The sequence below is a fragment of the Microtus pennsylvanicus genome, chromosome 1 (assembly GCF_037038515.1).
Source record: "Microtus pennsylvanicus isolate mMicPen1 chromosome 1, mMicPen1.hap1, whole genome shotgun sequence".
In the NCBI taxonomy this organism is placed as follows: Eukaryota; Metazoa; Chordata; class Mammalia; order Rodentia; family Cricetidae; genus Microtus; species Microtus pennsylvanicus.
Genome location: NC_134579.1, coordinates 89,613,297 through 89,685,385, shown reverse-complemented (window position 1 = coordinate 89,685,385; position 72,089 = coordinate 89,613,297). Strand labels below are relative to the sequence as shown.

General features: G+C 39.4%; 3 protein-coding genes across 3 annotated transcripts; all 3 read right to left on the bottom strand.

The window, feature by feature from the left end:
* Positions 1 to 19,574: 19,574 nt before the first annotated feature.
* On the bottom strand, positions 19,575 to 30,763 carry LOC142848108 (uncharacterized). Its single transcript, XM_075969749.1, has 5 exons — positions 30,350 to 30,763; positions 24,422 to 24,548; positions 24,175 to 24,235; positions 23,010 to 23,420; positions 19,575 to 19,962 (listed from the first exon to the last, which is right to left on the bottom strand). Exons 1-5 carry the CDS (start codon positions 30,761 to 30,763, stop codon positions 19,575 to 19,577), a joined length of 1,401 nt encoding a protein of 466 aa, XP_075825864.1.
* Positions 30,764 to 41,022: 10,259 nt separating this feature from the next.
* LOC142840199 (uncharacterized) lies at positions 41,023 to 42,947 on the bottom strand. The gene is made up of 3 exons (XM_075956788.1): positions 42,827 to 42,947; positions 42,580 to 42,640; positions 41,023 to 41,821 (listed from the first exon to the last, which is right to left on the bottom strand). The coding sequence occupies exons 1-3, from the start codon at positions 42,945 to 42,947 to the stop codon at positions 41,023 to 41,025; spliced, it is 981 nt and encodes a 326-aa protein (XP_075812903.1).
* A 16,887-nt stretch (positions 42,948 to 59,834) lies between these two features.
* Positions 59,835 to 71,454, bottom strand: LOC142848064 (uncharacterized). The gene is made up of 6 exons (XM_075969614.1): positions 71,386 to 71,454; positions 62,852 to 62,978; positions 62,601 to 62,661; positions 61,155 to 61,504; positions 60,550 to 61,070; positions 59,835 to 60,080 (listed from the first exon to the last, which is right to left on the bottom strand). Exons 1-6 carry the CDS (start codon positions 71,452 to 71,454, stop codon positions 59,835 to 59,837), a joined length of 1,374 nt encoding a protein of 457 aa, XP_075825729.1.
* Positions 71,455 to 72,089: the final 635 nt, after the last annotated feature.

Genomic DNA, 72,089 nt, shown 5'->3' with positions numbered 1-72,089 from the left:
ACACGAGGAGAGTGATGACATACACATTACGGTCTCATGGGCAGAATATAGACATTAGTGATAGAATATTTATAAAGGCAGTCTAGTCTCTGGGGCATAGAGTTTAACACAATAAAAGGTGACATAAGATGTGAGATACTCTCATACTTGCTTCCTGCTGATAAGGGGAGAAGTTTAGGTCTTGTCTTGAAGGCTGGAACATAGTGGAAACCCATGGAGACCAGGGAAGAGCAGGCTGCCTCAGACTGTGTGAGGCCTACAGGCAGCCTTGGAGCAGTCTGTGTCAGGAGAATGCAATAGGGATTCCTTGGGTGAGAGCTGCAGAGAGAGCTGGAGGGCAAGGTGCACATCTGTGGGAAGGAAGCTGCCTAGCAATCTCTTACAGTTTAAATGATTATAAATCTGGTGGAATAAATACGTGTTAATGGAAGAATAAGAAGTTAAGGAATCTTAAAGAAGAAACTTTATCTCTTAGGTGCACACTTGAAGTTTTTAAGTGCACAGTTTTGGCAGATTAGAAAAAGGCAAACCAGCCAAGGGAGACAAGGAAAGTTCCTCTTCTCCTGTACAAAAGAATTAGGCAGGTGGAAAAACAAATTACAAACAAATACTACTTATCTGAGTTTACTTTTAGTTGTGACAATGTTGCTGGATCTAAATCGATCTCTTGAAGCTCCCCCAAAATCTTCTCCCCCTCCCTCTCCAGTCCATAGAGCAGTCAGGGTTCCCTGCCCTGTGGAAAGTCCAAGGTCCGCCCCCCTCCGTCCATGTCTAGGAAGGTGAACTTCCAAACTGGCTAGGCTTCCACAAAGCCAGAACATGAAGTAGGGTCAAAATCCCGTGCCATTGTCCTTGGCTTCTCATCAGCCCTCATTATTCGCCCTGTTCAGAGAGTCCGGTTTTATCCCATGCTTTTTCAGTCCCAGTCCAGCTGGCCTTGGTGAGTTCCCAATAGATCAGCCCCACTGTCTCCGTGGGTGGGTGCACCCCTCATGGTCCTGACATCCTTGCTCATCTTCTTCCTCCTTCCACTCCTCATTGGGACCTTGGGAGCTCATTCCAGTGCTCCAGTGTGCGTCTCTGTCTCTATCTCCATCCATCACCAGATGAAGGTTCTATGGTCATATGCAAGATATTCATCAGTATTGCTATAGGATAGGGTCATTTCAGGTTCCCTATTCTCAGCTGCCCAAGGGACTAACTGGGGACATCACCATGCGCTCCTGGGAGTCATATCATATGGGTTTTTAAAGTTGCTGAAATTGTCTCTCCACACAGCCTAATTCTGTGGGCCTGTTAGTGAAACTTGCTTTTTCATTTAAATGAGAAGCACCAAGGGTAGGTACCTGGGTTGCCTATAAGACACTATTAGGGTTTAAAGTACAAGTTTGATCATTTAGGTTTTAGCAAGTTATAGTATAGAAATCTTTTTAGAGCAGGGAGGGATCTGAACTCCACTTAAGGTCTACTGACCTGTCAGCAGTACATTCATTCACTGTTCAGTGTTTGTGGCTCCAACATCCTCTCTTTCAACTGCTTAGAGCAAAAGGTGTAAACATCTGATCTAAACAACTCCTAGAAGCTGTTAATCTTTAGCAAATTGCTCTTGGACCAAGAGACAGATGTTTCCCCTGGTTGTTAGGTAGTTTGCCTTGTTACTTAATACCCTATGCCTACTGGGGGGAAAACCAGTTCAGTAAAAGGCAGATTTGCCTTGCTCCTAATTTTTATTAATTATAAACCCATTACCTGATTTTGGTATGCCTTCTGTCTATGTGTTTGGTTAATAAAGAGACTGCCTTGGCCCTTTGATAGGACAGAAAATTACGTAGGCGGAGTAAACAGAAAAGAAGACAGTGAGGCAAACACCATAGCTCTCCTCTCCGAGATGGACACAGGGTAGAATCTTCCCTGTAAGCCACCACCTCATGGTGCTACACACATTAATAGAAATGGGTTAATCCAGATGTGAGAGTTAGCTAGTAAGAAGCTAGAGCTAATTGGCCAAGCAGTGTTCAAAAGGACACCATTTTGTGTTGTTATTTTGGGTGTAAAACTAGCCATGCAGGAGCAGGGCGGGACGAAAATCAGGCCTGTTTGCCTCATCACTACAATTAACTTCTTATCTAATCACTTAAGGGTACCGTGTAGCATACAAGTCCCCCCTTCCTAGATTTCACTGTTAATTTCATCTCTTCCTTAATAAACCTCTCCACTCATTATCCACAACCATCTAGATTGATAAAGTAAGCTGGAAGCTACTGTTTTGTGTGTAAAAATCCTTATTTGTCTTTTATGGCCCTGAAGGAATTCCAGTCCTGGACTCTGCTATGGATGGAGAATTGAGGATTATAAGTATATAACAACTGAATATCTTCGCAGCATGAGAGAACAAGAAAGACAGAACAATAAAAAGACACACATGCTTAGGAAAACATGCCAGTTTGGGATTAAGGCTACCTGAGTCAACATAAGAGAGCTTGTCTCAGAAATACTTTTCTAAACAGCTGCACAGACACCTGTTCTAAAATTTTTATGCATTGCCAGGGATGAAGCATATTAAACACTTTGAAGACAGACAAACAAAAATCTGGTTAATAGCAGCATGCATTCAGTTCTGGATAATGCGAGAAGATGAGCCAGCCTAGAACAGACTTCACATTCCACTTTTGCCGTCATCCTTTTTCTTCTTTAAGTTCATGTCCCAAGTTATACATTGAACAATATAAATAGTGATAGGAGCCTGCAAGTCTAGCCATTTAGGAAGATGAAAATTTACAGAGTGAATGTGTCTTTTAGATCATATATTATGTTCTGCACTGAAGAGAAGCACTAAGACATTTCAAAGATGTACCATTGCCACAGTCCTCACACATAGGAAAGGGAAATAACACAAAAACAGGGGGAAAAAACAAAGAAAAGTCACCAATTTCCACTTTGAATGCTGTATTAAATGCACAGCCTTGCTGAGCTCTTCAAATGTTAGAATAAGGCTGCCTTTTCCTCTGAGAGGGCTAGCTAGATATTAAAGTCACAGTTGCTTCCTTTCAGAACCAGAAGGAGTTCACTATAACCAGACCTGCCCTCTATCTGTCTCAGGGCTTCATTATGTTTTTGGTATGTGGGTGTTTCCTGCCATTTTGTGTGCACAGTACCTAGGAGGCCAGAAGAGGGCATCAGATCCCATGGGACTGGAGTTACAGAAGATGGTTAGCAAGCATGATTTCTTGCAATGGATCCTTTTCCTTTTTCAGAACAGACAGTGCTCTTAGCTGACAAGCTGTCTCTACAGCTGTTTTTTTTATTTAAAACGTATTTTCATACATTTTACTTAAAATATATTATATCATTTTCATTCTCTTTGTTCTCTCTTCACCTGTTCATAAATTATTTCCTGCCAATTTCCTCCTTTCTAAGTATGTGTGACTAAGTGTATACAAATCCATTGTAAAACCTGCTGAGGCCATTTCTGTTGGTTGTGTATATTTAGTTCCAGGGCTGAACATGATCCATTGGATACTCAATTAGTTAGCTCATCCCTGCCTGAGTCGAATTCTCCCACTTAAATGACCAAAATAATCTGACCCCAGAGTCACATAGGCTTCCTTGGGTAGGAAACATTACCAAAATTAGAAAACCCTTGGTGCAAATACCTCATCACACACTTGCTGGTGTAATTAATGACTCTGAAGTTCTGGACCCACAGCGAACACTCTGAACACTGATCACAGCCAATCACAGTCGTTCTAGCAACTCTGGGCCTCCCTCCACATTCTATTCACCAGTCTCATCTCAGATAACTTAAAAAAAACTTGAAGTTCCTGCCTCCACTTTCTTAGTCCCATGACTACATGTCTGTGCCACCATGTTTGACTTAGGTGGCTCCAGCTTCATTTAGTCAGGCATAACAAGGATGGGATGAGTAAAAAAGAGCATTACAGTTAACTATATTATAAAAGTACTAAGCTCTATGAGCCTGAGTTTTACTCAAGATCCCACATTACTACTATTGGGTACATACCTAATGTATTCTCAATCATACCACAGCGATATATGTTCAACGATGTTCATAGAGACACTATTCATAGCATCCAGAACTTTATATAACCTAAATGCACACCACAGTTGAGTGGATACAGAGAGCACAGTCGGAGTGAGCGTGTGCTCAGGTACACCCCAAGCATTGCCTCTGCCTATTTGATTGGGTTTTAATGGGCAAAGGTTCCTCCCTAACAATTCAATACTCCACAGCTCTCTCTCTATAAATGCCTGGTTGTCCAGGCCTTACAGTGACTTCTTTTTAAGCACCAGAATTTTTTGAAAATCTGTGTATCATTTAAAGTTACCACCATTTAAGTCTCCTAATTGATAGTTTTACAGTCATAGTGAAGCAGACACATTCACATTCAGAAAAGTCATTCTTCAAGCCTGCAATTTCCCTTCTCTCCTTACAGGAGGCATGAACCACAGCAGGGTTCCACCTGTCCTGTATACTTTGGGTCTGCCATTGCTGACTATTTACCAACTTTGGGCTAAACTCAGATTTGGGATTTCATCAAGGGTCTGTCACTTTTTAAAGACTTGCATTTTCAGTTTTTCTTCTGAAGAATATTTGTACTGTTCCATTGTTTTATGGAGATTTGGGCTCAAAGACATCTTTGTACATATTTCTAAGTTAGTTTCTGAAGCGCTCCATATTATATTTCTTTTGGGTCATAAGAGGTAAGGCAAAGATGGACCCAGTATCATCCATTCACACCTCACTGCTATAACGACATGTTCACTAGGCTGAATAAATGGCTCAGCAACTGACAACACTCGCTGCTTATTCACAGGGCCTGACGTTGTTTCCCAGAACCCACAAAACAGCTCACAATTCTCTTTAACCCCAGTGAAAGGGGATCAGATACCCTCTTATGGCCTCCACTTTTTTTTAATTTATTTATTTATTAAGGATTTCTGCCTCCTCCCCGCAACCGCCTCCCATTTCCCTCCCCCTCCCCCGATCAAGTCCCCCTTCCTCATCTGCTTGAAGAGCAATCAGTGTTCCCTGACCTGTGGGAAGCCCAAGGACCACCCACCTCTATCCAGGTCTAGTAAGGTGAGCATCCAAACTGCTTAGGCTCCCCCAAAGGCAGTAAGTGCAGTAGGATCAAAACCCCACTGCGATTGTTCTTGAGTTCTCAGTATTCCTCATTGTCCGCTATGTTCAGCTAGTCCGGATTTATCCCATGCTTTTTCAGACCCAGGCCAGCCACTTTTACATCTACTTTTACACTCAGTATATACTATAACAAACTCAAGACAAAAGACAGCTGCAAAATAACTTTCTCTACGGAAAAATTATAGTATTCATTGAGGTTCTGAGAAGATGTTACGAACAAGTGTTGAGTCCTAAGAAAAACACAATCCACAAAAAAGGGAAAAACAAAAGAAGAGATAGCAGTTTATCAGTTTCCTTGAACATATGTTTCATTATTTAAGTTGTTGTCTTTCCTCTTTCCTTCAATTAAAACATGTTTACAATCTTAAAAATGGCAACAATTTTCTGGTAGAATGTTTCAATTAATAGGGTGCTGACTTAGTGGGAAATATCTGTGGTGTGCAAGCCTGGTAACATAATCATCTTGATTACCATATGAAGAAAGCCAATTGTCCACTCCAAAAAGTTGTTTTATGGTCTTCACATATCTGTCAGGCCTAAAATTCCATAATTATATCACACATACATATAACAGAAACTTTTTTCAAATATATCTCATTGATGTTACATTGCCTGGCCTCTCTTGATAATTTCTTTAGAAGGAAGCACTTCATGATGAAGTGACAAATGGATAACTAATGGAAATAGGAAGATGCATAGACTTCAAATAATGTATACACATCCACAGGACATCAAGATACACTGTGAAATATTCAGATGATTACTGATTATCCCACATTTTATATCTCTACCAGTTTGATGAAAATGATGCTGTGGACACACATGAGGTAATGTTTCTTATACTCTATCCTATTATGTATTTTAACATTAATTTTGATAAGATATGTAGATGAAACAGCAAATGTTGTGGTCTAACATGTACCTTTGGACTTATATTCAAGAGGATGACCCATGATGATTATGAGTTCAGATGTATTCATAACTAATTAGTGACATAAAAGTAGACTGGATAGCAAATGACATCTCAAAGGAATTTGTGAAAATAAACAAAAAATCCAGGAAAAAATTTCATCACCCTTTCCCAGACAGCATTACTTAAAAGGAATTAAATAAATGTTTCACTTAGATGATGGACATCTCATTCTATATATTTCAGCAGTAAAATACCTCTCACTAAGTGAAAGCACAGAGGGAGATGTACAAAAATTACAGAGAGAAAACAAAGAGCACAAAATAAATTTCATTGAAAGGAATTGCTAAATGTATAGAACACTTTAATATCTCTCACTAATCAGAAATTGCAATGGGAAATGCCAACCATCAGACTTTAATGAATATAGTAAATGAAAAATTTTCATGATGAAAAAGACATAAAGAATTCCTGGACAATAAAAGCACTGTGATGTGAAGTCTTTACTATAAAATTTACATGAAAAAGTTTTTTTTGCAGGTCTTCTTCCCTATTATCTTATGTTACAATGATTAAGAAAAAGTCTTTATAATATTTACAGGGCTATGGACATGGCCAAGTAGTTAGGACAAGTTCATCGTCAGGATGAAGGTCAGATTTTTGAGAACTTCCTCTAGTCCTGCTTGCAACAGGAATACCCAGTGGTCTAACCTTCCTGGGAGCAAGCATGAATATTCATTTACCCAAATAAAGGCACACTAAAATAACATGATTAAAATTTAATAAACTCTTTAAACAATTTTTCACTCATGAATATTTTTCTCCTCTAAGCATTCATTTCTGTAACCCAGGTGTTGAGGTATTTAAAGGCTTATTTCCACTGTTTTTCTCAATGATGATTTGGTTCATGCAATAAAAAGCAAGAATGTAGATTTGAAGTTATAGAAATTAATCATTTTCAATTAGTGGCATCCTTTGGAAAATTTAGAAAATAATGTCATCCTGGAAGAAATGTCATTGGTTTGTTACTGAGAGTTAACATTCACACACCATTTCAAGTTCCTGTACCTGGTTCATGCTACAAGCTGAGTATATGAGTTCTTAGCTTCCCGGTGTAGGTGTCGTGTCTGAGACATCTTGTGACAACACTGTCAAGGTGATCATGTAACCATCTCTAATCCAGAGTCACATTACACTGTTTTATTAAGAGACTTAGACATTATGATTCATCACAGACACAGAAGAGGCACTTATACCCATCTACCAAATTTTCCATCTGGATAAGTAATAGGGGAAGCTTTGTTAACCAATCATCTTAAAGAAGTGGAATCTAGTTAAGGCGTGGCTTCCGGGAACCCAGGAGAAAAACTTGGATAGACCAGATGCTTGCTATCTGGGTGATTCCCATGGGACACGGTGGAACTTGGACTTTCCATTCTTGTGGCATGAGTTTCCCCTTATAATAAGTAAAAATATAGTTGTTTATCTGTAAGCTAGCCTGGTTATTTCCCAAAGTGAGCTAACTTCTAGAGATAACTGTATTTATATAATTGAAGGAAAGTGCAAAATCAAAAAGGGTTACATTATCATTGAATTCATAGAACTTCTGTCCATATAATTTCGCAGGTGCAAACAAAATAGAGACTTCTTAACACTTTAACAGATTTCAAACTTGCAGATTTGCTTTCTTCCCTGTCTTTTGTAAGTAAATGTGTGTTGCCTGGAGATATTTTCAAAACATTTATAGTCACATTCAAAATCTTCTCAGGTCCTCAGAGTACTGTGATATGCAAAGGCATTAATAGACCTCTTATCCACTAAAAGTTTACTCTTGTATAAAGAGTACCAAGAAGAGGAAAACTTTCCCACACTGATTGCACTTAAAGTGTGTGACAGCTGGACTGTGGTGTCACACCCCTGTAATCCAGCACCTGGGAGACAAACAAATCTCTGTGAGTGTAAGGCCAGCCTCTTCTAAGAGTGAGTTCCACAACAGACTCCAATGCTACAGAGACACCCAGTCTCAAAAAATTTAAAAAAAAGTTTCTTTGTACTAATTTTTTATCAAGATTTTAAAGCCTGATGACACATACAAAGGCTCTACCACATTGGATAAAATTGTAGGGTTTCTATTCAGCATGTGTTCTTTGATGAACGTGTACACTTCTACAACATGCAAAGCCTTTACTACATTGATTATTTATGAGGTTTCTCTATAGTATGTGTTCTTTAATGTGTTTTTCGACTACTGAGGTGTGAAAAAGCTTCATCACATTGATCACATTTATAGGGTTTCTCTCCTGTATGAAGTCTTTTATTTTTTTGTAGACTACGGAGTTCTGAAAAGGCTTTATCACATTGATTACATTCCTATGGCTTCTCTCCAGTATGTGTTCTTTTGTGTGTTTTGAGGTTAGAGCGGTGTGAAAAAGCTTTATCACACTGATCACATTCAAAGGGCTTTTCTCCAGTATGTATTCTTTTATGTGTTCTTAGATAACTGAGTTGTGAAAAGGCTTTATAACATTGATCACATTCATAGGGTTTCTCTCCTGTATGAATTCGTTTATGTGTTTGTAGATTACTGAGTTGTGAAAAGGCTTTACCACATTCGTTACATGTGTAGAGTTTCTCTCCAGTATGTGTTCTTTTATGTATTTGGAGACTATCTTGTCGTGAAAAAGCTTTACCACATTGATTACATTCATAGGGTTTCTCTCCAGTATGTATTCTTTTATGTATTTGGAGACTATATCGTCGTGAAAAAGCTTTACCACATTGATTACATTCATAGGGTTTCTCTCCAGCTTGTGTTCTTCTTTTAAGTATTTGGAGACAACTGGTACCTCCAAAGGCTTCAACATATTGAATTCCATCATATGGCTTCTCTGCAGAATAATTTTTTTCATGCCTTTGAAGATGACTATAACATGCAAATGATTTAACACATTGAGCATACTCAGAGAGTGTCTCTTCATTATGGTTTCTTTCATACCTGCAAAGATAATTGGCAAATGCAAAAGTTTCACCATGTACATTACACGAATGAATATTAATATCTATACGAATTAAATTTATAATTTTGCTTTATTGTAAAAAAATAAGATATTAAATTTTATATTCATGGTGCTCTCTTTTGGTATGGGATGCAACGCAGCAGGGAGGTCCTTGGACTTCCCACAGGGCAGGGAATCCTGACTAAACTTTCGACTGGATAGGGAGGGGAAGAGGGTGGGGCGGTGGGAGGGAAAAGGGAGGAGGTGGAAATTTTAATTAAATAATAATAATATAATAAAAACAAGAGATTTTTTGACTCTCATAAACTAACTCTTTCAATAAGTTTGGCAAAGTCACAAGTACATGAGTAATACTGGCTTTACTACTGAGTATTTATTTTTTGGTCAGTTTTAAACATATACTTATTATCTATTCAATGTGTGTATGTGTGTTCCTTGTGCAATATCTGAGTGGTATGAAACTAAATGGATTGGAAGCTCTACAGCATAGTTCTCATGGGACTATGACTCAAATGGTGGTATCAGGTAAGGAATCATTTGTTTCTCTTCTGTTTTTAGAGTAATGTCCTGGAAATATAGACCAGTTATGTCATATTGAGGCATATGGTTTTATGAGAAATTAATACACATCAATATACTTTAAGCTCTGCTCATTTATATTATTGTTTTTCTTTAAATGTCCAGGACAAATTAAAACTTCTTCAGAGACAAATATATACCAAGTTGCAAATAAAAATTACCTTCCATGTTTTTTAGCACTTTGACAATACTCTTCAAAATTATGGTCTTCCCAACTGTAGCCTAATACAGTAACAAAAAGTAAACAATATATTAATCATATGTACAAAATTGAATATCTTAAGTGACCTATGCTTTAGTTATTTGGCTCATTTTTACACTTTCTCAAACACATATACCAAAAGTATCAATAAATAATACAGAGTAGTCCCCTTATTTTAAAATGTAAAGGAAAGTTCACAGTCCTACCAGTAGCAGTGAGGTTCCTGTATGTCTCCAGCATCACATCTTTGTAGAGACTCTTCTGGGAAGGATTCAGCAAAACCCACTCATCCTCAGTGAAGTCAATGTGCACATCCTCAAAGATCATTGAATTCTAGAATAATCCAACCAACAGTAAAACAAAGTGTGATCCTGACATTGGATACTTCTTTTAAAATGATACATTTGTATAATATTGCAGCTTCCCAAGCTTCTTCCATGACATTACATTATAATGTAATCACCAGTCACTTTAGAAGGAAACTGAAGAAGAGGTTCATATGTGCCATTCCTTGGCCCTTTAAATAGGATACAGCCTTAAAAAAGAAATGCCAATGAACAGACATAGAGACACAGAGAAGCAAGCAGATCAACACTACTGAGAAAACATTACAGAAATAGTAAGAACAATGATTATCTAAAAAAGACATGGGGAAATTGGGTATACTGACACTTGCCTTTAATCCCAGCAATCAATATAAAAGCAGATGCATTAAATTGAGTAGGATATCAGTCAAAAACTATGCAATGAGTTAAAGGTAAGCCAGAGTTACAAATTAATAAAACCCAGCATCCATCCAAAAATCACTCAAATAAAAAATGTAAGAGAAAATCAGAGGATCTTCTGAAGAACTACAGAAACTTTTTTTTTTTGAGACAGGGTTTCTCTGTGGCTTTGGAGTCTGTCCTAGCACTAGCTCTTGTAGACCAGGCTGCTCTCGAACTCACAGAGATCCTCCTGCCTCTGCCTCCCAAGTGCTGGGATTAAAGGTGTGCTCCACCACCGCCCGGCTAGAAACTTTTGTATTCACTTTAGTTCTACATTCATCTTCGAGAACCTGTAGTTGCCCAGTTTAAACTTTTGCATACTAAGATCTGAATAAACGGAGTGCATGTTTAAACAGTTACAAATGGACCAAAGAAAACATCAGCCCCCCAAATGATGATCATAAATAACATAGAGTAAGGGAGATGAGTCAGCAATTAAGCAGTCTTGCTGTCCTTGCAGATGAGTGGGAAAATTGCCAGTACTAAAGGGGACTTGTAATTATCCATTACTTCAACTTCATAGGTGATGAGGCTTATGGTGACTACCACGAGGAACAAGCACACATGTGCTACATACCCTTGTATATAGATACAACCTCATATACATTGAAAGCATTCAAAAGAAAAAAATTAGAGCAGGTAGAAAGTCACACCCCTGCACTGCAATGATTCAAAAGGCAGAGGTATTAATGTCATGCATACAACTCTCCTGGGAAAGAGAATGATACCCTCCACCAAACTTTGAATTTCAAGATTTAGGTGATGTTTAGCATAGATGTTTATCATTGAAATATATAAAAATCTACATTCCAAGCTCATCAGATAATCAAACAATACAGACACAAACACAAACACACACACAAACAACAATGTTGTTCCCTCATTAATCCCTCTGTGCAGAAGCCAGAATCATTTGTATTTGTGAGTAAGGACAGCATGGTTTAAGGAGCTACATTAAGTACCCAGAGCTACACAGAAAAATATTGTCTTTCAAAAACAAACGCCTTTAATCCCAGACCTCAGGAGGCAGAGGCAGATAGATCTTTGTGAGTTCAAGGCCAACCTGGTCTACTAGAGCTAGTAACAAGAGAGGCTACAAAGCTAGAGAGAAACCCTGTCTCAAAAAACCAAAAAAAAAAAAAAATTACTGAAACCACCTGTGTTAGTTATGAATTTTATGCATGTGAAGAGATACAATGAGGTACCCGTATTATAAAACATTTAATCAGGGTGGCTATTTTAGATTTCCAGAAGTTCAGTCCATTGTCATTATGGGGGGGGGGAGAATTATGTTGTGCAGAACAATTTTGCTGCAGGCCACAGGAAGTTGACTGAAATGCTTGGCAGTACCCAGAACATAGGAATTCTCAAAGCCCATCCCCAGTGCCACACTTCTTTCAACAAGACCATACAGACGCCAACAAGGCCACACTTTGTAATAGCACCAATCCCTATGATATTATAGAAGCCAATAACATTGACTATCACACTGCCACAATCAGGTCCTTTCTCAGACTGGTGACTCCAGCAGCTGATTTCCTCCCATTTCCCCTGTAGTGTACTCCGTTAACTATTCTTTCTATTCTGATCTGAAGGCAACACCACGTGCCACATACAGGCCCTTCTCCTGTGAGTTAGTGAATAGTGCAATTCATGACTCAAGTGGGTAATTTTAAAAGTGTGAGGCCACACAGTCATTTAAAAATTTTGAATCATTACCAGGTGGTGGTGGCACACACCTTTAATCCCAGCACTTGGGTGGCAGAAGCGTGCACATCTCTCGGAGTTCAAGGCCAGCATGATTTAGAAAAGCTTCTCTGGAAACAGGCACCAACGCTACAGAGAAACCTCGTCTCAAAAAAGAAAAAAAGAATTTTAAATCAAGACAGCAAGGTCATTGACCTGGAATGCCACACAATGAAATCGAGGTCTCATATAAAAACACAAGAGACCTCATCTCACCAATATTATTCTACAATGCTGGAAGGGCAGCTATTCTAGAATATACCTTTCCAGTGAGGAAACACTGTACACACTTAAGAGATTAATAAAGAAAAATCTGCACAATGATAACATGCATCCATCTCTGGCAAATGCTCAAAGAGGAGAGAATCTAGAATAAACAATGCATTCCACATACACTGTCATCCTTGAGTTTCTTTTAGGTTCAGACTCTAGTGTACACTTTGAAGAAATTAAATAGAGATTGAAATCTGCAAGTCTTGCAGTTAGGGAATGGGGAAAGTTACACAGCAAGGATATTGCCACGATTATGTCAAAGGTATGTAAGTGACCTGAGCAGCAGGTCATACTTTACTGACAGGGCCCTAAGTGCAGCGCCAGAAGGAGAGAAAGACAGGAAAACTGGAACAAAGGTATGATAAAAGCTGGGACAGAGAAGTCTTGTATAAGCTATGTATTATTCCAAGTAAGCTTCTTAAGATGAATAGCTTCTTGTACACCATTTGTAAGAAGAAATGGGAAGAAATGGGAGACTACTAGGAAATCAGCAGAAATTACCACACAATGGGACAAACTCAGAAAAAGGGTAATCCAGCAATGGAACACAATAGCAGGGTGGTGGAGGAGCAGGCCTTCAATTCCTGCAGGCTGAGGCAGGTGGCTCTCAGGAATTTCGAGGCCAGCCTTGTCTCTAAGAGCTACTTCCGGACAGATTCTAAAGCCACAGAAAAACCCTGTCACAAAAAAATGCAACACAAGGAAAACAAAGGAGATCTCAAGAATATTATGGACTATGACCAAAGTGGCCTTGGGACTACAGCTCACTGTGGTGGGAAGAGTTGGGTTCACAGGATCTAAAGAACCTCTCCAGAAAGGCACTGGTTCCAGATCCTTAACATCTCTCCCAAACATATTCCTGGTTTCAATGAAGGAGTTCTATTTTATTCTCCATTACTCAGGACCTAGGCAAAACCCCAAGGCCTAGACACTCACTAGGCTGTTCCTGGCTCTGCCAAGAGAATTCCTGGTTTTGAAAAGGACCTAAGTTTCTTCTCCATGAGTTGGACCCTAAATGGAAAGACATCATTGATATGGCCAGCTCTCAACACAACAGCATTTTCCTTTTCAAATGACTGTCACTTTCCCTCAGCATATACATCTGACAGAACTATAATTTTCTCTAAAAAAAATTGGAACTTTAAATCACACCATACCCTAATGTTCATTATGATCTCATAATGACCTTGAGCATTGACCTTCTTCATTGATTTGGGACAGGAGTAGTGGCTGTTTATAAATCAGTGGTGTCTCTGTCATGGTCTAGAGTGAAATGTTTAAACAGTCCTTGTAAACAATTTTGTATCCTAGCATCTTAATCTCTAACAGGCCTAGTTAGCACACTACTTTGCTATCTTTGAATAATTTAGAGGCAGGCTTCCTCAGCTAATATCTCCTAAGCACTGGTGATGCCTTTATGTCAAATTTCTACTCTTCTGCACCACCAGTTAGTGGTAGTGTGGGAAGGAAATCAAGAATGCCATTTACAAACACCACATAATTAACTCCAAAGAGATCTTACTCCTAAATGTTAAATGCAAAGGGAAAAGCTTCTGAAAGATAATAGAAAAACTAGGCATCTCCAAGTTTGGGATCCTGCCTTCCATACATATCAAAACCACGTTGATGTGGACCACAAAGATATTTCTACCCACAATTCCCTGCTGGAAATGCTTTTCACAGATGCAGCCCATAGAGGGAAGTTATTCAGAGGCCAAGACCTGGTTCTGGGGAGTTGCACGGAGCATATGGGACCTCAGAAAACAATGATGATAGCAGTGGGTTCCTACACTCGCTCAAGGAGGGCGTGCCACACTGTCTCCCATGGCTCACCATCCTCTCCTCCTCATCTTGGAACAGCAACCCCTTACTCACCATGTCGTTGCTTCTAGGCTCACCCATGTTCTCCTCTGAGCTTGCTGCAGTAGCACTCACAGCACAGAACACAATCCACTGGCGTCTGCTCAGCTTTAAAATCAATCCAGCAACATGGCGCCAGGAAGTGCCCTGCCTGATTTCTGACTGACAGGTCTGCCTGGAAGTCTTGATTGGCTAGTGAGGCTTGAGTGACAAGAGCACCTCCCTGCACCTTACAGGGCATTTAAAGACACAGCTCAGGATTCCTTGGTTCTGCCTTCCACACCAGACCCAGACTTTTACAGATCTGCAGACATATGAATTTCAATATCACTTATGCCTCAATCAGATAGATGACACAGCTATCTTCCTGCAATCCACAGCCACACTGCCTTCATCCTCCTGGGCATGAAGTAACTAGGTAGCACAGCCCATTACACAACATGGTGGACAATGAGGGCTGATGGCACGGAGTTTTGACCCTACTTCATTATCTGGCTTTGTGGGAGCCTAGCCAGTTTGCATACTCACCTTCCTAGACCAGGATGGAGGGGGGAGGACTTTGGACTTTCCAAAGGGCAGGAAACCCTGACTGCTCTATGAACTGGAGAGGGAGGAGGAGAGGAGTAGGGGGTGGGGTAAAGGAGTGCGAGGAGGGGGAGGGAAATAGGATGCTGGGAGGAGGCAGAATCTTTTTTTTCAATAAAAAATAAATAAATAAAAATAGAAATAAGAAAATACAAAAAAAGGAATATCTCTCATGTATGGTAAAACATAGTACTAATAAAAAGTTCACAGTTATTACGACATGATCTAGTTAAGTCCATCTAAAAGTTATGGGATTGAGTTCTTAAAGAAAGGATTGTTAGTTTAGAAGGCTAGTTTGTCTATTAGTCATTGACTATTAGAATGTACTTTGATGTAGAATGGTTAGGTGGAGTTTACCTGGTGTGCATCTGTGGGACCATGCTTGCAGTTGAAATAGACCTGGTAAGTAAAGTTTGTAATCAAGGCAAAAATAACCCGTTTTATTCATAATAGGGAATTACCAACTTTCTCAAAACATACATAGCAAGATGTTCATAGCAGAAGTTGTCAGAAATACACGAGGAGAGTGATGACATATACATTACAGTCTCATGGGCAGAATACAGACATTAGTGATAGAATATTTATAAAGGCAGTCTAGTCTCTGGGGCATAGAGTTTAACACAGTAAAAGGTGACATAAGATGTGAGATTCTCTCGTAGTTGCCTCCTGCTGAGAAGGTGAGAAGTTGTAGGTCTTGTCTTGAAGGCTGGAACATAGTGGAAACCCATGGAGACCAGGGAAGAGCAGGCTGCCTCAGACTGTGTGAGGCCTACAGGCAGCCTTGGAGCAGTCTGTGTCAGGAGAATGCCATAGGGATTCCTTGGGTGAGAGCTGCAGAGCGAGCTGGAGGGCAAGGTGCACAGCTGTGGCAAGGAAGCTGCCTAGCAATATCTTACAGTTTAAATGATTATAAATCTGGTGGAATAAATACGTGTTAATGGAAGAATAGGAAGTTAAGGAATCTTAAAGAAGAAACTTTATCTCTTGGGTGCACACTTGAAGTTTTTAAGTGCACAGTTTTGGCAGATTAGAAAAAGGCAAACCAGCCAAGGGAGACAAGGAAAGTTCCTCTTCTCCTGTATAAAAGAATTAGGCAGGTTGAAAAACAAATTACAAACAAATACTACTTAGCTGAGTTTACTTTTAGTTGTGACAATGTTGCTGGATCTAAATCGATCTCTGGAAGCTACCCCAAAATCTTCTCCCCCTCCCTCTCCAGTCCATAGAGCAGACAGGGTTCCCTGCCCTGTGGAAAGTTCAAGGTCCGCCCCCCTCCGTCCATGTCTAGGAAGGTGAACTTCCAAACTGGCTAGGCTCCCACAAAGCCAGAACATGAAGTAGGGTCAAAACCCCGTGCCATTGTCCTTGGCTTCTCATCAGCCCTCATTGTTCGCCCTGTTTAGAGAGTCCGGATTTATCCCATGCTTTTTCAGACCCAGGCCACCCACTTTTACCTCTACTTTTACACTCAGTATATACTATAACAAACTCAAGACAACAGACAGCTGCAAAAAAACTTTCTCTAGGGAGAAATTATTATAGTATTCATTGAGGTTTTGAGAAGAAGTTATGAACAAGTGTTGAGTCCTAAGAAAAACACATTCTACAAAAAAGGGAAAAACAAAAGAAGAGATAGCAGTTTATCAGTTTTCTTGAACATATGTTTCATTATTTAAGTTGTTGTCTTTCCTCTTTCCTTCAATTAAAACATGTTTACAATCTTAAAAATGGCAACAATTTTCTGATAGAATGTTTCAATTAATAGGGTGCTGACTTAGTGGGAAATATCTGTGGTGTGCAAGCCTGGTAACATAATCACCTTGATTACCATATGAAGAAAGCCAATTGTCCACCCCAAAAAGTTGTTTTATGGTCTTCACATATCCGTCAAGACTAAAATTTCATAATTATATCACACATACATATAACAGAAACTTTTTTCAAATATATCTCATTGATGTTACATTGCCTGGCCTCTCTTGAGAATTTCTTTAGAAGGAAGCACTTCATGATGAAGTGACAAATGGATGACTAATGGGGACAGGAAGATGCATAGACTTCAAATAATGTACACATATCCACAGGACATCAAGATACACTGTGAAATATTCAGATGATTACTGATTATCCCACATTTTATATCTCTACCAGATTGATGAAAATGATGCTGTGGACACACATGAGGTAATGTTTCTTATACTCTATCCTATTATGCATTTTAACATTAATTTTGATAAGATATGTAGATGAAACAGCAAATGTTGTGGTCTAACATGTACCTTTGGACTTATATTCAAGAGGATGACCCATGATGATTATGAGTTCAGATGTATTCATAACTAATTAGTGACATAAAACTAGACTGGATAGCAAATGACATCTCAAGGGAATTTGTGAAAATAAACAAAAAATCCAGGAAAAAAATTTCGTCACCCTTTCCCAGACAGCATTACTTAAAAGGAATTAAATAAATATTTCACTTAGATGATGGACATCTCATTCTACATATTTCAGCAGTAAAATACCTCTCACTAAGTGAAAGCACAGAGGGAGATGTACAAAAATTACAGAGAGAAAACAAAGAGCACAAAATAAATTTCATTGAAAGGAATTGCTAAATGTATAGAACACTTTAATATCTCTCACTAATCAGAAATTGCAATGGAGAAATGCCAAACATCAGACTTGAGTGAATATAGTAAATGAAAAATCTTCATGATGAAAAAGACATAAACAATTCCTGGACAATAAAAGCATTGTGATGTGAAGTCTTTACTATAAAATTTACATGAAAAAGTTTTTTTTGCAGGTCTTCTTCCCTATTATCTTATGTTACAGTGATTAAGAGAAAGTCTTTATAATATTTACAGGGCTATGGACATGGCCAAGTAGTTAGGACAAGTTCATCGTCAGGATGAAGGTCAGATTTTTGAGAACTTCCTCTAGTCCTGCTTGCAACAGGAATACCCAGTGGTCTAACCTTCCTGGGAGCAAGTATGAATATTCATTTACCCAAATAAAGGCACACTAAAATAACATGATTAAAATTTAATAAACTCTTTAAACAATTTTTCACTCATGAATATTTTTCTCCTCTAAGCATTCATTTCTGTAACCCAGGTGTTGAGGTATTAAAGGCTTATTTCCACTGTTTTACTCAATGATGATTTGGTTCATGCAATAAAAAGAAAGAATGTAGATTTGAAGTTACAGAAATTAATCATTTTCAATAAGTGGCATCATTTGGAAAATTTAGAAAATAATGTCATCCTGGAAGAAATATCATGGGTTTGTTACTGAGAGTTAACATTCACACACCATTTCAAGTTCCTGTACCTGGTTCATGCTACAAGCTGAGTATATGAGTTCTTAGCTTCCCGGTGTAGGTGTCGTGTCTGACACTTCTTGTGACAACACTGTCAAGGTGATCATGTAGCCATCTCTAATCCAGAGTCACATTACACTGTTTTATTAAGAGACTTAGACATTATGATTCATCACAGACACAGAAGAGGCACTTATACCCATCTACCAAATTTTCCATCTGGATAAGTAATAGGGGAAGCTTTGTTAACCAATCATCTTAAAGAAGTGGAATCTAGTTAAGACATGGCTTCCGGGAGCCCAGGAGAAAAAACTTAGATAGACCAGGTGCTTGCTATCTGGGTGATTCCCATGGGAAACAGTGGAACTTGGACTTTCCATTTTTATGGCATGAGTTTCCCCTTATAATAAGTAAAAATATAATTGTTTATCTGTAAGCTAGCCTGGTTATTTCCCAAAGTGAGCTAACTTCTAGAGATAACTGTATTTATATAATTGAAGGAAAGTGCAAAATCAAAAAGGGTTACATTATCATTGAATTCATAGAACTTCTGTCCATATAATTTCGCAGGTGCAAACAAAATAGAGACTTCCTAACGCTTTGAAAGATTTCAAACTTGTAGATTTGCTTTCTTCCCTGTCTTTTGTAAGTAAATGTGTGTTGTCTGGAGATATTTTCAAAACATTTATAGTCACATTCAAAATCTTCTCAGGTCCTCAGAGTACTGTGATATGCAAAGGCATTAATAGACCTCTTATCCACTAAAAGTTTACTCTTGTATAAGAGTACCAAGAAGAGGAAAACTTTCCCACACTGATTGCACTTAAAGTGTGTGACAGCTTGACTACGGTGTCACACTCCTGTAATCCAGCACTTGGGAGACAGAGACAGACAAATCTCTGTGAGTGTAAGGCCAGCCTCTTCTAAGAGTGAGTTCCACAACAGACTCCAATGCTACAGAGACACCCAGTATAGAAAATTAAAAAAAAGTTTCTTTGTACTAATTTTTTATCAAGATTTTAAAGCCCGATGACACATACAAAGGCTCTACCACATTGGATAAAATTGTAGGGTTTCTATTCAGCATGTGTTCTTTGATGAACGTGTACACTTCTACAACATGAAAAGGCTTTACTACATTAATTATTTATAAGGTTTCTCTATAGTATGTGTTCTTTTATGTGTTTTTCGACTACTGAGGTGTGAAAAAGCTTCATCACATTGATCACATTTATAGGGTTTCTCTCCTGTATGAAGTCTTTTATTTTTTTGTAGACTACGGAGTTCTGAAAAGGCTTTATCACATTGATTACATTCATATGGCTTCTCTCCAGTATGTGTTCTTTTGTGTGTTTTGAGGTTAGAGCGGTGTGAAAAAGCTTTATCACACTGATCACATTCAAAGGGCTTTTCTCCAGTATGTATTCTTTTATGTGTTCTTAGATAACTGAGTTGTGAAAAGGCTTTATCACATTGATCACATTCATAGGGTTTCTCTCCTGTATGAATTCGTTTATGTGTTTGTAGATTACTGAGTTGTGAAAAGGTGTAGTAATATGGAGCGGCGGCAGGGTTGCGTCCCCAAATCCCCAGCCGCCTGGCTCGGCTAGCTTATGCCCCAAATAATTACATGGACACTGTATTCTTTTAAACACTGCTCTGGCCCATTTCTAATAATCTATGTAGCGCCCCTAGGTGCGCTTACCGGGAAGATTCTAGCCTAAGTCCATCCTGGGTCGGAGCTGGGGCATGGTGTGCATCTTCCCTGGAGCAGGTAGCATGGCGTCTCTCCTGCGTCTGCTCCGGAGAGCGGAGCTGTGGAGTCTGACCTCACTTCCTCTTCCTCCCAGCCTTCCCTTCTGTTTACTCCACCCACCTAAGGGTGGGCCTATCAAATGGGCCTAGCAGTTTCTTTATTGCTTAAACAATGAAATCAACAGATTGATATATGACACTCCCACATCACTTCCCCTTTTTCTGTTTAAACAAAAAAAGAAAGGCTTTAACTTTAACATAGTAAAATTACATATAACAAAACAGTTATCAAGTAAAAGTTACATCAGAAACATTTATACATATAACAAAATTGACAGTAAATCTCTATCAATAAAGCAAAATCTATACTAATGCAAATTATTCATACCTATATCATATCCCCCTTTAAATGTAAAAGAACATTTATAAACTATATTTGGGAACATGGGCGCAGTTTTTTCTCTCCAAACTGCTTCCTGCTGAATGGGGGCGTCGTTAATCAGATTATTTAGGGTGTAACCTGTGTGCCAGGTTTATCTCAGTTGGCAGTTGAGTGACGTAATTTTCTGAAGGTGTTCACACCAACCCTTCAGGAGGACGTGGTCCATCATACCAAATCAGGATAGAAGAAGTCCAAAGGGTCTGGTCCTCTGTTAAAACAAAAGAAGACTCTCTCCAAAGCATCATATCCTTAGACCCAAATTCTGAAATCGTAATACCCTTATATCCATTCTGGTTTAGCTTGGCAGCCCATGTAATGAAATGTCTCTCTGTACTTAGCTCCTTCACAGTCAAAAATTTTAAAGAAAACACAATAATACAAAGAATCCAGACTCTCTGTGAATTTTTCATCTTTACGCGGCTTATTTTTACTCTATCACTTTACTTTATTCTGTCTCTTTAAAGACTTTACTTTTACTTTTTTCTTTTTAAACCATTAACTTTATTCTCTATATTCTTTTTCTTCTCTCTCCCAAGCCTACGTACATTCATCCAACAGTGTGACTCATTTAGTGGTCTGAATCTGTCCTATTGTGAATCTACAATTTTTTACTATCCAGGAGCACTTTTGATTTGCGCCTTTAAATCATTAGGCGCTTAGGAATCTAAGCTGAGACATTCCTAGGTTAACTTTTTGCTTTTTGAGCGCATATCTTTGACCAGGCTGTCTTTGAACTCTCAGAAATCCGCCTGTCTCTGCCTCCCAGGCATTGGGATTAAAGGTGTTTGCTACAACACCTTGAACTCACAGAGATCTGTTCGTCTCTGCCTTCTAGGCACTGGGATTAAAGGCGTGTGCTACCACACCTTCAAGTCACAGAGGTCTATCTCCCTCTGCCTCCCAAGTGTTGGGATTAAAGGTGTGTACTAAGACACACAACAACTCTCTTCCTTTTTCTGTTTTTTGCTTTAAGAACTTGAACTTTCAGCTTGCATATATTTTTAACACACTTTAAACCATTCAGAAATTTTCTCTGTCTTTGAATCTCTCTTTACTGTATATCTCTCTGTTTTTTGACCACATGAGTCTTTAGTTTACCAAGCAATCTCACTCAGTAGGACTAAAGGCGTGGCTTTGACGGCTAGATGTAGCCCATTCTTTAGCTTTTCAGCCTCATGGCTGATGTACAGGCTGCAGCCATGTTTATAGCCACAACTGGCGTTTCAAGTTCCCTGCCAGCCAGCGAGCTACAACAGACAACACTCAAGTCCTCTCTCGGTAGCCAGCCCTCCTGCCTCAAACAGTCAGAGTTTGCCCTGGCAGGATGGCCCAGAAAGCCGGCATTTTTAAACAGCGCAGCTTTTTTCCTGCTACAGCTGAAAACCGAAAAGCATGCGTTCGGCTTTTCGTCAACACCGTTTAAGTGTTTCGTGGCAGGACCTCTTAATGAGCTGCAGGCTTTGCAGCTGAAGCTGAGTCAGGAAGCCTCTTGGGGCTACCAGGTAGGAGCGGCACTCAGCACTTTAATTCTGAGACTGAGCGTGCAGCACAGAAATTCTTTTCATCCAAGTAACATCCAAATCTGACAGGCAGAGTACTGCGCAGTCTAAAAACACGTCTCTGTATGGCGGCAGGAATCCGCCATGCTCTTCCGCCTGCCTAAGCCTGATTCTGCCTTCTGCCCAGGAGCAGGCGGGGAGCTCTGAGTCATCGTCACGGTCTCAGAGCACTCTCCTTCTGATCCCAAGCGGAAACACAAACATAAAGCCAGAGTTTGCACTGGCGGCACAGCCCCAGGAAGCAGCGCTTTAAGATAACGCAGCTTTTTTTCTGCTGCTGTTGCCAAATCAGGAAATCTCTCTACAGCACGCCACCAACAAACAGCAAAAATCTGTGTTAAACTCTCTCTCCCTTATTTTTAAGCCTTCTCAAGTTTTTTGTGGACTCAGTTAGCCACACGTCTGGGCGCCATTTGTAGTAATATGGAGCGGCGGCAGGGTTGCGTCCCCAAATCCCCAGCCGCCTGGCTCGGCTAGCTTATGCCCCAAATAATTACATGGACACTGTATTCTTTTAAACACTGCTCTGGCCCATTTCTAATAATCTATGTAGCGCCCCTAGGTGCGCTTACCGGGAAGATTCTAGCCTAAGTCCATCCTGGGTCGGAGCTGGGGCATGGTGTGCATCTTCCCTGGAGCAGGTAGCATGGCGTCTCTCCTGCGTCTGCTCCGGAGAGCGGAGCTGTGGAGTCTGACCTCACTTCCTCTTCCTCCCAGCCTTCCCTTCTGTTTACTCCACCCACCTAAGGGTGGGCCTATCAAATGGGCCTAGCAGTTTCTTTATTGCTTAAACAATGAAATCAACAGATTGATATATGACACTCCCACATCAAAAAGGCTTTACCACATTCGTTACATGTGTAGAGTTTCTCTCCAGTATGTGTTCTTTTATGTATTTGGAGACTATCATGTCGTGAAAAAGCTTTACCACATTGATTACATTTATAGGGTTTCTCTCCAGTATGTATTCTTTTATGTATTTGGAGACTATATCGTCGTGAAAAAGCTTTACCACATTGATTACATTCATAGGGTTTCTCTCCAGCTTGTGTTCTTCTTTTAAGTATTTGGAGACAACTGGTACCTCCAAAGGCTTCAGCATATTGAATACCAACATATGGCTTCTCTGCAGAATATTTTTTTTCATGCCTTTGAAGATGACTATAACATGCAAATGATTTAACACATTGAGCATACTCAGAGAGTGTCTCTTCATTATGGTTTCTTTCATACCTGCAAAGATAATTGGCAAATGCAAAAGTTTCACCATGTACATTACACGAATGAATCTTAATATCTATATGAATTAAATTTATAATTTTGCTTTATTGTCAAAAAATAAGATATTAAATTTTATATTCATGGTGCTCTCTTTTGGTATGGGATGCAACGCAGCAGGGAGGTCCTTGGACTTCCCACAGGGCAGGGAATCCTGACTAAACTTTGGACTGGATAGGGAGGGGAAGAGGGTGGGGCGGTGGGAGGGAAAAGGGAGGAGGTGGAAATTTTAATTAAATAATAATAATATAATAAAAACAAGAGACTTTTTGACTCTCATAAACTAACTCTTTCAATAAGTTTGGCAAGGTCACAAGTACATGAGTAATACTGGCTTTACTACTGAGTATTTATTTTTTGGTCAGTTTTAAACATATACTTATTATCTATTCAATGTGTGTATGTGTGTTCCTTGTGCAATATCTGAGTGGTATGAAACTAAATGGATTGGAAGCTCTACAGCATAGTTCTCATGGGACTATGACTCAAATGGTGGTATCAGGTAAGGAATCATTTGTTTCTCTTCTGTTTTTAGAGGAATGCCTTGGACCAGTTATGTCATATTGAGGCATATGGTTTTATGAGAAATTAATACACATCAATATACTTTAAGCTCTGCTCATTTATATTATTGTTTTTCTTTAAATGTCCAGGACAAATTAAAACTTCTTCAGAGACAAATATATACCAAGTTGCAAATAAAAATTACCTTCCATGTTTTTTAGCACTTTGACAATACTCTTCAAAATTATGGTCTTCCCAACTGTAGCCTAATACAGTAACAAAAAGTAAACAATATATTAATCATATGTACAAAATTGAATATCTTAAGTGACCTATGCCTTAGTTATTTGGCTCATTTTTACACTTTCTCAAACACATATACCAAAAGTATCAATAAATAATACAGAGTAGTCCCCTTATTTTTAAATGTAAAGGAAAGTTCACAGTCCTACCAGTAGCAGTGAGGTTCCTGTATGTCTCCAGCATCACATCTTTGTAGAGACTCTTCTGGGAAGGATTCAGCAAAACCCACTCATCCTCAGTGAAGTCAATGTGCACATCCTCAAAGATCATTGAATTCTAGAATAATCCAACCAACAGTAAAACAAAGTGTGATCCTGACATTGGATACTTCTTTTAAAATGATACATTTGTATAATGTTGCAGCTTCCCAAGCTTCTTCCATGACATTACATTATAATGTAATCACCAGTCACTTTAGAAGGAAACTGAAGAAGAGGTTCATATGTGCCATTCCTTGGCCCTTTAAATAGGATACAGCCTTAAAAAAGAAATGCCAATGAACAGACATAGAGACACAGAGAAGCAAGCAGATCAACACTACTGAGAAAACATTACAGAAATAGTAAGAACAATGATTATCTAAAAAAGAGTTGGGGAAATTGGGTATACTGACACTTGCCTTTAATCCCAGCAATCAATATAAAAGCAGATGCATTAAATTGAGTTGGATATCAGTCAAAACCTATGCAATGAGTTAAAGGTAAGCCAGAGTTACAAATTAATAAAACCCAGCATCCATCCAAAAATCACTCAAATAAAAAATGTAAGAGAAAATCAGAGGATCTACTGAAGAAATACAGAAACTTTTTTTTTTTGAGACAGGGTTTCTCTGTGGCTTTGGAGTCTGTCCTGGCACTAGCTCTTGTAGACCAGGCTGGTCTCGAACTCACAGAAATCCTCCTGCCTCTGCCTCCCGAGTGCTGGGATTATAGTTGTGCTCCACCACAGCCCGGCTAGAAACTGTTGTATTCACTTTAGTTCTACATTCATCTTCGAGAACCTGTAATTGCCCAGTTTAAACTGTTGCATACTAAGATCTGAATAAACGGAGTGCATGTTTAAACAGTTATAAATGGACCAAAGAAAACATCAGCCCTGCAAATGATGATCATAAATAACATAGAGTAAGGGAGATGAGTCAGCAATTAAGCAGTCTTGCTGTCCTTGCAGATGTGTGGGAAAATTGCCAGTACTAAAGGGGACTTCTAATTATCCATTACTACAACTTCATAGGTGATGTGGCTTATGGTGACTAACACGAGGAACAAGCACACATGTGCTACATACCCTTGTATATAGATACAACCTCATATACATTGAAAGCATTCAAAAGAAAAATATTAGAAGCAGGTAGAAAGTCACACACGCACTGCAATGATTCAAAAGGCAGAGGTATTAATGTCATGCATACAACTCTCCTGGGAAAGAGAATGATACCCTCCACCAAACTTTGAATTTCAAGATGTAGGTGAAGTTTAGCATAGATGTTTATCATTGAAATATATCAAAATCTACATTCCAAGCTCATCAGATAATCAAGCAATACACACACAAACACAAACACACACACAAACAACAATGTTGTTCCCTCATTAATCCCTCTGTGCAGAAGCCAGAATCATTTGTATTTGTGAGTAAGGACAGCATGGTTTAAGGAGCTACATTAAGTACCCAGAGCTACACAGAAAAATATTGTCTTTCAAAAACAAACGCCTTTAATCCCAGCACTCAGGAGGCAGAGGCAGATAGATCTTTGTGAGTTCAAGGCCAACCTGGTCTACTAGAGCTAGTAACAAGAGAGGCTCCAAAGCTAGAGAGAAGCCCTGTCTCAAAAAACCAAAAAAAAAAAATTACTGAAACCACCTGTGTTAGTTAAGAATTTTATGCATGTGAAGAGATACAATGAGATACCCGTATTATAAAACATTTAATCAGGGTGGCTATTTTAGATTTCTAGAAGTTCAGTCCATTGTCATTATGGGGGGGGGGGGGAGAATTATGTTGTGCAGAACAATTTTGCTGCAGGCCACAGGAAGTTGACTGAAATGCTTGGCAGTATCCAGAACATAGGAATTCTCAAAGCCCATCCCCAGTGCCACACTTCTTTCAACAAGACCATACAGATTCAAACAAGGCCACACTTTGTAATAGCACCAATCCCTATAAGATTATAGAAGCCAATAACATTGAAACTATCACACTGCCACAATCAGGTCCTTTCTCAGACTGGTGACTCCAGCAGCTGATTTTCTCCCATTTCTCCCCTGTAGTGCACTCTGTTAACTATTCTTTCTATTCTGATCTGAAGGCACATACCACGTCCCACATGCAGGCCCTTCTCCTGAGAGTTAGTAAATAGTGGAATTCATGACTCAAGTGGGTAATTTTAAAAGTGTGAGGCCACACAGTCATTTAAAAATTTTGAATCATTACCGGGTGGTGGTGGCACACGCCTTTAATCCCAGCACTTGGGTAGCAGAAGCAGGCAGATCTCTTGGAGTTCTAGGCCAGCTTGATTTAGAAAAGCTTCTCCTGAAACAGGCACCAACACTACAGAGAAACCTCGTCTCAAAAAAGAAAAAAAGAATTTTAAATCAAGACAGCAAGGTCATTGACCTGGAATGCCACACAATGAAATCGAGGTCTCATATAAAAACACAAGAGACCTCATCTCACCAATATTATTCTACAATGCTGGAAGGGCAGCTATTCTAGAATATACCTTTCCAGTGAGGAAACACTGTACACACTTAAGAGATTAATAAAGAAAAATCTGCACAATGATAACATGCATCCATCTCTGGCAAATGCTCAAAGAGGAGAGAATCTAGAATAAACAATGCATTCCACATACACTGTCATCCTTGAGTTTCTTTTAGGTTCAGACTCTAGTGTACACTTTGAAGAAATTAAATAGAGATTGAAATCTGCAAGTCTTGCAGTTAGGGAATGGGGAAAGTTACACAGCAAGGATATTGCCACGATTATGTCAAAAGTATGTAAGTGACCTGAGCAGCAGGTCATACTTTACTGACAGGGCCCTAAGTGCAGCGCCAGAAGGTGAGAAAGACAGGAAAACTGGAACAAGGTATGATAAAAGCTGGGACAGAGAAGTCTTGTATAAGCTATGTATTATTCCAAGTAAGCTTCTTAAGATGAATAGCTTCTTGTATACCATTTGTAAGAAGAAATGGGAGGAAATGGGAGACTACTAGGAAATCAGCAGAAATTACCACACAATGGGACAAACTCAGAATAAGGGTAATCCAGCAATGGAACACAATAGCAGGGTGGTGGTGGAGCAAGCCTTTCATCCCTGCACTGGGCAGGCAGAGGTGGGTGGCTCTCAGGAATTTTGAGGCCAGCCTGGTCTCCAAGAGCTAGTTCCAGGACAGACTCTAAAGCCACAGAAAAACCCTGTCACAAAAAAATGCAACACAAGGAAAACAAAGGAGATCTCAAGAATATTATGGACTATGACCAAAGTGGCCTTGGGACCATAGCTCACTGTGGTGGGAAGAGTTGGGTTCACAGGATCTAAAGAACCTCTCCAGAAAGGCACTGGTTCCAGATCCTTAACATCTCTCCCAAACATATTCCTGGTTTCAATGAAGGAGTTCTATTTTATTCTCCATTACTCAGGACCTAGGCAAAACCCCAAGGCCTAGACACTCACTAGGCTGTTCCTGGCCCTGCCAAGAGTATTCCTGGTTTTGAGAAGGAGCTAAGTTTCTTCTCCATGAGTTGGACGCTAAATGGAAAGACATCATTGATATGGCCAGCTCTCAACACAACAGCATTTTCCTTTTCAAATGACTGTCACTTCTTTCAGCATTACACTGGCAGAACTATAATTTTCTCTAAAAAAAATTGGAACTTTAAATCACACCATAACCTAATGTTCATTATGATCTCATAATGACCTTGAGCATTGACCTTCTTCATTGATTTGGGACAGGAGTAGTGGCTGTTTATAAATCAGTGGTGTCTCTGTCGTGGTCTAGAGTGAAATGTTTAAACAGTCCTTGTAAACAATTTTGTATCCTAGCATCTTAATCTCTAACAGGCCTAGTTAGCACACTACTTTACTATCTTTGGGTAATTTAGAGGCAGGCTTCCTCAGCTAACATCTCCTAACCACTGGTGATGCCTTTATGTCAAATTTCTACTCTTCTGCACCACCGGCTAGTGGTAGAGTGGAAGGAACTCAAGAATGCCATTTACAAACTCCACAAAATTAACTCACTTCAAAGGGATCTTACTCCTAAATGTTAAATGCAAAGGGAAAAGCTTCTGAAAGATAATAGAAAAACTAGGCATCTCCAAGTTTGGGATCCTGCCTTCCATACATATCAAAACTACGTTGATGTGGACCACAAAGATATTTCTACCCACAATTCCCTGCTTGAAATGCTTTTCACAGATGCAGCCCACAGAGGGAAGTCATTCAGAGGCCAAGCCCTGGTTCTGGGGACTTGCAAGGACCATATGGGACCTCAGAAAACAATGACGATAGCAGTGGGTTCCTACACTTGCTCAAGGAGGGCGTGCCACACTGTCTCCCACGGCTCACCATCCTCACCTCCTCATTTTGGAACAGCAACCCCTTACTCACCATGTCCTGGCTTTCTGGCTCACCCATGTTCTCCTCAGAGCACGCTGCAGTATCACTCACAGCACAGAACACAATCCACTGGCATGTGCTCAGCTTTAAAATCAATCCAGCAATATGGCGCCAGGAAGTGCCCTGCCTGATTTCTGACTGACAGGTCTGCCTGGAAGTCTTGATTGCCTAGTGAGGCTTGAGTGACAAGAGCACCTCCCTGAGCCTTACAGTGCATTTAAAGACACAGCGCAGGATTCCTTGGCTCTGCCTTCCACACCAGACCCAGACTTTTACAGATCTGCAGACATATGAATTTCAATATCACTTATGCCTCAATCAGATAGATGACACAGCTATCTTCCTGCAATCCACAGCCACACTGCCTTCATCCTCCTGGGCATGAAGTAACTAGGTAGCACAGCCCATTACACAATGTGGGGTAGACTGACTCTCCTGTTCAAAAGATGGAAGAGTACACAGAATACTAATGAGTACAGATTTTAGGAAACCAAAGATGATGTTTGTTCTGTGGCTTCAGGCTGACACCAGGAGTCCTAGGCACTTCTGACAGCCATGAGAGCAACCCAAGCACCAAATGACAACTAAATTGATACCTTTTTCTCCTGCCAGAAGATTGCATGATAGCTACAGACTATGTCCCATTACAGACTATGACCAGCTGGCATATTTAGCTCAGGTTCTCAGGTGTTCACCATTACAGGGGCTTTGAGAATGCCACATTCTAAAGCTTAAGTAGGTACAGTCATACCGATTTTTACTATACTTGCTTTATTATTTCATCTTTTGTAATCACACAATTAGAAGAATTCTGAATCCTCTCCTCTTTTAAAAGCCATAAATTTATCTATTATAGGCTTTTTGTCTTCATGGGACAATTATCCGATAGGTATTTCCATTGGCTGACTGTGGGTGCTGACTGTGGTAGGTATAGCCCTTTAATCTTTCCTGTCTGCCTTTCCTGGCTCCATGGCACAGCATGGGTCAGGCTCAGCTGGCCACAGCATGTATGCTTGGACTACCCCAATCTCAGCAGTAACCTAGGCCAATTCTAGGGCAAACACCATACCCCCTTCATTCTTTTCATCCAGACAGAAGTGGGAGAGGCTATGGCTTGGTGAGCACAGCACTGCTGGCTGCAAGGGTGAAGGCAAAACTTATTTTGGTCTCTCCAAGTCTTGGAGCTGTCTGAAGATGGCAGTGGATACACTATCAGTGCTGGGGGAAAACTATAATATTTAAAAACTCTAAAAATTTCTGCCTTTGTCTTTGCTTCTTTCAGCTCCTCTGACTATCAAAATCCATCTAAGCACCTGTACAGATACTTGCGTACATTTTCCTTATGCCACGTTTACAAATATTTGCATTTTCACGCCAAATTTTATGCCCAGCTTTACTCTTTGCTTTTTAAATCTACTACTAATTTCTGAACACTCATTACTTACCTCTATACCTGTGGTGCAGTTGTATTGTGGGATCCCTCACGTGCTCCCTTGTACACAAGACCACACTTCTGTGTGTTTTGGAGTTCACTGGTCAGACCCACATTTAGGTGCCATTTGTTGGCTGACTGTGGCATATTGGGCTGCCATATGTAGAAAAATGACACCTTGCTTTTAAAAGGTTTTAGAGCTGCTTTACGGAGTGCATTAGGTTTCTCAAATGCTAGCTCCTTAACTATTGATTGCCCTGCGTCTATATCTCCAATCAACCTATTAGACACCTGTGTCAGTGTGGAGACAAAGTTTTGAAATAATTTATCTAGTCCCTGTCTTATACTAGACAACTCCTCAGCCTGTTCTTTAGAAGACAAAATTCTATACCAGGCCTTCTTAGCAGCTGCATTAACTTGGACATAGGCTGTCATATCAAAGTCTAATTGCTGATCTCTGTATCTCCTTTGCACACTCCTGCCTAGCCTTAACCAGCCTAAATATAGGCCAATTCTGGTATATTATTAACCAATGAAAGGAATTCATATTCAAAGAAGACAGAAGCATTATCCCACAGCAGTGTTCACTTGTGTAATGTGAGCTGATTTAGATCTGTGACATGAAACCACTGCTACAGTCAATGGCCTGTGTCTGAAACCTTGGGATGACCCAGTTGTGACAAACAGGATTACACACATTTGTAGGTGTAGATTTCCTGTTCTGACAGTTTCCAAAAACTGACATGTAGACTTAATATTAATTATAAATGCTTGGCTGACAGCTTAGGCTTCTTACTAGGTAACTCTAACATTTAAAATTAACCCATATTTCTTATCTGTGCTCAGCCATGTGGTGGTACATTTTTTAGCATAACACATTCATCTCCTTATATGTCTTCATTTGTTTTGTGAGTTCTCTGACTCTGCTCTTCACAGAGTCCTCAGTTTGGTTTTCCTTTCTATACTTTGTTACTAACAATGACATCAACACATTGTCATGATATATATGAGGATTACACAGTACCTATTTGCAAAACAAAAGAAAAATCTACAAGAAAACCTTTTCCTTAAATATTCATTTATTTAAACAAACCAAGGATTCTAACAATGCCCACAATAACTCAGACATCTAGAGACCCTTCACCCGCACAACTCGAAGAAGGGAAACACACAAACTCTATGACCAAAAAAGTGACCGGAGTTAACAACCACTCGTCATTAATATCACTTAATGTCAATGGACTCAACTCACCTATAAAAAGGCACAGGCTAAGAGACTGGATACAAAAACAGGATCCAACATTCTGCTGTTTACAAGAAACACACCTCAACCACAAAGACAGGCACCTACTCAGAGTAAAGGGCTGGGAAAAGGCTTATTAAGCAAATGGACCTAAGAAACAAGCAGGTGTGGCCATACTAATTTCTAACAAAGTTGACTTCAAACTTAAATTAATCAGAAGAGATGGAGAGGGACATTTTATACTCATAACAGGAACTATTCATCAGGATGAAGTCTCAATCCTGAATATCTATGCCCCTAATATAAAAGCACCCACGTAAGTAAAAGAAACACTACTAAACTCAAGGCAGTCATCAAACTGCACACACTAATTGTAGGAGACTTCAACACTCCTCTCTCACCAATGGACAGGTCAATCAGACAGAAACCTAACAGTGAAAAAAGAGAATTAATCGAGGTATTAAAACAAACGGGCATCTATAGAACATTCCACCCAAATAGGAAAGAAAATACCTTCTTCTCTGCAGCTTATGGACCCTTCTCGAAAATTGACCACATACTCGGTAACAAAGCAAACTTTCACATTAACAAAAAAATATTAGTAAACACCTGTGTCTTATCAGATCACCATGAATTAAATATATAAGGCAACAACAATGCTACCCCCACAAAGCCTACAAACTCATGGAAACTGAACAGTCAACGACTGAACCTCACCTGGATCAAGGAAGAAAAAGAGAAAGAAATTAAAGTCTTCCTTGAATACAATGAAAATAAAGAAACAACATACTCAAATATGGGACACTCTGAAGGCAGTCCTAAGAGGAAAGTTCATATCACTAAGTGCCCACTTAAAGAAAACAGAGATAGCACACATTGGAGACTTAACAGCCCACCTGAAAGCTCTAGAAAAAAAAGAAGCAGACTCACCTAGGAGGAGTAGAAGACTGGAAATAATCAAACTGAGGGCTGAAATCAACAAAATAGAAACACAAAAGACAATCCAAAGAATCAACGAAACTAGAAGCTCGTTCCTGGAGAAAATCGACAAGATTGATAAACCCCCATGCAAACTAATCAAATGGAAGAGAGAGAATATGCAATTTAATAAGATCAGAAATGAAAAGGGTGTCAGGGCAATGGTGGCGCACGCCTTTAATCCCAGCACTCGGGAGGCAGAGGCAGGTGGATCTCTGTCATTTTGAGACCAGCTTGGTCTAAAGAGCAAGTTCCAGGACAGGCTCCAAAGCTACAGATAAACCTTGTATCGAAAAACCAAAAAAAGAGGGGGAGGTGGACATAACCACAGACACAGAGGAAATTCAGAGAATCATTATATCTTACTACAAAAGCCTGTATGCCACAAAACTGGAAAATGTAAAAGAAATGAACACTTTTTTAGAAAAATACTATATACCAAAGTAAAACAAGGACCAAGTGAACAATGTTAATAGACCTGTTAGTCGCAAAGACTTAGAAGCTGTTATCAAAAACCTCTCTACCAAAAAAAGCCCAGGACCAGATGGTTTCAATGCGGAAATCTACCAGAACTGCCAAGAAGACCCAATACCTATACTCTTTAATGTATTTCACCATATGGGAACAGAAGAGTCATTGCCAAATTTGTTTTATGAAGCTACAGTCACTCTGATACCAAAACCACACAGAGACTCAACCAAGAAAGAAAATTACAGGCCAATCTCACTCATGAACATCGACGCAAAAATACTCAATAAAATACTGGCAAACCAAATCTAAGAACACATTAGAAAAATTATCCATTATGATCAAGTAGGCTTCATCCCAGAGATGCAGGACTGGTTCTACATACAAAAATCTATCAATGTAATCCATCATATAAATAAACTGAAAGAAAAAAAACAAATGATAATTTCAGTAGATGCTGAAAGAGCATTTGACAAAATTCAACATTTTTTTATAATAAAAATCTTGGAGAGATTAGGGATACAAGGGTAATACCTAAATATAATAAAAGCTATTCACAGCAAGCCAACAGCTAACATCAAATTAAACGGAGAGAAACTCAAAGCCATCAAACTAAAATCAGGAACATGACAAGGCTGTGCACTCTCTCCATACTTCTTCAATACAGTGCTTGAAGTTATAGCAATAGCAATAAGACATCATAAGGGGATCAAGTGGATTCGAATTGGAAAGGAAGAAGTTCAACTTTCGTTATTTGCAGATGATATGATAGTGTACATAAGCGACCCCAAAAACTCTACCAAAGAATTCCTACAGCTGATAAACACCTTTAGTAGCGTGGCAGGATACACGATCAACTACAAAAAATCAGTTGCCCTCCTATATACGAAGGATATGGAAGCAGAGAGGGAAATCAGAGAAGCATCACCTTTCACAATAGCCACAAATAGCATAAAATATCTTGGGGTAACTCTAACCAAGGAAGTGAAACATCTATTTGACAAGAACTTTAAGTCCTTGAAGAAAGAAATTGAAGAGGATGCTAGAAAATGGAGGGATCTCCCTTGTTCGTGGATTGGTAGGAACAGCATAGTAAAAATGGCAATTCTACCAAAGGCAATTTATAGATTTAATGCAATCCCCATCAAGGTCCCATCAAAATTCTTCACAGATCTTGAGAGGGCAATAATCAACTATATATGGAAACACAAAAAACCCATTATTGCCAAAACAATCTTATACAGTAAAGGAACTTCTGGAGGCATTACCATCCCTGACTTCAAACTCTATTACAGAGCTACAGTATTCAAAACAGCAAGGTATTGGCATAAAAACAGAAAAGTCGACCAATGGAATCGTATAGAAAACCCAATTTTTAACCCACAAAACTATGAACACCTCATTTTCGATTAAGCAGCTAAAAGCATATAATGGAAGAAAGAAAGCATCTTCAACAAATTGTGCTGGCACAACTGGATGTCAACCTGTAGATGACAATTCTACAGAAGAATGAAAATAGACCCATATTTATTACCATTCGCAAAACTCAAGTCCAAATGGATCAAAGACCTCAATATCAATCTGAACACACTGAACCTGATAGAAAAGAAAGTGGGAAGTACCCTACAACATATGGGCACAGGCTTTCACTTCCTATGTATAACCCCAGCAGCACAGACTTTAAGGGCAACATCGAATAAATGGGACCTTCTGAGACTGAGAAGCTTCTGTAAAGCAAAGGTCACGTCACTAAGACAAAAAGGCAACCCACTGACTGGGAGAAGATCTTCACCAACCCCGCAACAGACAAAGTTCTGATCTCCAAAATATATAAAAAAAAACTCAAGAAACTAGACTTTAAAATGCTATTAACCCAATTAAAAAAATGGGGCACTTGGGCCTGGAGAGATGGCTCAGAGGTTAAGAGCATTGCCTCCTCTAACAAAGGTCCTGAGTTCAATTCCCAGCAACCACATGGTGTCTCACAACCATCTGTAATGTGGTCTGGTGCCCTCTTCTGGCCTGCAGGCATAGATAGAGATAGAATATTATATACATAATAAATAAATAAATATTTTAAAAATCTATGAAAAAATTTGGGCATTTAACTGCACAGAGAATTCTCAACAAATGAAGTTCAAATGGCCAAAAGACACTTAGGGTCATGCTCAACCTCCTTAGCGATCAGGGAAATGCAAATCAAAATAACTTTGAGATACCATCTTACACTGTCAGAGTGGCAAAATCAAACCACCAATGATAGCCTTTGGTGGAGAGGTTGTGGAGGAAAGGGTACCCTCATCCATTGCTGGTGGAAATGCAATCTTGTGCAATCACTTTGGAAATCAGTGTGGCGGTTTCTCAGGAAACTCAGGATCAACCTACCCTAGAACCCAGAAATACCACTCTTGGGAATATACCCAAGAGATGCCCTATCTTATGACAAAAGCATTTGTTCAACTATGTTCATAGCAGCATTATTTGTAATAGCAAGAACCTGGAAAAAACCTAGATGTCCTTCAATGGAAGAATGGATGAATAATGTGTGCAATATATACACATTAGTATACTACTCAGCAGTAATAAACAACGACATCTTGCATTTTGCATGCAAATGGATGGAAATAGAAAACACTATCCTGAGTGAGGTAACCCAGACCCAAAAAGATGAACATGGGATTTACTCACTCATAATTGGTTTCTAGCTATAAATAAAGGACATTGAGTCTATAATTTGTGATCCTAAAGAAGGTAAATAAGAAGGTGAACCCAAAGAAAAACATATAGTTATCCTCCTGGATAGGGGAAGTAGACAAGATTGCCGGGCAAAAAATTGAAATCTTGGGCGTGGGGTGGGTGGGGGTAAGGGGAGATGGGGAGAGAAAAGTGACAAGGGGAGGATGGGAGCAACTTGTGGAAATGCGATGGTTGGGATAAAGGAAGGATGGATGTGGGAGCAGGGAAGCATATATCTGAATTAAGGGAGCCATCTTAGAGTTGGCAAGAGACTTGAACCTAGAGGTGCTCCAAGGTGCCCAGGGCGATGTCCCCAGTTAGTTCCTTGGGCAGCTGAGGATAGGGAACCTATCCTATAGCCATACTGATCAATATCTTACATATCACCATAGAACCTTCATCTGGAGATGAATGGAGATAGAGACAGAGACCCACGTTGGAGCACTGGACTGAGCTCCCAAGGTCCCAATTAGGAGCAGAAGGAGGGAGAACATGAGCAAGGAAGTCAGGACCATGAGAGGTCCACTCACCCACTGATACAGTGGGGCTGATCTATTGGGAGCTCACCAAGGCCAGCTGGACTGTGACTGAAAAAGCATGGGATAAAACTGGACTCTCTGAACATGGCGAACAATGAGGGCTGATGAGACGCAAAGGACAACAGTACGGGGTTTTGATCCTACGTAATGTGCTGGCTTTGTGGGAGCCTAGCCAGTTTGCATGCTCACCTTCCTAGACCTCGATGGAGGGGGGAGGACCTTGGACTTTCCACAGGGCAGGAAACCCTGACTGCTCTATGGACTGGAGAGGGAGGAGGAGAGGAGTGGGGGGTGGGGTAAAGGAGTGCCAGGAGGGGAAGGGAAATGGGATGCTGGGAGGAGGCAGAATCTTTTTTTCAATAAAAAATAAATAAAAATAAATAAATAAAAATAGAAATAAAAAAATACAAAAAAAGGAATATCTCTCATGTATGGTAAAACATAGTACTAATAAAAAGTTCACAGTTATTATGATATGATCTAGTTAAGTCCATCTAAAAGTTATGGGATTGAGTTGTTAAAAAAAGGATTGTTAGTTGAGAAGGCTAGTTTTTCTATTAGTCATTGATTATTAGAATGTACTTTGATGAAGAATGGTTAGGTGGAGTTTACCTGGTGTGCATCTGTGGGACCATGCTTGCAGTTGAAATAGACCTGGTAAGTAAAGTTTGTGATCAAGGCAAAAATAACCCGTTTTATTCATAATAGGGAATTACCAACTTTCTCAAAACATACATAGCTAGATGTTCATAGCAGAAGTTGTCAGAAATACACGAGGAGAGTGATGACATATACATTACGGTCTCATGGGCAGAATATAGACATTAGTGATAGAATATGTTTATATTCTCTGGGGCATAAAGTTTAACACAGTAAAAGGTGACATAAGATGTGAGGTTCTCTCATAGTTGCTTCCTGCTGATGAGGGGAGAAGTTGTAGGTCTTGTCTTGAAGGCTGGAACATAGGGGAAACCCATGTAGACCAGGGAACAGCAGGCTGCCTTAGACTGTGTGAGGCCTGCATGCAGCCTTGGAGCAGTCTGTGTCAGGAGAATGCAATAGGGATTCCTTGGGTGAGAGCTGCAGAGAGAGCTGGAGGGCAAGGTGCACAGCTGTGGCAAGGAAGCTGCCTAACAATCTCTTACAGTTTAAATGATTATAAATCTGGTGGAATAAATACGTGTTACTGGAAGAATAGGAAGTTAAGGAATCTTAAAGAGGAAACTTTATCTCTTCGGTGCACACTTGAAGTTTTTAAGTGCACAGTTTTGGCAGATTAGAAAAAGGCAAGCCAGGCAAGGAAGACAAGGAAAGTTCCTCTTCTCCTGTACAAAAGAATTAGGCAGGTGGAAAAACAAATTACAAACAAATACTACTTAGCTGAGTTTACTTTTAGTTGTGACAATGTTGCTGGATCTAAATCGATCTCTGGAAGCTCCCCCAAAATCTTCTCCCTCTCCCTCTCCAGTCCATAGAGCAGTCAGGGTTCCCTGCCCTGTGGAAAGTTCAAGGTCCGCCCCCCCTCAGTCCATGTCTAGGAAGGTGAACTTCCAAACGGGCTAGGCTCCCACAAAGCCAGAACATGAAGTAGGGTCAAAACCCCGTGCCATTGTCCTTGGCTTCTCATCAGCCCTAATTGTTCGCCCTGTTTAGAGAGTCCGGATTTATCCCATGCTTTTTCAGACCCAGGCCACCCACTTTTACCTCTACTTTTACACTCAGTATATACTATAACAAACTCAAGACAACAGACAGCTGCAAAAAAACTTTCTCTACGGAGAAATTATTATAGTATTCATTGAGGTTTTGAGAAGAAGTTATGAACAAGTGTTGAGTCCTAAGAAAAACACATTCTACAAAAAAGGGAAAAACAAAAAAAGAGATAGCAGTTTATCAGTTTCCTTGAACATATGTTTCATTATTTAAGTTGTTGTCTTTCCTCTTTCCTTCAATTAAAACATGTTTACAATCTTAAAAATGGCAACAATTTTCTGGTAGAATGTTTCAATTAATAGGGTGCTGACTTAGTGGGAAATATCTGTGGTGTGCAAGCCTGGTAACATAATCATCTTGATTACCATATGAAGAAAGCCAATTGTCCACCCCAAAAAGTTGTTTTATGGTCTTCACATATCTGTCAGGACTAAAATTCCATAATTATATCACACATACATATAACAGAAACTTTTTTCAAATATATCTCATTGATGTTACATTGCCCGGCCTCTCTTGATAATTCCCTTAGAAGGAAGCACTTCATGATGAAGTGACAAATGGATAACTAATGGAAATAGGAAGATGCATAGACTTCAAATAATGTATACACATCCACAGGACATCAAGATACACTGTAAAATATTCAGATGATTACTGATTATCCCACATTTTATATCTCTACCAGTTTGATGAAAATGATGCTGTGGACACACATGAGGTAATGTTTCTTATACTCTATCCTATTATGTATTTTAACATTAATTTTGATAAGATATGTAGATGAAACAGCAAATGTTGTGGTCTAACATGTACCTTTGGACTTATATTCAAGAGGATGACCCATGATGATTATGAGTTCAGATGTATTCATAACTAATTAGTGACATAAAAGTAGACTGGATAGCAAATGACATCTCAAGGGAATTTGTGAAAATAAACAAAAAATCCAGGAAAAAATTTCATCACCCTTTCATAATGCTTTCCCAGACAGCATTACTTAAAAGGAATTAAATAAATGTTTCACTTAGATGATGGACATCTCATTCTATATATTTCAGCAGTAAAATACCTCTCACTAAGTGAAAGCACAGAGGGAGATGTACAAAAATTACAGAGAGAAAACAAAGAGCACAAAATAAATTTCATTGAAAGGAATTGCTAAATGTATAGAACACTTTAATATCTCTCACTAATCAGAAGTTGCAATGGAGAAATGCCAACCATCAGACTTTAATGAATATAGTAAATGAAAAATTTTCATGATGAAAAAGACATAAAGAATTCCTGGACAATAAAAGCACTGTGATGTGAAGTCTTTACTATAAAATTTACATGAAAAAGTTTTTTTTGTAGGTCTTCTTCCCTATTATCTTATGTTACAATGATTAAGAAAAAGTCTTTATAATATTTACAGGGCTATGGACATGGCCAAGTAGTTAGGACAAGTTCATTGTCAGGATGAAGGTCAGATTTTTGAGAACTTCCTCTAGTCCTGCTTGCAACAGGAATACCCAGTGGTCTAACCTTCCTGGGAGCAAGCATGAATATTCATTCACCCAAATAAAGGCACACTAAAATAACATGATTAAAATTTAATAAACTCTTTAAACAATTTTTCACTCATGAATATTTTTCTCCTCTAAGCATTCATTTCTGTAACCCAGGTGTTGAGGTATTAAAGGCTTATTTCCACTGTTTTTCTCAATGATGATTTGGTTCATGCAATAAAAAGAAAGAATGTAGATTTGAAGTTACAGAAATTAATCATTTTCAATAAGTGGCATCATTTGGAAAATTTAGAAAATAATGTCATCCTGGAAGAAATATCATGGGTTTGTTACTGAGAGTTAACATTCACACACCATTTCAAGTTCCTGTACCTGGTTCATGCTACAAGCTGAGTATATGAGTTCTTAGCTTCCCGGTGTAGGTGTCGTGTCTGACACTTCTTGTGACAACACTGTCAAGGTGATCATGTAACCATCTCTAATCCAGAGTCACATTACACTGTTTTATTAAGAGACTTAGACATTATGATTCATCACAGACACAGAAGAGGCACTTATACCCATCTACCAAATTTTCCATCTGGATAAGTAATAGGGGAAGCTTTGTTAACAAACCATCTTAAAGAAGTGGAATCTAGTTAAGGCGTGGCTTCCTGGAGCCCCAGGAGAAAATCTGGGATAGACCAGGTGCTTGCTATCTGGGTGATTCCCATGGAACACAGTGGAACTTGGACTTTCCATTCTTGTGGCATGAGTTTCCTCTTATAATAAGTAAAAATATAATTGTTTATCTGTAAGGTAGCCTGGTTATTTCCCAAAGTGAGCTAACTTCTAGAGATAACTGTATTTATATAATTGAAGGAAAGTGCAAAATCAAAAAGGGTTACATTATCATTGAATTCATAGAACTTCTGTCCATATAATTTCGCAGGTGCAAACAAAATAGAGACTTCTTAACGCTTTAACAGATTGCAAACTTGTAGATTTGCTTTCTTCCCTGTCTTTTGTAAGTAAATGTGTGTTGCCTGAGGATATTTTCAAAACATTTATAGTCACATTCAAAATCTTCTCAGGTCCTCAGAGTACTGTGATATGCAAAGGCATTAATAGACCTCTTATCCACTAAAAGTTTACTCTTGTATAAAGAGTACCAAGAAGAAGAAAACTTTCCCACACTGATTGCACTTAAAGCGTGTGACAGCTGGACTGTGGTGTCACACCCCTGTAATCCAGCACTTGGGAGACAGAGACAGACAAATCTCTGTGAGTGTAAGGCCAGCCTCTTCTAAGAGTGAGTTCACAACAGACTCCAATGCTACAGAGACACCCAGTTTAGAAAATTAAAAAAAAAAGTTTCTTTGTACTAATTTTTTATCAAGATTTTAGAGCCCAATGACACATACAAAGGCTCTACCACATTGGATAAAATTGTAGGGTTTCTATTCAGCATGTGTTCTTTGATGAAAGTGTACACTTCTACAACATGCAAAGCCTTTACTACATTGATTATTTATAAGGTTTCTCTATAGTATGTGTTCTTTTATGTGTTTTTAGACTACTGAGGTGTGAAAAAGCTTCATCACATTGATCACATTTATAGGGTTTCTCTCCTGTATGAAGTATTTTATGGTTTTGTAGACTACGGAGTTGTGAAAAGGCTTTATCACATTGATTACATTCATATGGCTTCTCTCCAGTATGTGTTCTTTTGTGTGTTCTGAGTTTAGAGCGCTGTAAAAAAGCTTTATCACACTGATCACATTCAAAGGGCTTTTCTCCAGTATGTATTCTTTTATGTGTTCTTAGATAACTGAGTTGTGAAAAGGCTTTATAACATTGATCACATTCATAGGGTTTCTCTCCTGTATGAATTCGTTTATGTGTTTGTAGATTACTGAGTTGTGAAAAGGCTTTACCACATTCGTTACATGTGTAGAGTTTCTCTCCAGTATGTGTTCTTTTATGTATTTGGAGACTATCTTGTCGTGAAAAAGCTTTACCACATTGATTACATTCATAGGGTTTCTCTCCAGTATGTATTCTTTTATGTATTTGGAGACTATATCGTCGTGAAAAAGCTTTACCACATTGATTACATTCATAGGGTTTCTCTCCAGCTTGTGTTCTTCTTTTAAGTATTTGGAGACAACTGGTACCTCCAAAGGCTTCAGCATATTGAATTCCATCATATGGCTTCTCTGCAGAATAATTTGTTTCATGCCTTTGAAGATGACTATAACATGCAAATGATTTAACACATTGAGCATACTCAGAGAGTGTCTCTTCATTATGGTTTCTTTCATACCTGCAAAGATAATTGGCAAATGCAAAAGTTTCACCTTGTACATTACACGAATGAATATTAATATCTATATGAATTAAATTTATAATTTTGCTTTATTGTAAAAAAATAAGATATTAAATTTTATATTCATGGTGCTCTCTTTTGGTATGGGATGCAACGCAGCAGGGAGGTCCTTGGACTTCCCACAGGGCAGGGAATCCTGACTAAACTTTGGACTGGATAGGGAGGGGAAGAGGGTGGGGCGGTGGGAGGGAAAAGGGAGGATGTGGAAATTTTAATTAAATAATAATAATATAATAAAAACAAGAGACTTTTTGACTCTCATAAACTAACTCTTTCAATAAGTTTGGCAAAGTCACAAGTACATGAGTAATACTGGCTTTACTACTGAGTATTTTTTGGTCAGTTTTAAACATATACTTATTATCTATTCAATGTGTGTATGTGTGTTCCATGTGCAATATCTGAGTGGTATGAAACTAAATCGATTGGAAGCTCTACAGCATAGTTCTCATGGGACTATGACTCAAATGGTGGTATCAGGTAAAGAATCATTTGTTTCTCTTCTGTTTTTAGAGTAATGCCCTGGAAACATAGACCAGTTATGTCATATTGAGGCATATGGTTTTATGAGAAATTAATACACATCAATATACTTTAAGCTCTGCTCATTTATATTATTGTTTTTCTTTAAATGTCCAGGACAAATTAAAACTTCTTCAGAGACAAATATATACCAAGTTGCAAATAAAAATTACCTTCCATGTTTTTTAGCACTTTGAAAATACTCTTCAAAATTATGGTCTTCCCAACTGTAGCCTAATACAGTAACAAAAAGTAAACAATATATTAATCATATGTACAAAATTGAATATCTTAAGTGACCTATGCCTTAGTTATTTGGCTCATTTTTACACTTTCTCAAACACATATACCAAAAGTATCAATAAATAATACAGAGTAGTCCCCTTATTTTTAAATGTAAAGGAAAGTTCACAGTCCTACCAGTAGCAGTGAGGTTCCTGTATGTCTCCAGCATCACATCTTTGTAGAGACTCTTCTGGGAAGGATTCAGCAAAACCCACTCATCCTCAGTGAAGTCAATGTGCACATCCTCAAAGATCATTGAATTCTAGAATAATCCAACCAACAGTAAAACAAAGTGTGATCCTGACATTGGATACTTCTTTTAAAATGATACATTTGTATAATGTTGCAGCTTCCCAAGCTTCTTCCATGACATTACATTATAATGTAATCACCAGTCACTTTAGAAGGAAACTGAAGAAGAGGTTCATATGTGCCATTCCTTGGCCCTTTAAATAGGATACAGCCTTAAAAAAGAAATGCCAATGAACAGACATAGAGACACAGAGAAGCAAGCAGATCAACACTACTGAGAAAATATTACAGAAATAGTAAGAACAATGATTATCTAAAAAAGAGATGGGGAAATTGGGTATACTGACACTTGCCTTTAATCCCAGCAATCAATATAAAAGCAGATGCATTAAATTGAGTTGGATATCAGTCAAACCTATGCAATGAGTTAAAGGTAAGCCAGAGTTACAACTAATAAAACCCAGTATCCATCCAAAAATCACTCAAATAAAAAATGTAAGAGGAAATCAGAGGATCTACTGAAGAACTACAGAAACTTTTTTTTTTGAGACAGGGTTTTTTTGTGGCTTTGGAGTCTGTCCTGGCACTAGCTCTTGTAGACCAGGCTGCTCTCGAACTCACAGAGATCCTCCTGCCTCTGCCTCCCGAGTGCTGGGATTAAAGGTGCGCTCCACCACCGCCCGGCTAGAAACTTTTGTATTCACTTTAGTTCTACATTCATCTTCGAGAACCTGTAGTTGCCCAGTTTAATCTTTTGCATACTAAGATCTGAATAAACGGAGTGCATGTTTAAACAGTTACAAATGGACCAAAGAAAACATCAGCCCCCCAAATGATGATCATAAATAACATAGAGTAAGGGAGATGAGTCAGCAATTAAGCAGTCTTGCTGTCCTTGCAGATGAGTGGGAAAATTGCCAGTACTAAAGGGGACTTCTAATTATCCATTACTTCAACTTCATAGGTGATGAGGCTTATGGTGACTAACACGAGGAAGAAGCACACATGTGCTACATACCCTTGTATATAGATACAACCTCATATACATTGAAAGCATTCAAAAGAAAAAAAATTAGAGCAGGTAGAAAGTCACACCCCTGCACTGCAATGATTCAAAAGGCAGAGGTATTAATGTCATGCATACAACTCTCCTGGGAAAGAGAATGATACCCTCCACCAAACTTTGAATTTCAAGATGTAGGTGAAGTTTAGCATAGATGTTTATCATTGAAATATATAAAAATCTACATTCCAGGCTCATCAGACAATCAAACAATACAGACACAAACACAAAAGCACACACAAACAACAATGTTGTTCCCTCATTAATCCCTCTGTGCAGAAGCCAGAATCATTTGTATTTGTGAGTAAGGACAGCATGGTTTAAGGAGCTACATTAAGTACCCAGAGCTACACAGAAAAATATTGTCTTTCAAAAACAAACGCCTTTAATCCCAGACCTCAGGAGGCAGAGGCAGATAGATCTTTGTGAGTTCAAGGCCAACCTGGTCTACTAGAGCTAGTAACAAGAGAGGCTCCAAAGCTAGAGAGAAACCCTGTCTCAAAAAACCAAAAAAAAAAAAAAATTACTGAAACCACCTGTGTTAGTTATGAATTTTATGCATGTGAAGAGATACAATGAGATACCCGTATTATAAAACATTTAATCAGGGTGGCTATTTTAGATTTCCAGAAGTTCAGTCCATTGTCATTATGGGGGGGGAGGAGAATTATGTTGTGCAGAACAATTTTGCTGCAGGCCACAGGAAGTTGACTGAAATGCTTGGCAGTACCCAGAACATAGGAATTCTCAAAGCCCATCCCCAGTGCCACACTTCTTTCAACAAGACCATATGGACTCCAACAAGGCCACACTTTGCAATAGCACCAATCCCTATGATATTATAGAAGCCAATAACATTGAAACTACCACACTGCCACAATCAGGTCCTTTCTCAGACTGGTGACTCCAGCAGCTGATTTTCTCCCATTTCCCCTGTAGTGCACTCTGTTAACTATTCTTTCTATTCTGATCTGAAGGCAGACACCACGTCCCACATACAGGCCCTTCTCCTGTGAGTTAGTGAATAGTGGAATTCATGACTCAAGTGGGTAATTTTAAAAGTGTGAGGCCACACAGTCATTTAAAAATTTTGAATCATTACCAGGTGGTGGTGGCACACACCTTTAATCCCAGCACTTGGGTGGCAGAAGCGTGCACATCTCTCGGAGTTCAAGGCCAGCATGATTTACAAAAGCTTCTCTGGAAACAGGCACCAACGCTACAGAGAAACCTCGTCTCAAAAAAGAAAAAAAGAATTTTAAATCAAGACAGCAAGGTCATTGACCTGGAATGCCACACAATGAAATCGAGGTCTCATATAAAAACACAAGAGACCTCATCTCACCAATATTATTCTACAATGCTGGAAGGGCAGCTATTCTAGAATATACCTTTCCAATGAGAAAACACTGTACACACTTAAGAGATTAATAAATAAAAATCTGCACAATGATAACATGCATCCATCTCTGGCAAATGCTCAAAGAGGAGAGAATCTAGAATAAACAATGCATTCCACATACACTGTCATCCTTGAGTTTTTTTTAGGTTCAGCCTCTAGTGTACACTTTGAAGAAATTAAATAGAGATTGAAATCTGCAAGTCTTGCAGTTAGGGAATGGGGAAAGTTACACAGCAAGGATATTGCCACGATTATGTCAAAAGTATGTAAGTGACCTGAGCAGCAGGTCATACTTTACTGACAGGGCCCTAAGTGCAGGGCCAGAAGGAGAGAAAGACAGGAAAACTGGAACAAAGGTATGATAAAAGCTGGGACAGAGAAGTCTTGTATAAGCTATGTATTATTCCAAGTAAGCTTCTTAAGATGAATAGCTTCTTGTATACCATTTGTAAGAAGAAATGGGAGGAAATGGGAGACTACTAGGAAATCAGCAGAAATTACCACACAATGGGACAAACTCAGAATAAGGGTAATCCAGCAATGGAACACAATAGCAGGGTGGTGGAGGAGCAGGCCTTCAATCCCTGCAGGCTGAGGCAGGTGGCTCTCAGGAATTTCAAGGCCAGCCTTGTCTCCAAGAGCTACTTCCGGACAGATTCTAAAGCCACAGAAAAACCCTGTCACAAAAAAATGCAACACAAGGAAAACAAAGGAGATCTCAAGAATATTATGGACTATGACCAAAGTGGCCTTGGGACTACAGCTCACTGTGGTGGGAAGAGTTGGGTTCACAGGATCTAAAGAACCTCTCCAGAAAGGCACTGGTTCCAGATCCTTAACATCTCTCCCAAACATATTCCTGGTTTCAATGAAGGAGTTCTATTTTATTCTCCCTTACTCAGGACCTAGGCAAAACCCCAAGGCCTAGACACTCACTAGGCTGTTCCTGGCTCTGCCAAGAGTATTCCTGGTTTTGAGAAGGAGCTAAGTTTCTTCTCCATGAGTTGGACCCTAAATGGAAAGACATCATTGATATGGCCAGCTCTCAACACAACAGCATTTTCCTTTTCAAATGACTGTCACTTCTCTCAGCATATACATCTGACAGAACTATAATTTTCTCTAAAAAAATTGGAACTTTAAATCACACCATACCCTAATGTTCATTATGATCCCATAATGACCTTGAGCATTGACCTTCTTCATTGATTTGTGACAGGAGTAGTGGCTGTTTATAAATCAGTGGTGTCTCTGTCATGGTCTAGTGCCATTTGTTTGAACAATCCTTGTAAACAATTTTGTATCCTAGCATCTTAATCTTTAACAAGCCTAGTTTGCACACTACTTTGCTATCTTTGGTTAATTTAGAGGCAGGCTTCCTCAGCTAATATCTCCTAAGCACTGGTGATGCCTTTATGTCAAATTTCTACTCTTTTTTTTTTTTTTTTTGATTTTCGAGACAGGGTTTCTCTGTAGCTTTTGGTTCCTGTCCTGGAACTTGCTCTTGTAGACCAGGCTGGCCTCGAACAAACAGAGATCTGCCTGCCTCTGCCTCCCAAGTGCTGGGATTAAAGGCATGCGCCACCACCGCCCGGCAAATTTCTACTCTTCTGCACCACCAGTTAGTGGTAGAGTGGGCAGGAAGACAAGAATGCCATTTACAAACTCCACATAATTAACTCCAAAAAGATCTTACTCCTAAATGTTAAATGCAAAGGGAAAAGCTTCTGAAAGATAATAGAAAAACTGGGCATCTCCATGTTTGGGATCCTGCCTTCCATACATATCAAAACCACGTTGATGTGGACCACAAAGCTTTTTTTTTTTTTTTTTGTTTTTCGAGTCAGGGTTTCTCTGTGGTTTTGGAGCCTGTCCTGGAACTAGCTCTTGTAGACCAGGCTGGTCTCGAACTCAGAGAGATCAGCCTGCCTCTGCCTCCCAAGTGCTGTGATTAAAGGCGTGTGCCACAACCGCCCGGCTCACAAAGCTGTTTCTACACACTTCCCTGCTGGAAATGCTTTTCACAGATGCAGCCCAAGGAAGGAAGTTATTCAGAGGCCAAGACGTGGAACTGGGGAGTTGCATGGACCATACGACCTCAGAGAACACTGATGGTAGCAGTGGGTTCCTACACTCGCTCCCGTGGCTCACCATCCTCGCCTCCACATCTTTGAACAGCAACCCCTTACTCACCATGTCGTGGCTTCCAGGCTCACCCATGTTCTCCTCAGAGCTCGCTGCAGTAGCACTCACAGCACAGAACACAATCCACTGGCATCTGCTCAGCTTTAAAATCAATCCAGCAGCATGGCTCCAGGAAGTGCCCTGCCTGATTTCTGACTGACAGGTGGGCCTGGAGGTCTTGATTGGCTAGTGAGGCTTGAGTAACAAGAGCACCTCCCTTAGCCTTACAGTGCATTTTAAGACACAGCGCAGGATTCCTTGGCTCTGCCTTCCACACCAGACCCAGACTTTTACAGATCTGCAGACATGTGAATTTCAATATCACTTATGCCTCAATCAGATAGATGACACAGCTGTCTTCCTGCAATCCACAGCCACACTGCCTTCATCCTCCTGGGCATTACGTGGCTAGCTAGCACAGCCCATTACACAATGTGGAGTAGACTGATTCTCCTGTTCAAAAGATGCAAGGGTGCACAGAATACTGATGAGTACAGATTTTAGGAAACCAAAGATGATGTTTGTTCTGTGGCTTCAGGCTGACACCAGGAGTCACAGGCATTTCTGACAGCCATGAGATCAGCCCAAGCACCAAATGACAACTAAGTTGATACATTTTTCTCCTGCCAGAAGATTGCATGATAGCTACAGACTATGTCCCATTACAGACAATGACCAGCTGGCAAATTTAGCTCAGGGTCTCAGGTGTTCACCATTACAGAGGCTTTGAACTGCCACATTCTTAAGCTTAAGTGGGTACAGTCATACCGATTTTTACTATACTTGCTTTATTATTTTATCTTTTGTAATCACACAATTAGAAGAATTCTGAATCCTCTCCTCTTTTAAAAGCCATAGATTTATCTATTATAGGCTTTTTGTCTTCATGGATTAATTATCCTATAAGTATTTCCATTGGCTCATTCTGGGTGCTGACTGTGGGAGGTATAGCTCTTTAAACTTTCCTGTCTGCCTTTCCTGGCGCCATGGCACAGCATGGGTCAGACTCAGCTGTCCACAGCTTATATGCTTGTACTATTCCAATCTTAGCAGTATTGTGCTTGGACTACCCCAATCTCAGCAGTGAGCTAGGCCAATTCTAACCTTGAAACTACCACACTGCCACAATCAGGTCCTTTCTCAGACTGGTGACTCCAGGAGCTATTTTTCTCCCATTTCCCTGTGGTGCACTCAGTAAACTATTCTTTCTATTCTGATCTGAAGGCAGACAACATGTTCCACATGCAGGTCCTTCTCCTGTGAGTGTAATGAATAGTGGAATTCATGATTCAAGTGGGTAAATTTTTTAATTAATTTATTTATTTTGGCTTTTTGAGACAGGGTTTCTCCGTGGTTTTGGAGCCTGTCCTGGAACTAGCACTAGTAGACTAGGCTGGTCTCGAACTCACAGAGATCCGCCTGCCTCTGCCTCCCGAGTGCTGGGATTAAAGGCGTATGCCACCATCGCCCGACCAAGCAGGTAATTTTAAAAGTCTGAGGCAACACAGTCATTTAAGAATTTTGAATCATTACTGGGTAGTGGTGGCACATGCCTTTAATCACAGCACTTGGAAGGCAGAGGCAGGTCCATCTCTTGGAGTTCGAGGCCAGCCTGATGTACAAAAGCTAGTTCTGAAACAGGCACAAAAGCTACAGAGAAACCTTGTCTCAAAAAAAAAAATTTTAAATCAAGACAGCAAGGTCATTGACCTGGAATGTCACAGAATGAAATCAAGGTCTCATATAAAAACATAAGAGACCTTATCTACCAATATTTTTCTACAATGCTGGAAGTGCAGATATTCTAGAATATACCTTTCCAGTGAGAAAACACTGTACACACTTAAGAGATTAATAAAGAAAAATCTGCACAATGATAGCATGCATCCATCTCTGGCAAATGCTCAAAGAGGAGAGAATCTAGAATAAACAATGCATTCCACATACACTACCATCCTTGAGTTTCTTTTAGGTTCAGACTCTAGCTTACACTTTGAAGAAATTAAATAGCCATGGGAAACTGCAAGTCTTGCCAGTTAGGGAATGGGGAAAGTTACACAGCAAGGATATTGCCACAATTGTGTCAAAAGTATGTAAGTGACCTGAGCAGCAGGTCATACTTTACTGACAGGGCCCTACGTGCAGTGCCAGAAGGAGAGAAAGACAGGAAAACTGGAACAAAGGTATGATAAAAGCTGGGACAGAGAAGTCTTGTATAAGCTATGTATTATTCCAAGTAACCTTCTTAAGATGAAAAGCTTCTTGTATACCACTTGTAAGGGAAATGGGAGGAAATAGGAGACTTCTAGAAAATTAGCAGAAATGGCCACACAATGAGACAAACTCAGAATAAGGGTAATCAAGCAATGGAACACAATAGCAGGGTAGTGGTGGCACATGCCTGTAATCCCAGCACTTGGGAGGCAGAGGCAGGTGGATCTCTGTGAGTTCAAGGCCAGCATGGTCTACAAAGAAAGTTCCAGGACAGGCTCCAAAGCTACAGAGAAACCCAGTCTCAAAACGCCCAGCACAAAAAAAGGAATATTATGGACTACACCCAGAGTGGCCTTGGGACCATAGCTCACTGTGGTGGGAAGAGTTGGGTTCTCAGGTTCTGAAGAATCTCTCCAGAAAGGCACTGGTTCCAGATCCTTAACATCTCTCCCAAACATATTCCCGGTTTCAATGAAGGAGTTCTATTTTATTCTCCATAACTCAGGACATTAGGAAAAACCCCAAGGCCTAGACACTCACTCGGCTGTTCCTGGCTCTGCCAAGAGTATCCCTGGTTTTGAGAAGGAGCTAAGTTCCTTTTCCATGAGTTGGACCCTAAATGGAAAGACATCATTGATATGGCCAGCTCTCAACACAACAGCATTTTCCTTTTCAAATGACTGTCACTTCTCTCAGCATATACATCTGATAGAACTATAATTTTCTCTAAAAAGAATTGGGACTTTAAGTCACGCCATACCCTAATGTTCATTATGATCTCATAATGACCCTGAGCATTGACCTTCTTCATTGATTTGTGACAGGAGTAGTGGCTGTTTATAAATCGGTGGTGTTTCTGTCATGGTCTAGAGCCATTTGTTTGAACAATCCTTGTAAACAATTTTGTATCCTAGCATCTTAATCTCTAACAGGCCTAGTTAATTTTTTGGTTAATTTAGAGGCAGGCTTCCTCAGCTAACATCTCCTAAGCACTGGTGATAAATTTATATCAAATTTCTCCTCTTCTGCACCATCGATTAGTGGTAGAGTGGGAAGAAACGCAAGAATGCCATTTACAAACTCCACAAAATTAACTCACTTAAAGGTATCTTACTCCTAAATGTTAAATACAAAGGGCAAAGCTTCTGAAAGATAATAAAAAAACTTGGCATCTCCAAGTTTGGGATCCGGCCTTCCATATGTATCAAAACCACGTTTATGTGGACCACAAAGCTGTTTCTACACACAATTCCCTGCTGGAAATGCTTTTCACAGATGCAGCCCACAGAGGGAAGTCATTCAGAGGCAAGGACCTCGTTATGGGGAGTTGCAAGGACCATATGGGACCTCAGAAAACACTGATGGTAGCAGTGGGTTCCTACACTCGCTCCCATGGCTCACCATCCTCTCCTCCTCGTCTCGGAACAGCAACCCCTTACTCACCATGTCCTGGCTTCCAGGCTCACCCATGTTCTCCTCAGAGCTCGCTGCAGTAGCAGTCACAGCACAGAACACAATCCACTGGCATCTGCTCAGCTTTAAAATCAATCCAGCAGCATGGCGCCAGGAAGTGCCCTGCCTGATTTCTGACTGACAGGTTGGCCTGGAGGTCTTGATTGGCTAGTGAGGCTTGAGTGACAAAAGCACCTCCCTCAGCCTTACATTGCACTTAAAGACACAGGACAAAATTTCTTGGCTCTGGCTTCCACCCCAGACCCAGATTTTTACAGATCTGCAGACATATGAATTTCAATATCACTTATCCCTCTATCAGATAGATGACACAGCTGTCTTCCTGCAATCCACAGCCACACTGCCTTCATCCTCCTGGACATGACGTGGCTAGCTAGCACAGCCCATTACACAATGTGGAGTAGACTGATTCTCCTGTTCAAAAGATGCAAGGGTGCACAGAATACCAATGAGTACAGATTATAGGAAACCAAAGATGATGTTTGTTCTGTGGCTTCAGGCTGACACCAGGAGTCACAGGCATTTCTGACAGCCATGAGAGCAACCCGAGCACCAAGTGACAACTAAGCTGATATCTTTTTCTCCTGCCAGAAGATTGCGTGATAGCTACAGACTATGTCCCATTACAGATTATGACCAGCTGGCAAATTTAGCTCAGGTTCTCAGGTGTTCACCATTACAGGGGCTTTGAACTGCCACATTCTTAAGCTTAAGTGGGTACAGTCATACCGATTTTTACTATACTTGCTTTATTATTTTATCTTTTGTAATCACACAATTAGAAGAATTCTGAATCCTCTCCTCTGTTAATGGCCATAGATTTTTCCGTTATAGGTTCCTTGTCTCATTTGTCAATTAGCCTGTAGGTGTTTTTATTGGCTGACTCTGGGTGCTGACTGTGGGAGGTATAGCCCTTTAATCTCTTCTGTCTGCCTTTCCTGGCTCCAAGGCACAGCATGGGTCAGACTCAGCTGGCCACAGCTTATATGCTTGTACTATTCCAATCTTAGCAGTATCCTAGGCCAATTTAGGGCAAACACCATACCCCCTTCATTATTTTCACTCAATCAGAAGTGGGAGAGGATTTGGCTTGGTGAGCACAGCACTGCTGATTGCAAGGGTGAAGGCAAAACTTATTTTGTTCTCTCCAAGTCTTGGAGCTGTCTGAAGATGGCAGCGGATACACTTGCCAGTGCTGTGGGAAAACTATAATATTTAAAAACTGTAAAAAATTCTCCCTTTGTCTCTGCTTCTTTTCAGCTTCTCTGGCCATTAAAATCCATCTAAATAACTGTACAGATACTTGAGTCCTATTTCCTTGTGCCATGTTTACAAATATTTGCATTTTTATTCCCAATTTTATGCCCAGCTTAACTCTTTCCTTTTTATATCTACTACTTATTTCTGAGCACTCATTACTTACCTCTCCAACTGTGGTGCAGTTTTATTGTGACATCCCTCACATGCTCCCTTGTACACAAGACCAAACTTCTATATGTTTTGGGGTTCACTGGTCAGACCCACATTTAGGTGCCATTTGTGGGCTGACTTTGGCTTATTGGGCTGCCATTTGTAGACAATGACACCTTGCTTTCTAAAAGGTTTTAGAGTCGCTTTATGCACGTCATTAGGATTCTCAAATGCTAGCTCTTTAACTATCGAATGCCCTGCTTCTGTACCTCCAATTAATTTATTAAATGCCAGTGTCAGTCTGGAGACAAGTCTTGAAATAATTTATCTGGTCCATCTCTTATACTAGACAACTCCTCAGCCTGTTCTTTAGAAGACAAAAGTCTATGCCAGGCCTTCTTGGCAGCTGCATTAACTTGGACATATGCTGTCATATCAAAGTCTAATTGTTGATCTCTGTATCTCCTTTGCACACTCCTGCCTAGCCTTATTCTGCCTAACTATAGGCCGATTCTGGTATATTATTAACCAATGAAAGGAATACATATTCAAAGAATACATACGCATTATCCCACAGCAGTGTGAATTTGTGTAATGTGAGCTGATTTAGATCTGTGACATGAAACCACTGCTACAGTATATGGCCTGTGTCTGAAACCTTGGGATGATCCAGTTTTGTCAATCAGGACTATACACATTTGTAGTCAGAGATTTCCTCTTCTGACAGTTTCCAAAAACTGACATGGAGACTTAATATTAATTATAAATGCTTGGCAGAGAGTTTAGGCTTCTTACTAGGTAACTCTAACATTTCAAATTAACCCATATTTCTTATCTATGCTCAGCCATGTGGCGGTACATTTACTAGCATAACACATTCATCTCCTTATATGTCTGCATTTGGTTTGTGAGTTCTCTGACTCTGCTCTTGCTCTTCCCAGACTCCTCAGTTTGGTTTTCCTTCCTATACTTTGTTACTAATAATGACACCAACACATTGTCATGGTATATAGGAGTATTCCACAGTACCTATTTGCAAAACAAAACAAAAATCTACAAAAACCCTTTTCCTTAAATATTCATTTGCTCAAGAGAATACCCCCAATTGTATACCCAGTAATCTAGTCTGTCTTCATTCACATGACATGCATTAATACATGCTGGGAAATTACAGAATCACTCCCTACTGTGAGCCACAGGATTATGCAGTAATTATACAGTTTTAATTTTTTAGGATCTACCCATCAGAATCAATGATTCTGTTGTGAAGGCTTTAATCAAGACGTGAGGCATATCGGCATAATTGCCTTGTAAATGAACTGGATGTTTCCTGGCTACAGAATTTTCCCATAACTTACTCTCATCTGTTACCTTTTTGGGATATATCACCCATAGTTTAGTATGATTTGATCCATTTTGGGCACAATTTCCCCTAACTATGTGCAAAAGCAGGCACAGTGTCACAAAGCACCTGTTCCCCATTACCTGATCTTCATTCTTTTTTGCAATGTATACACAGAACTATAACTTCTTGTGATTATCTTTATTGGCAGTCATTTGGCCAGCAGTAAGCATCCAAGCAAAAGTACTTCATTAAAACCATTCATACAATTTCTGAAGGCAAGTTCTCCCTTTCCACTAGGGGCTCTGGTGGATCAAACTCAGGTCTAAAAGTTTCTAAAACCAGAGCCTTCCCCTGCTATTAAGATGCCCAACATCAAATCTAACAAATATTTAACAGACACCCAAGACATATGGGTAACTATCTTTGCAGGTCTGAAAACATAAAGAGAATTTCTGGACATGATAATAGTGGCTCCAGTTGTAGGAAGCTTAGTATAAATGAGGAAAGGAACTCTTTCTTTACCTCTTATAACATTTAAAATTTTTCTTTGAAATTCATCAATATTATTTTTAAAATTCAGAAAATAAGCAATATAGAAGAGAAGCCTTCACTTATAGGGTGCAAATAGAGGACCGGCAGAAGCATAAAATTTAAACTGTTCTTATTGTATAAACTAAGAATGCCTTTTCCTCTCTTAATCTGACTTAGAGCAATTAACACTTACTTTTCTGTGTGGTGTAAGAGAAATGGGTCAGTTTGAAGAGGAAAAAAATACAGAAACACAATAAAACCATCCATAAATTTCAAGGGCATAGAAATACTACATTCATAAGACTGTAAATCGATAGTCACTCAAATAGACAGATAAATAAGTATACTCTGGTTTTGCCTCATTTACAGATAAGAGATTGGCCTAAAGTAACCTTGCTGTGAAAGACTCCTAAATCTTCATACTCACCTTCACCTAAATCTATAGATGACTTTAGTCCGTGAGATTTACTACTTATATTTTACTCTCCCAGATAGCAAGAAAAAGAATTAAATATCTGCCCACAGCCCAAAGAAGACAATCCCTCTTTTTCTGGGGCCTCCAGACTTACACTACCAATGACCAAAGTGGCAGAGAGGCATCAAAAACCAGATCTGTTCATTTAGAGCTTCAGTACCTCTTATCAAGGTTTATTTTGGGGGTAAACCCCACTAAACCATTCAGCGTTTAGAAAGATTTGATATAGCAGTGGGAAATCTGACTAATAGGATCTGAGCAGAAAGAATAAATAAATTAACTCACACACATCCTTTTATCGCGTCCTGTTTATTCTTTCTATGGCCTCTCTATTAACTATGCTGTTCATAGTTCTTTGCTGTTCCTGGTGGTTGTGCTGTGCTTGCTGTTCCCACCTAGCATGAGCTTTCCAGCCTATACAACCCACACAGACATTAACAGTCATCTCTACATGCACTACAGAATCATAAAAAATAGGTAGGAAGGCCCTGACAAAGCAGCCCTGCAGGAAGTGACACCACACAAGAAGGGCCCGTATCCAAGGGGACATATCTGACATTCCAAACCTCTGGATAGGATCAGTAGACATCCATAAACCCTGGACTCACCCACTCCCCTCAGCCCAGTCTCAACTGTGATCACCAGCTTATGATACCCAGAACTGTTTGCCAGTAAGGGTGGGCATGTTGTCTTTCTATCTTTTTGGAATTTCTACATGGTCTATTAGCAAGGGAAATTATGGGGTATTAATGTAATGTAGACTTGACTATTCAACACAGAGTGAAAGTTATTGCTCAAAAGTCGCGTGGCATTTGTGAATGAGAGAAGGTTATTTGGTACCCATATACTGCTTGGGTACTTTGGTGTGAATAACTTTTTGAAGGGGAGAAATGCCATGATTTCACAAGATTTCTGCAGAATTGACAGTGACTGTCCAAAACACAAGTGTCCCCAAAGCTCTCAATCCGGTTCTCCATATGGAGTGCATATTCCTGAGCATCGGCCTATAGGTCTGTCAGCTGTGCATTCATTGTGTAACACTTGTGGCTGCAACATCGCCCCTTCCTTTTTAAAATCAAAACAGCATGTGCAGATTTTTCTGAGAAATGAATAATAATTTTAAAATTAATGCCAAATAGTCTATTGATGACAACCAGAGAACTAGTTTGTCTATCCTGCAGATGAGTTTTATAGGATTTTAGAATATCTCTCATCTATGGTAAAACACAGCACTAATAAAAAAGTTCACAGTTATTATGACATGATGTAGTTAAGCCCATCTAAAAGTTGTAGAATTGAGTTCTTAAAGAAAGGATTGTAAGTTTAGAAGTCTAGTTTTGTCTATTAGTCATTGATTATTAGAATGTACGTTGATGAAGAATGGTTAGGTGGAGTTTACCTGGTGTGCATCTGTGGGACCATGCTTGCAGTTGAAATAGACCTGATAAGTAAAGTTTGTGATCAAGGTAAAAATAACCCATTTTATTCACGACAGGGCATTACCAACTTTCTCAAAACATACATAGCAAGATGGTGAAAGCAGAACAGTTGTCAGAAATACACGAGGAGAGTGATGACATACACATTACAGTCTCATGGGCAGAATACACACATTAGTAATAGAATAATTTTAAAGGCAGTCTAGTCTCTGGGGCATAGAGTTTAACACAGTAAAAGGTGACATAAGATGTGAGATACTCTCATAGTTGCTTCCTGCTGATAAGGGGAGAAGTTGTAGGTCTTGTCTTGAAGGCTGGAACATAGGGGAAACCCATGTAGACCAGGGAAGAGCAGGCTGCCTCAGACTCTGTGAGGCCTGCATGCAGCCTTGGAGCAGTCTGTGTCAGGAGAATGCAATAGGGATTCCTTGGGTGAGAGCTGCAGAGAGAGCTGGAGGGCAAGGTGCACAGCTGTGGCAAGGAAGCTGCCTAGCAATCTCTTACAGTTTAAATGATTATAAATCTGGTGGAATAAATACGTGTTAATGGAAGAATAGGAAGTTAAGGAATCTTAAAGAAGAAACTTTATCTCTTAGGTGCACACTTGAAATGTTTAAGTGCACAGTTTTGGCAGATTTAAAAAGCTAAACTGGGCCAGGGAGACAGGGAAAGTCCCTCTCCTGTACAAAAGAATTTGGCAGGTCGAAAAACAAATTACTAACAAATAATACTTGGCTAAATTTATTTTTACTTGTGACAACATTGCTGGATCTAAATTCATCTCTTGAAGCTCATAAGAATCGTTCTTAAGAGGCAAAAATGTTAGATCTATCAGGTTATTAGTATTTGTGGCCCCCATTGATTTCAAAATCACAGTTGCTTTCTTGCAGATCCAGAAGGAGTTCAGAATAACCAGACCTGCCCTCTTTCTCAGGGCTTTATTATGTTTTTGGTGTGTGGTTGTTTGCCTGCCATTTTCTATGCACAGTACTTAAGAGGCCAGAAGAGGGCATCAGAACCCTTTGGACTGGAGTTACAGGAGATGGTTAGCTACCATTATTTCTTGCAATGGATCCTTTTCCTCTTCAACAATAGACAGTGCTCTTAGCTGATAAGCTGTCTCTACAAATGCTTTTTTCTTTAAAATTTATTTTCATACATTTTACTTAAAATATATCACTTTCACCCTTCTTTGTTCTCTCTTCACTTTTTCATAAATTATTTCCTTCCAATTTTCTCCTTATTAAGCATGTGGTACTAAGTGTGTACAAATACGTGTATAAAACCTGCTGAGGCCATTTCTGTTGGTTGTGTATATTTAGTTCCAGGGCTAAATGTGTGTCATTGAATACTCAGTTAGTTAGCTCCTCACTGCCCGAATGAAATTCTCCCACTTAAATAAAAACTCTAGTCGTTAATGAACAAAATGATCTGTCCCCACAGTGACCTAGGCTTCCTTGGGTAGGAAACATTATCAAAATTAGAAAACCCTTGGTGCAAATATCATCAGACTTTTGCTGGTGTAATTAATGACTCTGAAGTTCTAGCCCTGCAGTGAACACTCTGAACACTGATCTCAGCCAATCACAGTCTTTCTTGAAACTCTGGGCCTCCCTTCACACCCTTTTCATCATTCTCATCTCAGATAACTTAAAAATCCAGAAGTTCCTGCCTACCATGACTACATGTCTGTGCCACCATATTTGACTCAGATTGCTCCAGCTTCAATTATTCAGGCATAAAAAGATGGGATGAGTAAAAAGAACAATGAGCTAACTACATTATAATAGCACTTATCTCATTGAAACTCGGTTTAACTATCTTTAGAATAAATTCAGAACTATGTGCTAGTCAATTGATGAGTTATAAGAGACTCAATGATTAAGAAAAACTTTGTTTTTAATAGTTGGAAGACTGTAGACCTTAAGGAAGGATAGTATTTGATGGGAGCCATCCTGTGACTAGAATTAGAACTTCTTTTTAAGCACCAGAATTTCTTGAAAATCTTCACATCATTTGAAGTCACCACCATTCAAGTCTCCTAATTGAAAGATTTACACTCATCAGGAGAGCAGACTATAATCACATTCAGAAAAGTTATTCTTCATGCCTGCAAGTTCCCTTTCTCTCCTTACAGGAAATGTAAACTCTAGCGGGGTTCCACCTGCCCTGTGTCCTTGTGGTATCCCATTGCTCACTATTTACAAACTTTGGGCTAAACTCAGTTTTGTGGTTTCATCAAGGGTCTGTCACTTTAAAGACATTTGTATTTTCATTTTCTCTCCTGAAAATCTTTTCTACTCTTCCGTTGTTTTATGGAGATTTGGGCTCAAAGACATCTTTGTGCATATTTCTAAGTTAGTTTCTGATGCTGTCGATCTTGTATTTCTTTTGGGTCATAGGGTGTGAGGCAAAGATGAACTCAGGATCACCCATTCACACCTTACTGCTATAACGGCACGTTCACTAGGCTGAATAGATGGCTCAGCAGATGAGAACACTGGTTGCTTATCCACACGGCATGACTTTGTTTCCCAGAACACACAAAACAGCTCACAATTCTCTTTAACTCCAGTGAAAGGGGATCAGATACCCTCTTATGGCCTCCACTTTAACCTCCACTCTTGGACTTGGTATGTACAATGACAAACTCAAGTCATCAGACAGCAGCAACAAACTTTATGTACTGAGAAATATTATGGTATTCACTGGGGTTCTGAGGAAATGTTATGAACAAGTGGTTAATTCTAAGGATAACACATTCTACAAAAAAAGGAAGAACAAAAGAAGAGATATCAGTTTCTCATTTTCAATTAAAAATAGGGTTTATTATTTAAATTGTTTTTCACCTATCTTTCAATAAAAATATGTCAACAACCTGAATAAAAGGCAACATTTTTGTGGTAGAATGTTTCAGTTAATCAGGGTTCTGACTTAGTGGGATACGTGTGTGGTGTACAAGTCTGGAAACCGAATTTTGATCACCATATGAAGAGAGCAAAAATCCCACCTCAATAAGTTGTCTTATGTTCTTCACATAATTGTCAGGCCTAAAATTCCATAATCATATCACACATACATATAACAGAAACTTTTTTCAAATGAATCTCATCAATGTTACATTACCTGGCCTCTCTGGATAATTCCCTTAGAAGGAAGCACTTCATGATGAAGTGACAAATGGATAACTAATGGGGACAGGAAGATGCAGGGAACTTCAAATAATGTACACATATCCACAGGACATCAAGCTATACTGTGAAATATTCACTTGATTACTGTTTATCCTACATTTTACATCTCTACCAGTTGGATGAAAATGATGCTGTCCAGTTTTTTCTGCTCTCTTGGAAGCTCAAGCAGTGCAGGTGAAAAGACGCAGGAGGCTGGGGTGGAAAAGGTTGAGGAGCTCACATCCAGTGCCATGACAACAGCTGAGAAACTCATACTCAGCCAGCTTTGCCAACGCCGCCACAGGCAATGCTTCCTTTGTTCTGAGCAGGAGGCACCTGCCTCCCTCTGCCAACTGTCTTGTGTGGCCTCTGAACAGCCAGGGACATTTGACAAACATAAAGTCTGGTTCATCTTTCAGCATTTTGCTCTAAAAACAGATTTCAGACGGCCCCGTGAGCACTGCTGCTCCCCATTGATATTTTCTGTAGGTGGCCCATGACACCTACTCCATCTAATTAAATGATAGGTGAGATTTGTTATCCTAAATATAACTCATAATTTGCTGATTGAATAGGGCAATATGTCAGAAAGCCTAACCGTCCAAGGTTTCAATAGCCTCTTCATTAACACCATGTGCAAGACTTTACAAGATGTATATGATGTCCCTCTACATCACTATTTTTATTTCTGAGGCTTCGACTTGTTCTCAATACCTTTTTCTTTTTTTAATATTTATTTATTAATTATGTATCCAATATTTTTTCAGCATGTATGTTGGAAGGCCAGAAGAGGGCACCAGATCTAATTCTATATGGTTATGAGCCACCATGTGGATGCTGGGAATTGAACTCAGGACCTTTGGAAGAGCAGGCAATGCTCTTAACTGCTGAGCCAACTCTCCAGCCCTCAGTATGTGTTCTTTTATGTGTTTTTAGAGTACCCAGTTGTGAAAAGGCCTTATCACATTGATTACATTCATAGGGTTTCTCTCCTGTATGGATTCTTTTATGTGTTTTTAGATTACTGATATATGAAAAGGCTTTACCACATAGATTACATTCATAGGGTTTCTCTCCAGTGTGTGTTCTTTTGTGTATTCGGAGTTTAGAGTGCTCCCAGAAAGCTTTATCACATTGATTACATTCAAAGGGCTTCTTTCCAGTATGTCTTCTTTTATGTCTGTGAAGCTCACCATGACTCGCAAAAGCTTTATCACATTGATTACATTGATAAGGTTTCTCTCCAGTATGTGTCCTTTGATGTACTCGAAGATTACTGTTCTGTGAAAAGGCTTTACCACATTGATTACATGTATAGGGTTTCTCTCCAGTATGTGTCCTTTGATGTACTCGAAGATGACAGTTCTGTGAAAAGGCTTTACCACATTGATTACACATGGACATTTTCTCTCCAGTATGTCTTCTTTTGTGAAGTTGGAGATTATATTGACGTGCAAAGACTTTACTGCATTCATTACATTCATAGAGTTTCTCTTTAGTATGTGTTCTTTCATGTATTTGGAGGTTAGAGTGTTTTGAAAAAGCTTTATCACATTGATTACATTGATAAGGTTTCTCTCCAGTATGTGTCCTTTGATGTACTCGAAGATGATTGTTCTGTGAAAAGGCTTTACCACATTGATTACATGTGTGGGGTTTCTCTCTAGCATGTGTTCTTCTAAGTATTTGGAGACAAGTGGTAGCTGCAAAGCCTTCATCATATTGAATAACATCATACAACTTCTCTGTAGAATGAGTTTTTTCATGGCTTTGAAGATGATTGTAACATGCAAAGGCTTTATCATGTTGAGTATATTCAGAGGGTTTCTCTACATTATGGTTTCTTTCATTCCTGTGAAAATAATAGAGACATGTAAAAGATTTACCATGTACATAACACTGATGCATTTTAATATCTGTATAAATTAATTTTATAAATTTGTTTTATTGTAAAAAGGAATCAGATTTTAAGTTTTACATTCCTGGTGCTCTCCTTCAGTATGAGATGTTTTGTTTCTTTGAAGAACCTTTGATGGTAAGGGTTTTTTTATAAATGACCCCCATTTATAGTATCATTTTATATAAGATTTTTTTGCATATATGAATGGAATGAGACTAACTCAGTTTTAAATAACCTTACACTCCTTTTTCATTCTTATGTTTTCCTGTAGTGCAGTACCTACCACAAGAAAGTGTACTAGGACAAACAAAAGTAAGGACACAGTCCAACACTCATAGGCCTTATCTTCAGTGTGAGTTTGCTGATGTCTTCCCAAGGAAGTTTGAAAACCAACTAAATATAATCATATCGCAATTCAACAAATATACCCAGTGTTGAAATACTAAATATCTTTCCTATCTTCTAATTATTCTGAAAGAGATACAGTCTCTCTTTCCATTTTGGTAGCTGACTTGTGAAATATGACATTCTTAATAAAGGAAGAAGAAATAAATAGTTGTACATTGAATTCACACAGTATGACTTTCTGCTCCTCACAGACATGCTGTATAGGAATTAATGTTTCTCCACAAGAGCGTTTTTTACTCTCATGACCCAACTCTTTCAATAAGTTTGGCAAAGTCACAAGTACATGAGTAGCACTGGCTTTACTACAGACTATTTATTTTTTGGACAGTTTTAAACATATACTTAATATCTATTCAATGTGTCTATGTGTGTTATCTGAGTGGTACGAAAGTAAATGGATTAGCAGCTCTACAGCATAATTCTCATGGTAGTATCAGTTAAGACATTGTTTCCTTTTCTTCTGTTTAGAGGAATGCACACACATTTACCTCATATTGAGGCATATGATTTTATGAGAAATTAGTAATAAACCGTATATGTTATGGCATGCTTAGTTGTACTATTTTTTTCTTTAAATCTTCCAGGACAAATTAAAATTTCTTCAGAGACAAATATACACTAAGTTGCAAATAAAAATTACCTTCTATGTTTTCTAGCACTTTGACAATACTCTTCAAAATTATGGTCTTCCCAACTGTAGCCTAAAATAAATGAACAGAAAGTAGACAATATATTAAAGGATATTGTACAAAATTGAATACCTTAAGTGAACTATGCCTTAGTTATTTGGCTCATTCTTACTCTTTCTCCAACAAAAATATAAAAAAGTATCAATAAATAATACAGAGTAGTCCCCTTATTTTAAATGTAAAGGAAAGTTCACAATCTTACCAAGAGCGGTGAGGTTCCTGTATGTCTCCAGCATCACATCTTTGTACAGACTCTTTTGGGAAGGATTCAGCAAAACCCACTCATCCTCAGTGAAGTCAATGTGAACATCCTCATAGGTCACTGAGTTCTAGAAGAATCCAATCAACAATAAAACAAAGTGTGATCCTGACATAGGATACTTCTTTTACAATGATATATTTGTATATTGCTGCTGCTTCCCACACTTCTTCCATGCCACTGCTTTATAATATAAACAAAAGTCACTGTAGAAGGAAACTGAAGAAGAGGCTCATATGTGCCATTCATTGGCCCTTTAAATAGGATATAGCCTTGAGAAAGAAATGCCAATAAACAGACATACAGAGACAGACAAGCAAGCAGATCAATACTAGTGAGAAAACATTACAGAAATAATAATACCAATGATTATCTAGAAAAAGGATGGCAAAATTGGGTATATTCACTTGTGACTTTAATCCCAGTGATCAATGTAAAAGCAGATGAAATAAATTGAGTTTGAAGTCAGTCAAACCCTATGCAATGCCTTGCAGATAAGCCAGAGTTACAAATTAATAAAACCCAGTATCCATCCATAATCATTTAAATAAAAAACATAAAAGGAAGCCGGGCGATGGTGGCGCACGCCTTTAATCCCAGCACTCGGGAGGCAGAGGCAGGCGGATCTCTGTGAGTTCGAGGCCAGCCTTGTCTACAGAGCTAGTTCCAGGACAGGTTCCAAAGCCAGAGAAAAACCCTGTCTCGAAACACCCCCCCCCAAAAAAAGTAAAAGGAAATCAGAGGTTTTAAATGAAGTTCTTAAAAAAGTTTTGTATTTACTTTAGTTCTACATTCATCTTCCAGAACTTGCAGTGTCCCAGGTTAAACTGTTTCATAAGATCTTAAAAAGGAGTGCATGTTTAATACTTACAAATGGACCAAAGAAAACTTCAGCCCTGCAAATGATGATCATAAACAACACAGAGTAAGGGAGATGGGTCAGCAATGAAGCGGTCTTGCTGTCCTTGCAAATAAGTGGGCACAATTACCAGTACTTAAAGGGGACTTGTAATTATCCATTACTTCAACGTCATAGGTTCTGACGCCTCTTGTGACAACCATGAGAAACAGGCATGCCTGTGGTACACACCGTTGTATACAGATACAACCTCATATTCATTGAAAGCATTCAAAACAACAAAAAAATAGAGGCAGGTAGAAAGACACACCCCTGTAGTGCAAGGATTCAGACAGCAGAGGTACTGATGTCATGCATACTACTCTCCTGGGAATGGGAATGATAATCTCCACCAAACTTCAAATTTCAATAAGTTCAGCATCGAAACTTATTCTTGAAATGTACAAAAACCTATATTCCAGGCTCATCAGACAGTAAAAGAATACAGAAAAATAACAAGCATGCTGCTCTGCCATTAATCCCTCTGTGCAGTAGCCAGGATCATTTGTATTTCTGAGTTGAGAACACCATGGTCTAAGGAGCTACACTGAGGACCAAGAGCTACACAGAAAAAACATTGTCTTTCAAAAACAAAAGTAAAACCAAAAATTAAAATAGAAATCAGGATGGCAAAAGGCTTAAGAGTGAACAGAAATTGCTTCAACTGCATGTTTTGTCATTGAGTGATACCATCTATGATGGTGGTGAAGTCATAACAGCAGGACACACATAACCAGAAATGGGTTCAGGCTATGAACATGTAAATCCAATCCCCAATATAAATAAAGATTTCTCCTACTCAATGGTCTACAAATACAACAAAGAAGAGCACCCCGGACAGACAAGTGTTCAACCACTTCTTCTAATCTGGGACCTTTTCCTTCGATCAACTACATTCTGACCCTGATGCATAAATATTCATAGTCATCCCATGATAACACGTATTTACTCTAACTTCAATGACTGTCATAGGCTGGAACAGTTTCTGAAGTGTTTCAATGTAAAGTCTCTTATAAGAATCATGATATTGACTTGACTTGGCCATAACCCAGCCCAATAAAGCCACACCTAATAGTGCCACTCACTCCCTAGGAGATTATTGGGTCTCACTGCATTCAAACTACAGGCGTGGTTTATCTGAGTCTTAAAATAGATAGATTGCCAATTATCTGAGGTACTGCCATATTGGTTACCATAGTGGCCATATGGATTTACATTTTCAGCAACAATGGGGGAGTGTTTCTTTTTGTCCATTTTTTGCCAGTATGATATGTCACTTGTGTTATTGATCCTAGCCAATCAACGTTCTACTTATTCAACATCCTTGCCAGCATGAGTTTTCCATTATGTTACTGAACCTAGCTATTCTGACAGGTATAAGGTGAATTCTAAAAGCTCATTTGATGTACATTTGATTGATGGCTAAGTATACTGAACATTTAGTTAAGTGTTTCTAAGACAGTTTAGATTCATCTACTTAGAACCCCTTGTTTAAATCTGTACCACATTTTTATTCAATAATTTATTTCTAGATGTGTTGCTTGAGGTCTTTTGCTTCTGAACAAGTAACTCCAAACTACATAGACAAACATGATGTGTACTCACTCTAAGTGGATATTAGCTGTTGAATCAAGACTAATTACTATACAATCCACAGACCCAGATAAGGTAAGTGACAAAGATGGCTGTAGCAGGGGGTGCATGGATCCCAAAGATTCTATTAAATAGACTAGATTTTGTGGGAGTACACAGATCAAGAATAGGGAGGATCATAAGAGTTAGTGTAGGTATGTAGGGGGAAAACACAGCAAGAAATTACTAGAATAGGAAATTTTTCAATGGTTGATGGTCAAACAATGCAGTAACAACTTTCTGCAATCTGTGAGGGTCATTATAGTGAGGACTCCCTATAACTCAGAAATATGGAGCCTGTACTGGCCATCTTCTGTAATCACATATGGTTCCCAGTAGTGGGACTATAAAACAAGCCATCCACAAAATATTTGACACACACTTGTGGTGTATGGAAGATAGATCAGGAAAATGGTGGCTCAAGATTTGTGTAGTGTTTCTCATAGAATCTCCTCAGGGTGCCGCATCTGTTGGCCTGACCCTTACAGTCCTGGGCATTCAACTGCCAATGACACTGCACCTTCAGTGATGTCCTTTTCTGACCTCTGACAGTGCCAAGCCTTACATCCATCAATACCTTCAAAATATTACCACCTGGTGAAACACTTTATAAACTCCACCTACCTGTTGAGGTACAACTGTGGCTACCCCTGGAAGACAGTTGCTCTGTGCTCTTAGAAAACACTTCCCAGACATTTTTACCAGTGATGCTGGTCTTGTAATCATCACTAAATTTTTAGCTCTAGCCGTCCAGCATTAAGTATCCAGCAGAACCATATTTTGCTTAAATACTTCTGATAACTTGCTCATCACAGCTGATTCTTCAGCCCCAGATAACAAAAAAACAGAATATAATGCCTTTCTTTTATCCTTAAGTCTTAAGCCAGAACCACATGGCCCCAGCTGTCAGGTTCTGCTGCTTACTGGGGTTGGAACATGGCACCTTGTTTAATTCTATCTTTACCAGCTTTCTGCTTTTGGCTGTATAAGCTTGGATGTTCTGAAGCTTGATGTGTAAACTAGGCTGTCCTTGAACTAACAGAGGTGTGCAGGCCTCTGTGTTCAAAGTACTAGGATTAAAGTCAATGTGCCACCACCCCCTCAGGCCGCAAATCCCTTTGATTAAGTATCAGTAGAGTTATCACTAACATCCACTTGGCAGAGTCTATCTTATGCTGCATTGAGGATTCTTCTTCCCAGGGAATTAATCAAAATCTCCTTACTTTAGCCTCAGGCAGATTTTTTGAACCAAGGCACTTCCTTCTCCAAAACATCACAAGAATCATTTGTAAGAAACATATTTTTTTTGTTTTTGTTTTTTTGAGACATGTTTTCTCTGTGGTTTTGGAGCCTGTCCTGGAACTAGCTCTTGTAGACCAGGCTGGTCTCGAACTCACAGAGATCCGCCTGCCTCTGCCTCCCAAGTGCTGGGATTAAAGGCGTGTGCCACCCCCCTCCCCCCCGAAATGTAAGAAACATATTAAAATTCCTCTCTGAAACCTCTTGAGCTGGCTCCTGATATTTCATTTCATTATCAAGGTCACTCTCTCCCATGCTATATGCAGTGCCAAACGCATTCTTTCCTTTTTGTAAGCCAAAGAATCAAAGATCTTATGATTCGAAACAAAAGCATGGTTAGGACTAGCAAAGCAATACTCTAGTCCCTGGGACCAACTTCTGTTTTAGTTTTTCTTTTTTTATTTTTTTTTGTAAAGAGACACCATGACCACATAAACTCTTATAACAAACGTATTTAATTGAGGGGACTCACATATAATTTCAGAGGTTGAGTTAATTATCATCATGGCTTGAAGCCTATAGGCTGGCAGCCAGATGTGATACTGGAACTGAGAGTCCTTTGTTCTTGACTAAGAGGAAACAGGACATAGTCTGACACCCTGGGAATTATCCTGAGAATAAGAGACCTCAAAAACCCACAGTAACATACTTCCTCCAACAAGACCATGCCAACTCCAGAACAGCCACACCTACCACTACTTCCACTCCATAAGAGATTATGGGGGCCAATTATATTCAAACTACCACAGTGGTATAGCTGAGTCTTGAGGTAGATAGATTTCCAATTATCTGAGGAATTATTGATTTCCATACTGGCTATACAGGTTTACAATCTCAGCAACAATGGGGGAGTGTTCCTTTTTGTCTGTATTTTAGCCAGTATGAGATGTCACTTGTGTTATTGATCCTGGCCAATCTGACAGGTATAAGATTAATCATTAAAGTACTTTTGATTTATAATTCCTTGATAGCTAAGGTTGTTGAACATTTATTTATCTATTTTTCAGCCAGTTTTAAATTCATCTATTTAGAATTCTTTATTTTCATCTTTACCATATTTTTATTTGATTATTTTATTTTAACATATAGTTTCCTCAGTTTTTTTTTATTCTGAGCAAGTAAAACCAGAACCACAAAGACAAACATTATATATATGGATATTAGCAGTTGTGTAAAAATAATCTCAGTACAATCCATAGACTCAGAAAGGGTAAATTACAAGAATGGCTGTAGCACGGGATGCATGGAGCCCACACGAAAGAAGAAAATAGACTAGACTTTATGAATGAACAGAAAATAGCAAGAGTAACAATCATGGGATAATGGAGGGATGGAGGGAGAATATACAGGGAGAGATGACTGGAATAGGAAAATTTTTAAAGTTGATGTGGAAACCTAATATAGTAGACACTTTTTGGTAGCTAAGAGGGTAACCGTAGTGAGGATTCCCAGTAACTAAGAATATGGAGCCTGAACCTGTCATCTTCTCCAATGACATATGGCTCCCTGTGGCAGGAATAAAAAAGATACCCAGCCACAAAATATCTGACACCCAGTGTGTTGTCCCGAAGATATACCAGGAAACTGGTGGCTTAAATTGGTGTAGTGGCAAACCAATGACGGGACTAACTTGAGGCCTAAGGGAAAAGAGGTAACCCATGAACAACACTGCCTGGAGGGCAAGGAATGAGAAGTTCAATGGTTCAGAATTTAGAGTAGAACAAAATACAAGTAACAAAAAGAAAATAATAATCAATATAATGATTCCTAGCTTTACTCTAATAAAATAATAGATAGTTTCCTAGACTGTCAACAGATGGCCTTCCTCTGAAAATTGATTATGGCAGATGTGAAAAACTTTACTAAAATACTAGCTAAAGCATGTGGAAGCAAGGAGAAATTTGGGTGAGGGTTTTTTAGAAGCCAGATGTGTCAAGTACATGGAAAAGACCACAATTTACAGAATCAACTAGGCAGGGATCATAAGGGCCTAGAGAGCCTGAGAGAGCAATTATGAGCTTGCAGTGTCTGAGTTTTATCCTCTCAATAAAGGTGACTCCAGTAGCTGATTTCCTCCCATTTCCCCTGCAGTGCACTCAGTAAATTATTCTTTCTACTCTGGTCTGAAGGCAGAAACCATGTTCCACATGCAGATCCTTCTCCTGTGAGTGTAATGAATAGTTGAATTCATGACTCAAGTGGGTAATTTTAAAAATCTGAGGCCACATAGTCATTCAAGAATTTTGAATCATGCCGGGCGATGGTGGTGCACGCCTTTAATCCAAGCACTTAGGAGGCAAAGGCAGGCGGATCTCTGTGAGTTTGAGACCAGCCTGGTCTACAGAGCTAGTTCCAGGACAGGCTCCAAAGCCACGGAGAAACACTGTTTCAAAAAAAAATTGAATCATTACCAAGTGGTGGTGGCAGACGCCTTTAATCCCAGCACTTGGGAGGCAGAGGCAGGCAGATCTCTTGGAGTTTGAGGCCAGCCTGATCTACAAAAGACAGTTCTGAAACAGGCACCAAAGCTACAGAGAAACCTTGTCTCAAAAAAATATAAATATAAGAATTTTAAATCAAGATAGCAAGGTCATTGACCTGGAATGACAGAATGAAATCGAGGTCTCATATAAAAACATAAGAGACCTTATCTCACCAATATTTTTCTACAATGCTGGAAGGGCAGCTATTCTAGAATATCCCTTTCCAGTGAGAAAACACTGTACACACTTAAGAGATTAATAAAGAAATATCTGTACAATGATAGCATGCATACATCTCTGGCAAATACTCAAAGGGGAGACAATCTCGAATAAACAATGCATTCCACATACACTGGCATCCTTGAGTTTCTTTTAGGTACAGACTCTAGCTTACACTTTGAAGAAACTAAATAGACATGGGAAACTGCAAGTCTTGCCAGTTAGGGAATGGGGAAACTTACACAGCAAGGATATTATCACGATTATGTCAAAAGTATGTAAGTGACCTGAGCAGCAGGTCATACTTTACTGACAGGGCCCTAAGTGCAGTGCCAGAAGGTGAAAAAGACAGGAAAACTGGAACTAAAGTATGATAAAAGATAAAAACCGAGACATGGAAGTATTGTATAAGCTATGTCTTATTCCAAGTAAGCTTCTGAAGATGAATAGCTTCTTGTATACCATTTGTAAGGGAAAATGGGAGGAAATAGGAGACTTCTAGGAAATCAGCAGAAATTACCACACAATGGGACAAACTCAGAATAAGGTTAATCAAGCAATGGAACACGAGAGCAGGGTGGTGGTGGTGGCAGAGGCCCACGCCTTTAATCCCAGGACTCCTTTAATCCCAGGACTCTTTTAATCCCAAGAATCCTTTAATCCCTGGAATCCTTTAATCCCCGGACTTCAGAGGCAGAGGCGGGTGGCTCTCAGGAATTTCGAGGCCAGCATGGTCTCCAAGAGCTAGTTCCAGGACAGAATCCAAAGCCACAGAAAAACCCTGTCTCAAAAAAAATTGCAACACAAGAAAAACAAAGGCTATCTCAAGAATATTATGGACTATGCCCAAAGTGGCCTTGGGACCATAGCTCACTGTGGTGGGAAGAGTTGGGTTCTCAGGATCTGAAGAAACTCTCCAGAAAGGCACTGGGTCCAGATCCTTACCACCTCTTCCAAACATATTCCCGTTTACAATGGAGAAGTTATATTTTATTCTCCATTACTCAGGACCTTAGGCAAAACCCCAAGGCCTAGACACTCACTAGGCTGTTCCTGGCTTTGACAAGAGTATCCCTGGTTTTGAGAAGAAGCTAAGTTCCTTCTCCATGAGTTGGACCCTAAATGGAAAGACATCATTGATATGGCCAGCTCTCAACACAACAGCATTTTCCTTTTCAAATGACTGTCCCTTCTCTCAGCATATACATCTGACAGAACTATAATTTTCTCTAAAAAGAATTGGAACTTTAAGTCATACCACACCCTAATGTTCATTATGATCCCATAATGACCTTGAGCAGCACGTTAAAGATTTCTTCATTGATTTGTGACAGGAGTAGTTGCTGTTTATAAATCAGTGGTGTCTCTGTCATGGTCTAGAGTGAAATGTTTAAACAATCCTTGTAAACAATTTTGTATCCTAGCATCTTAATGTCTAACAGGCCTAGTTAGCACACTACTTTACTATCTTTGTGTAATATAGAGGCAGGCTTCCTCAGCTAACATCTCCTAAGCACTGGTGATGCCTTTATGTCAAATTTCTACTCTTCTGCACAACCAGTTAGTGGTAGAGTGGGAAGGAATGCAAGAATGCCATTTACATAGTCCACAAAATTAACTCCAAAGGAATCTTACTCCTAAATGTTAAATGCAAAGGGCAAAGCTTCTGAAAGATAATAGAAAAACTAGGCATCTCCAAGTTTGGGATCCTGCCTTCCATATGTATCCATATTACGTTGATGTGGACCACAAAGATGTTTCTACCCACAATTCCCTGCCTGAAATGCTTTTCACAGATGCAGCCCACAGAGGGAAGTCATTCAGAGGCCAAGACCTGGTTCTGGGAAGTTTCAAGGACCATATGGGACCTCAGAAAACACTGATTGTCGCGGTGGGTTCGTACACTCGATCAAAAAGTGCATGTCACACTGTCTCCCATGGCTCACCATCCTCTCCTCCTCATCTTGGAACAGCAACCCATTACTCACCATGTCGTGGCTTCCAGGCTCACCCATGTTCTCCAGAGCTCGCTGCAGTAGCACTCACAGCACAGAACACAATCCACTGGCATCTGCTCAGCTTTAAATTCAGTCCAGCAGCATGGCACCAGGAAGTGCCCTGCCTGTTTTCTGACTGACAGGTCGGCATGGAGGTCTTGATTGGCTAGTGAGTATTGAGTGACAAGAGCACCTCCCTCAGCCTTACAGTGTGCTTAAAGACACAGCACAGGATTCTTTGGCTCTGGCTTCCACCCCATACCCAGACTTTTACAGATCTGCAGACATTTGAATTTCAATATCACTTATGCCTCTATCAGATAGATGACACAGCTGTCTTCCTGCAATCCACAACCACACTGCCTTCATCCTCCTGGACATGACGTGGCTAGCTAGCACAGCCCATTACACAATGTGCAGTAGACTGATTCTCCTGTTCAAAAGATGGAAGAATACACAGAATACTAATGAGTACAGATTATAGGAAACCAAATATGATGTTTGTTCTGTGGCTTCAGGCTGACATCAGGAGTCACAGGCACTTCTGACAGCCATGAGAGCAACCCAAGCACCAAATGACAACTAAGTTGATACATTTTACTCCTGCCAGAAGAATGCGTGATAGCTATAGACTATGTCCCATTACAGACTAT

Bases quoted from the DNA above. Each gene is read 5' to 3' on its own strand.
- LOC142848108 (XM_075969749.1), bottom strand. From the start codon at position 30,763: ATGACAGCCTATGTCCAAGTTAATGCAGCTGCTAAGAAGGCCTGGTAT. The intron at 24,236-24,421 runs GTAGGACTGTGA...TTACTGTATTAG, and splicing joins CAGGAACCTCACTGCTACTG to GCTACAGTTGGGAAGACCAT. The intron at 19,963-23,009 runs GTGTCATATATC...TTCACAACTCAG, and splicing joins AAAGCCTTTTTGATGTGGGA to TAATCTACAAACACATAAAC.
- LOC142840199 (XM_075956788.1), bottom strand. From the start codon at position 42,947: ATGATCTTTGAGGATGTGCACATTGACTTCACTGAGGATGAGTGGGTT. The intron at 42,641-42,826 runs GTAGGACTGTGA...TTACTGTATTAG, and splicing joins CAGGAACCTCACTGCTACTG to GCTACAGTTGGGAAGACCAT. The intron at 41,822-42,579 runs GTAATTTTTATT...TTATCTTTGCAG, and splicing joins AGTGCTAAAAAACATGGAAG to GTATGAAAGAAACCATAATG.
- LOC142848064 (XM_075969614.1), bottom strand. From the start codon at position 71,454: ATGGGTGAGCCTGGAAGCCACGACATGGTGAGTAATGGGTTGCTGTTC. The intron at 61,505-62,600 runs GTAATTTTTATT...TTATTTTCACAG, and splicing joins AGTGCTAGAAAACATAGAAG to GAATGAAAGAAACCATAATG. The intron at 61,071-61,154 runs ATACTAAAGAGA...ACAAAAGAAGAC, and splicing joins CCAAATACATGAAAGAACAC to ATACTGGAGAGAAAATGTCC.